Genomic DNA, 58,404 nt, shown 5'->3' with positions numbered 1-58,404 from the left:
AGAAGCGGTGGCTAAGTCGAAATGCCTTCCCTCAAGGCGCGGATGCGATGACCACCAAGAGTGATAAAGTTACGGCGACTTTCCTTTCTTGGTGCTTTAGTTTTTCGCTTAGGTGTTTTGTGACGTAGACTGCCGTGAGCACAGAATGGTCGCAAAACCACGGCCAATCGCTGTAGCTCACAGGTAAGCTCCCATGTCTTCTCATGGTTCTGTGTTCTAGTTTTCTACGTCAAAGCCCACACAAGGCCAGCAACGAAAGTTCTACCAGAAATTATTGAAATTAAATATGAGCTAAAAAAATTGAAGTTGTCTTTATCGACACACTACGACATGCTAGCTAGAGAGAAATTTTTTTTGCACAAAACGGGGCCTTCATAAATTAGAAAATGCCCAAAGATGAAGTAGAGGTTTCGCCATAACTAGTCGATAATTCGCAAGCAAAATGCTTGCGTTGAAACCAAATTTCGGGCTGGGATGGGCAGGATAGCTCAAAAAAGCACACCGTTCCCGTGGCTATATCGACGTCCGCGCTATTTCGACGCAATTTCGACATTTTTGCCTATAATTAAATAGTTAATCTACAGTCACCAAACTTAGCTTCGAAGTTCATTTTTTCCTCTTCTATCTGAAGCAACCATTGGTTTTCTTCTATATTTTTCAGTTTCCCAGTTCAACACGTGTGACACTTTGTTAACGGAGCACAGTATCAGCCATTAAAGGCTTTCGCCTTAAAAGAAGTTCCAAGTACCTGTAGAACATTCTGCGGTGAAATCTAGGAGGTGAATTGTTTAGCGGAATCCCCCAAGGTGGAGCAAATTTTAATAGGGGAGAAAATTGCTCATTCGCACCCACCCAAGCGCAGCCATACGGCTACAGAGGAAAGCTATAAAGCTTCAACAGAAACTGTGTAGTTGCTGCGGAATAATTCGTCCAGACCAGTACGAATTTTTCTTTACCTGCGAATTTTCTGTAGAAGCTTTATAGCTTTCCTCTGTAGCCGTATGGCTGCGCTTGGTTGGATGCAAATGAGTAATTTGCTCCCTTAATAGAAATCTATAAAGAAAGCAACAAAAATTAAAGGACTGAAAGTCTTTATTGGTCAAACATATCTTGCTCATCTCTGTTCTTCAGATGTTACCTTTACTCAACGGTGATAATGAACAGCATTTGCTCAAACCACCCGTCGAAAAAGCTCCGCGATGCTTGAGTGCTATTAGCGAAGAAAGTGAAAGCAGCCTACAGTGAGGGAGGTCCGTTTTGTTTCACTAACAGGTCCTTCGGGTGTCTATCTTAACCTGGTGGCTAATTTTTTGGAAAAGTCAGCTCTCACTGCACCTGTAATCTATCCCGTCTCTCACCTCATTCTGTTCGACACTTCCTGTTTCCTGCGGTTCCGACGTATGTCAGCCATTTTGAACGATCCGTTGGTGAATACCGGGGATTTTCAACATCTGAAGTCCCATGGAATGTCCGGTCCTGTAAATCAAGGCTGTAAGAGGTGTCAGTGACGCTTCTGCGATGCAGAATCTCCCACTTAAATTTGTACTTATGCAGATGCGGGTTCGCTACGACAAACCTTTGTGACTCATGCGGAGGAGTTTAAACAATAGAGCATTTTCTCCTCTCTTGCAGGCCGTTCGCATTTCAGAGGAAGCAGTACTTGGAGGTCCCTCTTTCCAGGTTACTGCGCATCTACCAGTTCTTCTCTCGTTCGGTGCGAGCGCCAATTGATTCTCGTTAACTAGTGTTGACGGCTACTTTCATGATTAGCCTACATTACTGCAACTGGTCGGTCATCTTGTGAACTGTATGTAAAATTCTGCGCCATGTCCGAAAAGTGTATTTTATTCTATTCCTGGTACTCCATATTTCTTTAATTTATTAAATTCTTTCAACAATTAATATGGTTTTTTTTATAGTTTCAGTAATTACCCTATTCTACTGTACTTCGCCGCCTCACGTATTTTTTTTCCGCACAAATACTTCCTTGGCATTCACCACCGTACCTTGGCTAACCACCCTGCGTGGACATGTGCCATGTCTACTAAGGTAAACAACAACTAAAGGAGCATACGGGCACGTTGCCGTGTGGTATTTGATGAAGGCGCCTTTTTTTTGGAAGGATACGAGTGACGCATAGCCACGTCGATTCGAGGATTCTGGGATATAGTTAAGAAGCTGTAGAGCCTCTCGAGTGCTGCGGCTTATTGTAGCGCTTGCTTCTACAAACGAAATCAATGCGTAAGCTGATGCATATGACGCCCCCGACGCTGATTACACCATTGACCCGTGTGAGGAAGAGTGCGTGGCCTTTATCTCACTGACAAAGTACACAACAAATGCTTCGTGACCGCGTGAGAATAACGGAGAACGTATTCCATTTTTGTTGGCAACCAACCTCCATTTCTGTTGGCAACCAACGCAACTAGTAATAGGGGTGAAAGGATGTTATTTTTAGCAGAACGGGGATCCTGTCTATCCATTCCTTCTAATAGCGCTGGGCACGATACTTGAAAAAATTATATTTGATACCGATACCCGATACTCTCCAAAATTATATTTCTGATAGCGATGCAAAATACTGAACAAAAACTTATTTCCAATACAGATACTCCCTACTCTACGTCGATACTTCTATACACCGCTGAAATCGCAAATATTATTAAAGGTAGTAATATTAATTACAAAGTTAAGAAATTTCTCCCAGGATTCTGGAATTTTCGCTTTACTGTACACTATTTGAAAACTTTAGGAATGGAATTGAGCTTTGGTGACGTTGAAACGATCACTTCAGTAAGCAGCCTTACAAAATCTTTTTTTAAAGCTGATGTTCTTCATGCGTACTGGTCTCTGAGCACTTGACTACATACGAATAACTTGGAGACTATTTCTGATGCTCTTCGTTTGTTCCTACAGTATATACCGGTTGCCACTACCTTTGCTCTGCGCTAAAAGGTACAGGCTCAGTGCGCTTGGGACGTAGTAAGTACTGTGTTGCCACGATTGTCAGTTGAAAACTGATCACACAATGAGGGCGAAAGTCCTCAGTCCTCATGGCTTGCTTTCCAGACCTGTAGTGCAGCACTTATGACGCCTCCTCAAGTTTTATGGCTGTTTTTGTCAGTCTTCAGTCTTCGGAATGTTCGGCTACAGGATTGCGCCCTCTTGCTAAGTTGCGGACGTCGGTTTTATGTTGCCGAAATCTTTCTTTTAAGTTGTTGGCTTAGCCGGTGTAGCTTGTGTCTCAGTTGGAGCAAGGAATTTTGTAAATAATGCCTTGGGCATCATCAGCCCTGCCTAGTATAGACAAGACATCACCTAGAAAATTCCTTGACGCAAGCTACGTCGGCGAAACCAAAAAACTTAAAGAAAAAATTCGTCAACGTAAAAACAGCCTCCGCAGCTTCGCAAGACAGCTCAACCCTGTAGCCGAGCAGTCCAAAGACACTGACCTCAGAGTCAACATCGACGAAACCAGCATCGCCGGAACCAAAACAAATTACCAATTAAAGCTCTCACTCAGATCCTGGCCCAATCAAACTACCCCGAACAGCATCAACGGCCAAAACGAAACCTTCCCGCTGTATATCCACAGGGCCTTCGCTCTACAGCTCAAAAATGAAAAGTCACCATCGGCCGCTTTCGCATAGTCCGACAAAGGTGACTCACAGCCTTAGCCCCTCCAATCCCCCCCCCCCCCCTCCCCCGCTGTTTTCCCATCACTGTTTTCCTTCTTTCAACCTCCCGCTCCCCTCTATTCATACTTAAAGACGAACAGCTACTGCCCCCAGTCACCTCTGAAGATTTAATTTTAAATTAATGTATTTGGTTAGAGATATGCTAGAGCGTATTTTAAGCGCAGTTTTCAACGGGAAGTTGGTTATGAACAAAATGTTTTGGATATCGTAAGACTGCCAAATAAAATCACTTCATCTCTAGATCCCCCTCAAGACGACTGCGCTTTTCTACTGTTCATTGTCAGAAACACATCCCATTGGCTTCCAATGGCAGCCTCACAACTCCGTCCGACCGCGGGGCAAACTTTAAAAGCAACATTTTGCTCCGCATCGAATGACTAGGCCATTCCCAGCAATATGTTGATAAAAGACCCAATAATATTCCATAGTTGCCTCACAAACAAAAGAAACGTTCAAGAAAGCTGCACTTGATTCCCGACTTTTACCCGTGTTTCGTGTCCCGGACAATCTTTAATGATTTATTCAGCTAATTATTCCGATAATATTGCCACGAATGTGCATCAGTTAGCTCTTCATTACTCGCCCGCATGAAAAATGCCCTTTCAAAGGCGTATAATGTTGAAAAGAGCGTCACAGAGTGCTCTCAGCGAGTTTCTTGTTTTGAAGTTCTAAATCGTGCACGTGAAAAGCCGCAGGTGCGCACAATCGCTTCCATTTTGCCATGCCGTGGAAGCCGGAAGTCATCACGCGCGTTCAGGAGTCGGATGTTGAAAGGACTTTACGCCTTAAAAACGTCAATATATATTCCAACTGTTTTAACCTTTTTTTTTGTTTCTGTCAACACTGTGCAAAAAGCTTTCATTACAATATGACGCCTTGAAGGTTCCTCTCTTTGATGATTTGGAAATAGTTAAGTTTAAGATGTTTTTTCGGAGTGTCCAGCAGAAAAATACTTAGTGACTGAATTAGCAAAAAATTAAAACAGGATAAAGTATTTCTAGTAGTGCTAGACAATCAGCGATGATATTGTCTTAGTTATGCATGTATGCATACCAATGTTTTGTAAATTCATAATAAGACCTTATTCCATGCATTCCGCGCTAATTTAAGTTCTGATGCAAACAAATGCAATCATAGGAACTGAAAACTAAACAATTCGACAGATTTGCCTATCTGGTTGAGTTTTAAGACTCGTAATAACTTCTAACACATTTCCAACCAAAAACTTTAATTTGAAACCCAACGTTTCGTAGCCGGCTCGGTTTTTTCTTCAGAGGTGACTGGGTAGCTAGCTATTGCCACTTCCCCCAGTTACACCTGAGAAAAATTTATTATAAATCATAGGAACTGTTTCAGATTGATTCTGCTCGTTTCATTGCAATATAATTTAAAATAATTGCAAGTATAGATATGCCGAAACCTGTACTGACTTGGAATTTTTGTTGTCTCATCACAAACTCTTTACCCCGCATACTCGTTCATAAATTACTCCACCCACAGTTCCGCAGCGGCCATATCTCACTGCCTCTGCACGTGTCTTCCAAATTGAACATTACCCACAAGGTTGGTACCCCACTCTGCACGTCAAACGCTTTTCTTCCGTCATTTTTTATCATACACATCTGCCTTGATGCCATAGGAAGCGTAAGAGGGTTCTCGCACAGCTTCCACCCTCGCCGTTCGATGACGTTCTACGTCAAATCAGCGGTAACTCAGGACGTGCTACGTCCGCCGCTTAAGAACGTGCGTGGCGCTGATGAACACTCTCAAGGTTAGGTTATTTGTAAACATAAATGCCCACGAAAGCAGAAGATTTGACAGCCGTCGCCGTAGCTCAACGGTAGAGCACCGGCCGCGTAATTCGGAGATCGTGGGTTCGGATCCCACCGGCGGCATGTGGTTGCTTTTTCTTCTGCTTTTCTAATCAATTAGCTTTAAGCGATAACATATTCAGTAATATTCTAAATCGAACCACAGCACAAAATGAATAAATCAATTAAAAATCCCCTGTGTCCCTTGGTTTCTGTGGCTGTTGGCTTCTCTCATATTTATAACGAGCCCCTCATTCTCCTTCCCTTGTTTGCTTAACCAGTATAAGTACATTCCGCCCTCAACACTTCCATTGTAGATAACCAATTGTTCCAGAACGACATAGCTAACATCACCTAACTAGGAGTCATTTATCATATAGGTGTGCCTTTCCACTGCACTCAGCTAAATTTTTGTCTGCTGGTATCCACTAGCTTCTATACTGCGTAACTGGTCCTGAATATATATAATTAATTACAATATTACTGCCGTAACAAGACAGAAAAGTGGAAAAACTTTATTTCTTGAGTGACAGCGAGATGGAAACATCACATAATTCCTCTTGTTCTTTCATTATGAAAAATCCAGGCGCTAACAACGACACCAAGGGGACACAGCGCTCGTTCTTTCCAAAGTTAGGTAATTTAATATGTTTACTGGAACTACACGAGGTGATATAGTTCTGAAAGAATAATGTAATTACTCATTAGTATCCATCGAAGCCAAGCTATATCTCTAAAAAAAAGGCTGCGCTTGAATGTATGCACACTGGTTATTACTGAGCTGTTTTTTCTTACCTGACCATTTTTTATATCTCAAGTATAATAAATTACAACATAAATTAGAATAGCTATGATTATGTTATTGACAGAAGACCTCTGTCTTCGATTAACCTGTTGAGGGATGTCAAATCATGCTCATTAAAATATACTTTACTGACCTAGGTTGCATTCTTTGAAGTTTCTTGAAATTGGCACCATTAAAGGATCCCAAATATGCTGCTTCACGGTGAACAAAATTAGTTTTCTTTTAATATCGTGTCATAGATGTTCCATTCCTCCTGACAGCGATCGCGTGCTGGTCCGAATGTAGGTAAGGCGTAATAAGCAACACAAAGCATTTATTTTCGGCAACTCATTCCTGTAAACTTCCATCGCATCATACTGGAAAAAGATATTTCTTGTTGCTGATTCCGTAATGACAGTATTCCGTTTGTAGTTCATTTTCATCTGCGTAGTCTGGCATCATTCCACTGCCGATCAAGTTTGTTGTTCGACTTAGTCCGGTCATCTACAAGTGAATACCTTTTTATGGAACGCAGCCGCGTGAATACATTATCTTCCATGCTAAGTCAATCAATGTTATTTCTAAATAATAGCCTTGTAAATTGGACTTATCCAGGCAAAAACAATAATAAGTACTGCTAACGCTTCCAGATGGGACTGCCTCTTTGTCAAAGAAACCTGCACCAACACTAATAACTCGGATCACGACTGGTATCCAGAAGCCCTAACACTAAAACTCTGCACGGGCGTGTTTCTGAGAGAGAGAGACAGATAGAGAGACCGTCATTCGAAAACGGCACAATATTTATGCCTACGCCTCGTGTGCGGGCCAGCCTTCTTCAAATAAACTTGTTGAAGTCGCGTCGAGAAAGTATGGTATATGGTGTACGGGTTTTAACGTTCCAAAACGACGTGGTCTATGAAGGACGCCATAGTGGTGGGCTCCGCATTAATTTCTGCCGCCACCTGTGCGTTTCTTTAGCTTTCACGGGTACTTGGTTCATGATTTATTCGAAGTTAACGTCCTAAAGAGATTCAGGCTGTGGGGGACGCCGTAGTGGAGGGCTCCGGTAAAGTTCGACCACTTGGGGTTCTTTAACGTGCACTCACATCGCACAGATAACCGGCATCTAAAATTTCGCCTCCATCAAATTCGACCACCGCGGCCGGCATCGAACCCGCGTCTTTCGGGTCAGCAGCCGAGCGCCATAGCCACTGAGCCACCGCGGTGGCCCACGCGTACTCTCCGGTTCACCTCCACCGGAACTTGACAGTTATGTTCCGGATCGAACCCCCGTCGTAAGGATCAGCATTTGTGCGCCCTAACCACTACGCAGTTCCGACAGGGCCCGCCAAGAAAGGTAGAACATAGTTTATTTTAAAACAGCGGATTCAAATAAATCATAGCAGAGTATTCGCAGCGCCCCAAAACCGTCATCAGATGAGGTCACAGGACCTTACCAGTTTTTTCATGTGGTCATGTGCGCACTCTCAATTTACACGCGCTGCCAGTAAGAATTTACACAAGGTTAAGTCGACGTACACAAAGAACACACGATAAGTACGCTACTAAATTGTTCCCAACTTTGCCTCCCCCCCCTGGTTTCAAAAGGCGCCAGAGTGCCGCGCGATGTCAGTATACGTTAACGATCCACAGGAGGTCGAAATTATTCCGGAGACCTCCACTACGCCACCTGTTTCCTCCTTTCTTCTTTCACTCCCAGCCGCCACAGTGGATCAGTGGTTATGGTGCTCGGCTGCTGACTCGAAGGACGCGGGTTCGAACCCGGCCCCGGCGGTCGCATTTCGATGGAGGTGAAATGCTAGAGGCTTGTGTACTGTGCGATGTCAGTGCACGTTAAAGAACCCCAGGCGGTTGAAATTTGCAGAACCCTCCTTTACAGCGTCCCTCATAGCCTTAGTCGCTTTGGGACGTTAAACCCTATAAAACTATTAAAACCATCTTTCACTCCCACTTTTATCCCTTCCTTCCGTCTTAAATACTTCCACCGAAGTATCTAAGACGGTTACTGCGTCATTCCCTTTCCTCCAAAACTAATGTTAAATTTTCATTTCCCCAACCTCTTGCGATTTTATCGTATAGCCTTCGTGTACCGTTAACAGTGCATAACTTCCTACCGGTATCAGCTATGAGAACGTACAATCAACCAGCCTCTATTGCTGCCTTGTTTGCACAGTCCCACAAAGCCGGATACGGATCCGGATTCCCAAAATAGAGCAGCCTGACGCAGCTGATAATTTTTCACAGTTCAAATATTTTTATTCTGCTGCGAAAAGCAGTTTATCGTGTTTCCACATGGAAAACACAGAAAACCGATTAATAAAGAACTCCGCGGTCACCACTTCGCATGTGTTCACTGCTCAACGCTTCTGTACGGGGGTTCCTCGTTCATTGCCACTCAGCCGGATTGGGAGCTGTGCTCGGCATTTGTATTACATCCGGCTCTGCTGCCTCGTACGTATGCACCCATCATTTGGGGCATATTTTCTTGTTACTTTGTTTTGTTCATTTTGTCTCTCTCTTTGTAGTCGCAAGGGCCACGCATACCGCAGCGTAGCCTTTTTTTTTTGGCAACGGGAAATTCGTTTGTGTCAAGTAAAGAAATGAGCGCGGAACAGTCGCCTAACTGGAGCCCCGCTCGCAAAATTCGTCACATGCGTATACCCACATGTGCACATAAAAAGGAAAGCCCAGTCATTCGTACGGGCGCACCTCTACGCTCTGAACACTTTTGTCCCATTAACCTGCCGCTTCTGCTCAGCAGGCGTGTGAAGAACAACAACAAAAACACCTTCTAGCGCAGTTGTCACGCACTCAAGTCGCATATCGTCCACAAGTGTCACAAAATTTATGAAACAATGAGGACATGGAAGGAAAACATCATTTTTTAATGAGGCGCTTTTAATAGAGACGGTGGGAATAACACGTGGGCCACCTATCCAGCTCTGCACTTTGTACTCTAATGAATGACTGTGCGAAGGCATCGATCATCCTCCACACTGTAAACAAAGTTTTCAATGACGTCGTCCTCGTGTACATCCACGTGTGGTTAGCGCCCGATTTTAGGTATAAAAGGTCTCAGAGTCCCAGGGCACAGACATCGTGTACTGCTCCTGCAAGCCTGGTCTCAGTCACCCGCCCGCCGGACACTCCACTCAACATGGCATCTTCCTACGCCCTTGTCGCTCTTCTGATCGTCGGAGCCATGACTACTGCATCAGCTTCAACGACGAGTAAGCACATATCCAAATTGATAGTCCCTTCCTTTTTAATCCTAAACTTTAACCCTTTAAAATCCTGTTCATTTTCTGCGCTTAAAAAAGAGCACAACGATGAGGCAGCGCATGAGTATCGAGCGTTAGCAATATCGATGGAATATTGGGTCATTAGCCATCTTCGCTGTATCCGGTACAAATTTTTCGTTATATCTGAATAACTAGTTTTTTATACCAACGTATACAGCTCTAGAAGAAAAATCATTGGACACTGCTTCTAATGTCCTACGTCAATTAGTTTAGCCGTAATGGACGTTCGAAGTTTCAAGTCACGGTGTGGGGACCCAGAGGTCGTCGGTGCGAATCCCTATTATAAGCTACGCTTTGATTCGACTAGTAATCGTATGCTCTGTAACGCGCTGAATCGTTTGATACCACTCCGAACATTCTACGCCAATTAGGTGGTCCACAATCTCTTTACCAAAGCTACCCACTACCAATGCTACCCACTACCAATGCTACCCACTACCAATGCTACCCACTGGTCACACTTGAAAGACCTTGCGTTTCATATAAAGCGAGTATTAGACCCAGTGCTCTGAAAACTTCTTTTTAGTTTCATTGTCCCAGCAGGCCTCCGAAGAGCAAACAATCAGTATCCCTTTAATGCAAGACCGTTATCAATGTGCAAAGATCGTCACGATGGTTTTCAAATTGTAATATGATTCTGACGATTCAAGGAAGCAAGCACTCGAGCGTCCACGGTCCCCGGAGTGCATGCCTGCTATCACTTTTCTTTGTAGCAGCAGATAATGCGAAAACCACAAAATAAAATGATTTAAGCAAATAGATTTATACAATCATGTGGAAACCCTTACGGCCAAGCTCACAAGCTCAAACAGCACTCTTTTTTAAGGTGAGAGCCTTTAATGCCTCATCGTTGTCGACAGAAGGTTTTCAGCAGAGGTGTCCCGCTTTTCGGTTAGTCGAAATGGTTATGACGTCAGAGTGCGCGGATTCGAAGTAATGAGGTCACCCACGGATGCCGGACGCCCCCTTTTGGAGCAGACGACAACTAATAAAAAATAGTTGTCCGCTCCGGCAGGGGGCGCAAGGAGTCCGTGGGTGACCACATTACATACCTCATTGCTGCGAACAGAGCCATGGATACAACCGAACTCATCGAAGCAGAGAGAGAGAGAGAGAGTCGTACTAAAGAAGCAGTCAAATGTGTAGTCAAATAAAGCACTAGTACAGCACAAACAGTCTCGCAGTCAATGCCAAACAGTGCGTCTGGAAAGGCTTTCGCCTTGCAGCACTTTAGAGAGCCAAAGTGCCTCCTAATTTTTTTTTTGTCTGGAAAGAATTTTTCGCTAGGTGTAGCAGACACACAGAAATGCTTCGAGCTCGTTGTTTACAAAGTGATGTGCACAATGTCTGAACGAGTTAAGCCTGCCGCGGTAGCTCAGTGTATGCGGCGTTCGGCTGATCCGACTCACTGAATACAATCCTGGCAGCTGTGCACGGACACATATGCATGGTAAATGCAAATATAACTCTTGTATAACTACTTGGTACATGGGAATTACAAAAGAAGGCGGTGCGACAGACGAAGACAAAGGTGCTGTTCTTGTCGTTTATGTGCCTGCTTTGTGTTCGTCTGTCACGCCGCCTTCTTTATTAATTGTGATAAATGCAAATAGGCCGATGAATATTCGCCGTCATTGGAGAACCTCCGGAGACCAGCAAGGCGGGCTATTGATCGTGGCGCGCCGCTTTCTCCAGTGCCTGCTAAATGAGTCGGAAGGGTAACATACTGAGAAATTGTCGACAAGCGCATATTTTCACCGGTAATTTGTTCATGAACCCAGGTTGATGAACAAATTACCAATAACCAATAAGTATGTCCGTAGGTCCCCCTTCAGGACACTTGTAGTTCATTTTAATATTTATTATCAGAAACGCATCTGACTGGCTTTCTACGGCAGTATTACCTACTGGGTTAGAGCGCAGGACAAACTTTAAAAGCAACTTTTTCCTACGCATTAGAAGACTAGCCCATTTCCATCAATACGTTCTTAAGAGTTTATTATAATATTTTATAGGTTCCTCAAATTTAAAAGACATGCCCAAGAAATTTTGACTACAAACTGCTTATACGTTGTTATTACGAATTCAAGTAGAGCGTGAATACTTGGAGATCGTTTGTGGTTTATGGAATTTTAACGTCTCGAAGAGACTCAGGTTATCAGGAACGCCGTAGTGAAGGGGTGCGGAAATTTGTACCGCCCAGGGATATTTAACGTGTACTGACATCGCACAGTACACTGGCCTCTAGAATTTTTCCGGTTTCACGATCAGCTCAGATTCTGACGACAGTTTAGGCAACTTGGTGAGGGGTTGTAATGTTGAGAAAAAGCAGAGCGGACGTAGGACGCGTCTGCAGGACCTGCTGCCTCTGCTTAAGTACTATGACTTCGCAGTTTTCTGAACCAAATCAAACAATCGTCATTATGTGAAACTTAACAGAGTCTTTTTATACAGCACTTACATGCGCCTGGACAGAATTATGAAGTTCATTTTACGAAAATTTTAAATATTTCCACATCTTGAAATGCCAGACCCTGCACTCTTCTCATGCTCAAACTTTCGACCCTGAACCTGACTCCGAAAATTATTCCCATGTTTTCTATTCTTCCTCATTGATTGGCCTTGTACTTCGTAGTTCTTCTTCTAATGTTGAAATATCGAGAGTGCGTCCAGTATAATATCGCAACTACTATTTTAGTTAATGTGTGCTAACAATTGCTTGATCACTGACACTCTCCTACGCTAGTGACGGGTCTATATGCAGCGAAATTGGCGCTTTAGAAAATGAATATATCTTGCGGGTCGATTCAAAAGAATATTAACCTGTGGAGCAAACAAAAATGGCTAGCGGAACGAAATATTACCAAATGTAAATTAATCTAAGTATTCAACACATATGATCCCGTTGAAGCTTATGGCCTGTACCATACAGCCTCTTCTAGCCCATAACAGTTTTCTAACTTAACTAAAATCCCATCCGCACAAGTAGTGTGCTGTAAGTCAAAGTGGACCGCATATAATTGAAAACATTAGTACGATTATAGCGACAAGGTTTTTATCTAGTTGCACTAATGCAACCTCGTTTCATTGTTTGTAGATATTCATGGTGATTCTAGTTCTTGTGTTCTTTCCGAGAATGTTCTTTTGTGACCACATTTCAGATTAAGAAATTTATAAGAGAGCATGCAAAAAAGAAATAGAAGGGCTGAAGGAGAGAGCAGAGATTACCCTCTTGAGCATATGAGATTTATTTGTAATTATTTGACGGCGCAAGTTCAAACCTTTCCCGCGATTAAATCGGCCTGATCATTTCGAAAAGCGCCAACTTATTTCATCGCTTTATCTTTTCAGCTTCCTGCGTCAACATCACCCTCAACAACATACTCAACATCGGAACTGTGAGTTTCGTGGTCAAGTGGTCTGCGCATGTTTCTGCTTCGATAGCATCAAAAAAATTATTCACTGTGAAAATAAGCATCGCGTTATTCGCTTGTTCACAGCGAGAAGTAAAAACTTCGCCGCGTTTCTTCTGCACGAGTACGTACCATCCTATGTGCACGCTGAAAAGCGAAAACTTAAACAAACATTGCTGGAAAAGAAAGACGGTAATAGAAGAGAAAGCGGGAAAAGAAAATATACATTGTGGGCGACAGTTTCTATATATATGAGTATCTTTCAGAAGTGTCAAAAGAGAACACAGAAAGAAGTAAGAAAGCAATAGCAGGTCGGGAGTGCTCCTGACAGCAACAAGGTGTGTCCTCCGCCTCTAACTGTAGGCACGAGAGTTAGTATGTTCGACAGGTTATCGAAACAACGCCTCATGTGGAGCTTTACTTTTCTTTATTTTATAATTCATGTGCGGTAACCAACAGCGCGTATATATGTTTCTGTCTTTTTTATTTCAGTGCGTCGGCACATCAACAAACTTCTGCGGTAGCTCAACCGTAAGTTCTCGCCTTTTGAAGCCCTCAGCTCTCTCTTGAACGAGCTTTCTTTGTGCTTTGTAAACACGTGGCACTTTCTCTTTTCTTTCGAACGTTGATTTTTCAGTCTGTCTATGAATCAGTGTTTTTTTGTTGTCGAGTTATGACATTTCAAGGTCACATACAAGAGGCTGCTATGCGATGAGATAGTACACCGTTGTCCTCTGTCGCCGCACACAGAAATTGGTTTGGTTTGGTTTCATGGGGTTTAACGTCCCAAAGCGACTAAGGCTATGAGAGACGCCGTAGTGGAGGGCTCCGGAAATTTCGACCACCTGGGGTTCTTTAACGTGCACGGACATCGCACAGTACACGGGCCTCTAGAATTTCTCCTCCAAAGAAATTCAGCCGCCGCGGCCGGGATCGAACCCGCGTCTTTCGGGTCAGCAGCCGAGCACCATAACCACTGCGGAGCAAATTATTTTTCAACCGAAAAATTTTCTTTATTGTAACTTTTTCATATATTGTAAGAGTTCACAATGCCTAAATCCGCATATCTCCGCATATCTAAATCCGCATGCCTATATCCGCATATCTAAATGCCTAAATCCGCATATCTCCTTCGGCTGGCTTGTCAATCTTTGCTATTAACGTTTTTCAATCGTCAAAAACGTTCTCCTTTGGTTTTCTATGGCACTGTTAACTACTGGTTGGGAGCGGTGGAAAACCTTTAAAGAGAGATTTTACTACGCATCCAAAGAATGAATCATTACCTTCAACATTTCCATTACAGCACCTTAGAATATTCCAACAAAATTCTTGCACAAGGATGCTGAACTTGTTTTAACAGTCTGGTCTGATAGTGCCAGCTGCCGGACGTACGTCGTGTTTTCGTTACGCTCGAAAAGAAGCGTTATCCAAGGCACAATCACATGAGTATACGTTAAGTTGATTATATATTTACCATATATTAACCACTGGTTATATATTTAAATAGTTAAATGGTTAGATATGAGGTCCCGTACCGGTGCATCATGAACTCGGGCTTCTTGAAGCTGCACTAATGTCATCAGGCGAAGCTTGCACCTGAAAGGACAGCCGGAATTCAGACTTCTCAAGCTGCCTGCGCGATTGCTGTGGCCTCAGCAGTCCACAGAGAAAAAGAAACCAGCATTTTAATCTCCTATTTTTCTTCAGGCAATGCACTTCATTTCCACGATAACTGACAGCCACGGTTGTCTACTCGATTGAATAAGAGCAGCATTTCGGCTAGCAAGAGACATTACTTAGTACATGCATTGTTTCCTGTAGCGGCAATTCATCCGGTGCTAATAAGTGTCCTCAATATTCTATCCGTGTTCGCAGACAAATCAAACCACCCAAGGACTCATCAAGATCATCAACGTAAGTTTCTGCTCTCTCTTGCATTCGATTCCATTCGGATACCAGCGCAGAGGACGAAGAGGCTGGCTTTGTCGAAAGGAAGCGCTAAAGGGGTTGATTTGAATTCTCATCGCTTTTCGTAGTGCTCATGGCTCTCGTATTCCCAGGAACTATGATCGACGCTTGTTCCGCGCAGTGCACTTGTTTCTTTTTTTTTAATGGCCAAACTCTCGTCAGGGACCAATTAATAAACGCTACTGCCAAAGCCGCATCAGGTGGTTCTCGGGTCAGAACAACTATCAATGGGGCGCCTTTAAGTGCAAAACAGAACAAGAGCCCTGGGCCTTTCGGCACGCATGTTCCCCCGACAATGTTCGTTATTATCAACGAAATAAAGTTAAATAATCGCAGTTAACAGAGGAAATTACGTTTATGTGTTGGTCACCGAAGGTCCATGGGTCTCAATCTAACTATTGCGATTTTAGATAAATGTGATTTTGCTATAGCATGCCACTGCATACTGCGGCAAGGCGTGTTTTCTTGAAATTATGAAAAATACTAGGCGCTCAAATGACCCGGGTAAACTCAACTCGCTCGCCCCAAACGTCGATCTGTATGTCCGTAAAATCGAACCCCGAATTCTCCCCATTCAGACGTCGTTGTTCACCATCGCTTCTATACTCGTAATTAGGCCGGTGGCAGCGGACTTCTGACGGTGAAGCTGCGTGGCGATGTCTTTCTTGCAGTGCGTGATTCAGGGGATCTACCAGTACGGCTCGCCTCAAGGAATCGTCGCCGCCCTGGTGCCTCTTCTGTCGATCATCGTGAGCCGCGACATTCCAAGTGAGCTGACCATAACATTTTATTTCTAACAATATATTACGCAAATGCTTTGTATCCAGAGGGCCAACCCTTTCTGTGTAGTCGCAGCCAAGGAATAGCGCACAAGCCGGTATACATGCGGTCATTTCCACAGACCGTATTTCTTTATGTAGTGATTTAGTTAGTTACACAGACCGTATTTCTTTATGTAGCGATTTAGTTAGTTAGTTAGTTAGTTAGTTAGTTAGTTAGTTAGTTAGTTAGTTAGTTAGTTAGTTAGCGAGTTAGTTAGCGACTCAGTTAGTTAGCGAGTTAGTTATTTAGTAAGTTAGCGAGCTAGTTAGCGATGCAGTTAGTTAGTTAGTTAGTTAGTTAGTTAGTTAGTTAGTTAGTTAGTTAGTTAGTTAGTTAGTTAGTTAGTTAGTTAGTTAGTTAGTTAGTTAGTTAGTTAGTTAGTTAGTTAGTTAGTTAGTTAGTTAGTTAGTTAGTTAGTTAGTTAGTTAGTTAGTTAGTTAGTTAGTTAGTTAGTTAGTTAGTTAGTTAGTTAGTTAGTTAGTTAGTTAGTTAGTTAGTTAGTTAGTTAGTTAGTTAGTTAGTTAGTTAGTTAGTTAAAATGCTTTATAGTCTCGGTGGTCTTATGCACGGGAAGCGTCGCAGTGAACTCAGAACAGTAGAACATTTTAATTAACAAGGAGGACAAAAGCGTAATACGCACGGCACACAATAATCCTGGACACATGATGCTACACGAGATGAGTGTTACTAAAAGAGTGCAGTGGCAAGCGACTTTATAATTCCCAACAGCAAGCGCAAAGGAAGAATAACGCTGAAATAGAAAGTCAAGGTCCAAAAGCACAAATCGTAAATAAAAGCAGCATGCGTCAAAATAACACTGTCAAAATCACAGGACGGTTGCCACTGTGCAACGTGAGATCCAGCGACTGCTCTTGGCCATGGTGGATGTCATATGGTTAGATTAAATGCAACTTTACTTCTTTATTATGAGCGTTTTCGGTCACTTTGCTCCCCGGTGTTCGGACCACTCGGCGCGGTGCGTTGCAGTGACGTCATGCACGACTTCACTGCATGCAGACCAAGCAGTGCGACGCGGTGTTGCTCCGACACCAACGACATAAAAACGAGACACGAGTCATTAACAGCTGTCGCTCTAAGAGTGCCGACAAGAAAAAAAAAATGAACAATAAAGCGGCGTCCGGCGGCACCACGCGAGAAATGCGTGATACATCGGTGGCGAAATTATTATTAGAAATTTCTTCGATGAAAAAAATGTTTCATTAGACATATAGTTCCCAGAACCGGATGTCAATTCACTAGACCGGAAATGACAGCTATAAATTTCGATATATGTTTATTGCGTCCGTGTCGCCACCTGTTGACACTTTTGGGGAACATGTAACCACCAGCTAGATGACCCGAAGAGATGCCTTCCATGAAATAATGGCACAAAACTCGACGTATATGCATCAACAGCTTCTAATGACACCGCATGGTCAGCATATAATGTTATTCGGTGGCCTGGTGAATTTTTCATGATTAAATTGAGCGGGGACGTGGCCCAAAACGAAACACCGCTGTCTACTGAAAGCGGCAAGAAGAAACAGATTTATAGATAGATGGTCCCTGTATGCATTAACACTTTTCACGGAGGCTTATCTTTCGCCGCCGCGGTGGCTCAGCGGTTATGGTGCTCGGTTGCTGACCCGAAAGACGCGGGTTCGATCCCGGCTGCGGCGGCTGGAATTTCTTTGGAGGAGAAATTCTAGAGGCCCGTGTACTGTGCGATGTCAGTGCACGTTAAAGAACCCCAGGTGGTCGAAATTTCCGGAGCCCTCCACTACGGCGTCTCTCATAGCCTTAGTCACTTTGGGACGTTAAACCCCATAAACCATAAACCATAGCTTGAACGTCTTTCATTACTGGTTTGTTGTATTTGTTGAAGTCGTTGCTCAGGCGCAAAATTTTAATTAAATTTTACCGACAGATCCTTAGTAAGTGCCTGATTTCACGCTCTCGTCCATGAAGCGTGCATAAAGACGCGGGTTCGATCCCGGCTGCGGCGGCTGGAATTTCTTTGGAGGAGAAATTCTAGAGGCCCGTGTACTGTGCGATGTCAGTGCACGTTAAAGAACCCCAGGTGGTCGAAATTTCCGGAGCCCTCCACTACGGCGTCTCTCATAGCCTTAGTCACTTTGGGACGTTAAACCCCATAAACCATAAACCATAGTTTAAACGTCTTTCATTACTGGTTTGTTGTGTTTGTTAAAGTTGTTGCTCAGGCGCAAAATTTTAATTAAATTTTACTGACAGATCCTTAGTGTCTGATTTCACGCTCTCGTCTATGCAGCGGGCATAAAGAAGTGGATATATTAGCATCTTGTGATTTCCTCCTTGTGCGTCTTTCTCCTAACCTATGGTACGCAATTTCGCAGCCAACCTCAACCTTGGGGCCTTGGGCAACTACCAGCTCTGCAACTCCAGTGGCTGCCTCAGCTTCCTCATCAAGAATGACACGTGCCAGGGCTCGATCAACATTGCGCTGCCTGCCGTGGGAAATCTTGGCTCGGTAAAAAAAAAAGCCGGCAGCTTCTGTCTTAGCTGCATTTGTTTACCAGAAATTATTCAATCCGAACGATTGTTAATTTCCTACGTATCGTTTGCAGTGCGCTGGAGACACAGCTGCGCTGTGCACCGCTGGATCGCCTACCACCGTAAGTTACCCGGTTATTACGCAATAGCATAAGAGCCTCGTTCTGTTGAAACTACGGCGTCAGCCGCCGCCTGGCGACAGTGGGAAAAAATCCCAGAATCCCTGATATCAGAATATAAAGAAAATTAAATAGCCGGGCATTCGGTTTCGAACGCGGCCCTTCTACGTGCAAGGTGGGCACGCAACGTATGGGCCCCGAAAGGTTTTTTTTGTAGCGAGAGCTACACTACGCTACCCAGTCGAGCACTTCGCCGCGAGCCTGGCAGGCCGATAGTGCGCATACGCGAAACTATACTCCGTTTCATACTTAGCAGGCAACGCTGCGGAGGTTGCGGAAGTAGTGCGTCCACGAAACTATATTGCTCCGCCACATATCATTCGTTCTTCTCGAAACTCCGGTCATTGTATGGATGAATACAAAGAGCGGTATGAAACGATGTAGTAGCATTGAAACTGACAGTCGAAGCTTTGAGGCGCTCAGTGTTCGGGCCGTAAATTTCACGGAGAGTTAACTGCTTTTTGGGCGCGGATTTAGCAGAAGCGATTCGCCCTACCAACCGCGTATCTTACTGCCACGTGTACTTTTTGCTTCTCGAAATTTCGATGAGCCGTAGGACGAAAATGTGGCAAGAGGTAAAACGAAGTCCAGGAGGTGCCAGCCACAGCACTTATAGTTTGTCACAACGAAACATGCTTGTGTTCCCTTCGGTTGAGTGGCGAACTACTTTTTGCGTGCGGACTTAGCCTGCGCGAACAGGCGCGCAAGCTTTGGCAGCGTTGCTTGCTATGTATGAAACAGGAGCAGCAGGTGCGCGGCGCATGACGTCAGAGTTCGCAGCCGCCGCCGCGTGAGGAGCAGCGCCGGCCCGACTACTAAGGCCTCTTGATATTCCGACTACGCCCGCTGGCGCCGCGCGTAAACGCGCATGCGCGGTAACCGGAGAAGGGCAGCAGAAAAGATCAAGACCACTGCTTCTGTCACCACCTCAACAATGCCGACAAGGCTTTAGCACCGGAATTGGAGCGCCTCGACCGGCACGCCCTAGAGACGCCGAATGCACGCTGTGAAGCGATGCTCACAAACCCTGCCACAGCTTACTCGATAGCCTTACTGAACGTTAGGTCGTTGAAAAGTCACGTGTCTGATGTGTGTTCAGACCGGCTGCTAACCAAAACTGATGTCCTCCTGTTTGCAGAGACTGGTCTTGCATCGGGAAGTCAATCTTTCCGAATCCCCAGCGGAACTGTAGTTCTCGCTACGTGTATCCTGGCATAGCTGAGCTAAGCCACTGCCAATTTTTTTTTTCAGCATGGTATTTATTACACGATAAGGCTGAACGAACGGCTATTTTGCTCCTTCTTGCATATAGGCCCCGAAGGGTCGTTCGTTCAGCCTTTTAAGAGGGGCACCTTGTGAAAACGTTGTGCTTTTTATGACTTTGTAACGGGTGTTTGGGATGTGCACTGATGTTATAGTAATTCTTAAAAATAAAAAAATGTGCTAATTAATCATCATAATTTATGCGGAATGAAAAGGCAGTGTTATGGTGCTCCAGTGTACCGAAACAAATTTTGTGCTATGCATGAGTGTGTACAGCCGTAGTATGTCGCGCAGCGTAACCTAGATAGAGAGAGGTGACTGGTAATCGATAATTGTCCTTGGTGATTGATAATCCCTAATGTGATCGGAAATTATGGTTGTAACCGATGACCGTGATAGGTAATGTGATTGCGGATTGCTAATCGGGAAGCAATGGGGCAAAAAAAAATTAAAAGAGAAAAAAGTAAGAGAAGGCGCTATTACGTCTGCTCATAAGGCGAACCTCAAGCGTCTATCTAATGTTTCACCCCGAAATCTCTTCTCAACGTATTCTGCAGAATACGTTCGAGCTACTAGAGTAGACAGGCTAAAAAGGTGGCTAGTTACGATGCACAGATTGTTGCCGCCGTCGTATATTGACTCATATTCACTCATCTACTCATTGACTTATATTGACTCATCTACTCATTGACTGATTGGCTCATATTGAATATTGACTCATCTTCTTGCTCCGCACTGCGCGTTCTTTATTGCAGACCAATATGATTCAGTCCACGGTGAAAGCCATTGCTGTGAGTATACAGCACTGTTCTTATACATCTCAGTAATCTTTAATTTAATGCGAAAGCATTACTGGAACCATTGCGAGAAAAGCAGGCAGCATGTGTTAGTGTGTGTACTCACAAATGATATACGCACACTATATATATATACGACACGTATATACGTATATACGTGTCGTATATATATATATATCCCACTGGCCGTCTTTAACGTGGCGACAGTTTTCCCGACTACTTTCGTACCAAAATTGTGTCATACGATTCCTTGTTGCATACAGCTTTCATGTGCTAGTCAGATTTGAGGCTAGCTCGCGAAAGGGATTCGAAATGACGACATTTGCACCATGAACTGTATGCCTTGCCAGATCCTTTGCTGCCTCTCTTAAGGAGGAGTGGTCGAGGTGTCCTTCGAGGTATGAGAGAGTTACAGCGCCGTTTCCTTTCCTCAAGGACAATCTTCGTACCAAAATTGTGACGCAGCCGTTCGTCGTACAGTGTTCCGGGTGTTGTCATACGCGCGTGTATGTGCATGTGTACATACACATGTATGTACACACGCATGTATGCACGTATGTACACATGCATATATGTACACATGCATGTATATGTACATGCATGCATGCATGTATGTATGTGCATGTGTCATACGCGCGTGTATGTGCTTGAGGGGGGGGGGGGGGGGGGGGGGGTCAGTGCAACCAGGGCCAGTAATGTTTTCGCATTCCTGCATGTAAGCAGTCTTGAGTGCCTGTGGCGAATTTTTTTTTTTCCTTTTTTAAAATGAAAGTTTTTCATTTTGCGTGCCGTTTTCGGGACTTCTAATACCTTACGGAAACGGCAGAGGTCTTCAGACCGACATCTCCAGTGTTTCATCGCCTTATTGCGATAAATTCTTTCATTTCATTAATCACTGTGCGTTATCGTGCACGCCACGACAATTACTTTTTCGCCGAGTGAATGTACGCATTAACTGTTAGCAATCAAACATTGACAAATAAATATGAAATTGGTTTATTGGGGTTTAACGTCGTAAAGCGACTCAGGCTATTAGAGACGCCGTAGTGAAGGGCTCCAGAAATTTCGACCACCTGGGGTTCTTTAACGTGCACTGACATCGTACAGCACACGACGGGCCTCTAGAATTTCGCCTCCATCAAAATTCGGCTGCCGCGGCCGGGTTCGAACCCGCATCTTTTGAGTCAGCGGCCGAGTGCCGTAACCACTGAGCCACCGCGGCGGGGCCAAAGAAGAAATAATGAGGACACAAACATGAAAAATCAAACATTAGCCATTAAACCTTAATCACGTTACCTGGAAAAGACGTGACCTTTCACCGAATGTAATCGAAGAAACTGGCATGAGCTGTCAGTAAAATATTTCAGCCCCTGTACACACGCCGCAGTCAGGCAAGCTGGCTACAGGTGATATGCAAACTACTATGCACACCATGGGTTAATGCTTCCACCGCTTCTTAACAACCGAAACGCTCTGGGGACCGGGCTAAGAGACCTTCAACCACCGTGTCTTGCATTTCTTTGCCTACAGTGCATCCTGGGTCAACTTCCCACGGAACAGTTCCTCGCTGTTCTTCGGGGCATCGTCTGCCAGCTGATCAAGGCCATTAACCAGGCCATACAGGGAAATTTGGCGCTCCAGGCGACTTTCAGCGGCTTCAGCTTAGCCATCACGACCGCTCTTGGCGTTGCGTGTGAGTGTGCTTCGCTATTGCCGGGAAAAGCGATTCGTTACCCACCTTATTTTCCGAATTGTAACTTACGCCTACCGTATCGTCCGCACTGACCAATCTGAGCTGATATTGAAACCGTATTTTTAGGCAGTATGCATTCGTTGTCTGGTTCTCTCTCTCTCTCTCTCTATATATATATATATATATATATATATATATGAGTCTTGAAAAAGGACAGGCTCTGTCCGAAACGTCGACTCCCAATAAACGAAGCGTTTCTCAATTTCGCATCTTATATATATATATATATATATATATATATAGGTACAGTATTACGACAAACGCGACTGTTCTTTTAACGTTAAAAGAACAGTCGCGTTTGTCGTAATACTGTACCTAAACTAGTAAACTGGGCCATTGGAACCCCTACTGAATACAATATATATATATATATATATATATATATTCAGTAATATTCTAAATTGGTCCACACCACAAAATAAATAAATTAATTAAAAATCCCCTTTGTCCCTTGGTTTCTGTGGCTGTTGGCTTCTCTCACATATATATATATATATATATATATATATATATATATATATATATATATGAGAGAAGCCAACAGCCACAGAAACCAAGGGACAAAGGGGATTTTTAATTAATTTATTTATTTTGTGGTGTGGACAAATTTAGAATATTACTGAAAGTATATATATATATATATATATATATATATATATATAGGTAGCGAAAGCGTGAAGTACTAGACTGCTTATAAGAATATATAGCGAAGTATACGCTTCGTTAAAGGAAACATATTTATTCAACTCGACGTTTCGATCGGAAGACCGATCTTCTTCAGGAGTGATTTTACATTGTGAATGCATCCCCTTTTATAGGGGCGGGCACAGAACAGGAAAGTGGGAAACACAAAGCACATAGCAGAAAAATACGCATAAAAAAATTATTAGAGGCAGTGCGACCCACACACACATAAAAAAAAAAGAGTGCGAGGAACAGGTACTCAGTCAGAAAATACAACGTCCAGATGCGGCCTCTGCTTTGTTAAGCACCACAGGCTTGCTTATTGACAGTCGTGTCCAGCTGGGAGGTGCTCGACAGGTGCGTGGCCGTGCAACAACTTTCGTAGAAAAATGCGAAAACTTGTTCCTTCTCCTGGCCGCGAGAGCAAAAAAATAAAATATGACCCTCCAACAGAGAGAGCAGACAACAGAAAAAAAAAGAAGAAAAAAAAGGAAAATGAACAGAGCAAGGAAGAAACCTCGAAAAAAAAAGTGAAATAGGTAAAAGAAAACCTTTAAAGTAGTGCTTTTTCTTCGCACCCAGCTATAGTGCACCCACCCCTGGTTGAGGGGAAGTATTGGAAGGAATGTTAAAAAAATATAAGAAAAGAATATATAAAAAAATGTGAGATTAAAAAGGAAAAAAAAAAGAAATTGTGCGGCATTCGCGTGACCACAAGGTGAGCACACCCGGGGGGGAAACGGCACAGGTGTGGCACAGGTGTGGCATGCAGAAAGGGGTATGACCTCAGACGACTTAGTCAGTATTGCTTTGTTTAATTTCGTAGGCCCCTGACCTCGGAAGAGAGGTGAGGGTGCCGTAAGTTTCATTAATGCCATTTTGCACTGTGTTAAATTTAGGTTTGGTTTGGTTTATGGGGTTTAACGTCCCAAAGCGACTAAGGCTATGAGAGACGCCGTAGTGGAGGGCTCCGGAAATTTCGACCACCTGGGGTTCTTTAGCGTGCACTGACATCGCACAGTACACGGGCCTCTAGAATTTCTCCTCCAAAGAAATTCTAGCCGCCGCGGCCGGGATCGAACCCGCGTCTTTCGGGTCAGCAGCCGAGCACCATAACCGCTGGGCCACCGCGGCGGCTATTTAAAAATAAAATATGATTCTCGTTGCTCGCGCTCACGAGTGTTTTTGAAGCCACTCTGTAGTATTGTTACTTTAAGTTTGCCAAACTCGTGACCTTTCTCGCGGAGGTGTTTCGAAAGAGGGAGGTTGGGGAGGGATTGGGTATGTGAGCGGTGGTTATTAAATCTGAAACGGAAGGAATTGTCTGTTTGGCCTATGTATTGCATTCGACAGTCGCCACACTCGAGCATGTAAACCACGTTGCTGGAATCGCAATTCAGGTCTTCCCGGATAGAATGCTTGAAATTTGAATGGGTGCTTTTAGCCAGTGCCGTGGTTTCCATGTGTTTGCAGACTTGACATCGGCTTTTTTTGCATGTTGTGCAACCTACAGCTCTCGGTTTATTGACTATCGAATGGACAACATGGTTTTGCAGATTTTTTGGTCTCCTATATGTTACTTGGGGGACCGTTGTGAAAATATTTGAAAGACGGTCACTCTGTTCTATGATATTAAAGTGTTTTTTTAGGATGTTGTTAATATTCGGGAGATTATTTGTGAAGGTTAGTATAAGATTACAGCGCTGTGATGATGGCTGAGATTCCTTAATGACATGATTAATATTAGTTGCTTCTGCCTTTTTAATGGCATCGTTGATTATAGAAGACGGGTAATGTTGTTTTTTTAGAGTGTCCCGCATGCGATTAGCATTTTCGTGAAAATCTTCCGATCGTGAGCAAATTCGTTTGAATCTGATGGCCTGTGAGTATGGGATTTAAGTTTTGCAGTGGCGTGGGTGGCAGCTGTTGAAATGAAGATACTGTTGTCTGTCTGTGGGTTTTTTGGGTTTTTTGGGAAAGGGGATGCATTCACAATGTAAAATCACTCCTGAAGAAGATCGGTCTTCCGATCGAAACGTCGAGTTGAATAAATATGTTTCCTTTAACGAAGCGTATACTTCGCTATATATATATATATATATATATATATATATATATATATATATATATATATATATATATATATATATATATATATATATATTAGTGCACGCAAACGTAATTAACGAAATGCGCTCGAAATGATTCCTGTCTCGGATGTTGGAGGCTTGAATTTCTTATTCTCGCCCAGTGTGTGACAAAATTTTTAGGCAGTATGGGCAAGTCATTGTTCTTTTTTATTCCATAGCAACGCCAAGCATGAAGTCATTCCCGCCTTGTTGTTCCTGTTTTTAAGGTGTCTGATGCCGCTTTCATTTTTTCTCACTCCCAGGCCCCGTAATTGGCTAAAGACGACAGCAAGAAGTCTCCAATGCGGAAGACGGCAAAAGCGCCATTCTTCCGTCATGACTCGACGCTTCGGCGCTTTTCCGAAAGAAGAAACAAAAAAAATGGTGGTTGGCATGTATTCAATAAAAATTTCACATCCACTTTGCTGTATTTTACTCATAAGGTGAATGGCCCTGCAACTATTTTGTTGATGCGTATTCCGACTACTTATGGCTGCCAATTGAACCCCCGAGGTCGCTTAGCAGCTATCGAATTCGTCTGTTGAGCACCAGTACCTTAGATTAGATCCCGGTCATGGAGGCTCAAACTTAATGGAAGTAAACAGCAAAAGTGACCTATGTACTCGTATTCGGGTACACGCTAAGGGGACTCTAAAGATAACTCCATCGAAATATTTTTCTGGGTACAAACTGCTTCTCAGGCAATTTGTGGGTTTATTAACGGTTATACGGCAGCAAAACACAAAATTACGAAATTACGGCTGAGTAAACTGAATTTTAAAACTTTCCTGGCACTACATATAAACTCCTGACGTCTACATCGAGAAGCATTGGTTGACGCTGTTTTGAAGTGAACGCTGGTTCTGTGCAGCCTCCGGAATTTACACCCTAAATCTCTTGCCGGAGCACAAAATTTAGTTGGAAATCGCCCGCTAATGATGACGCCTGTAGTGATATTCATCTTTGTGTTGTTGCGGGTCTTCGCTAATGGTGATGTGGCTGGGATAGTCATTCTGGTGCTCCTGACCCCACGACACGCAGCAACGAGTGGCAGCAAGACACTTTCTTCAAACTGCGCCGTTATGCGCGAAGTGGTCGTCACGTGTGAGTCAGACTCACTAATAGTTTACTACCACAAAACCGATGAATCGGGTCAGAAACCACCCCAATCTAGGTGTATCTGCCTCCCGCATTCAAATAGGCCATAATTCGCACTATACAGCGGGATCCCCGTCAGCCTCACAGCCCCGACCTGACCGTCTACTCAGGTTAACTAAAGGTCTCTTCGATATGGCTGCACTAGCTGCACTAGTTCGATGGTGCAGCACTGTTGCCCTCGTTTATTCCGGTGCCGCGCAGGTCCTTTGCACTTCTAGTTTTGTCAAGGTGCAAGCCTAGTTCTGCACGAGTTCTTCGCCGCCTTGCACTCGGTCTGAAGGTACTGCTGGAAGTAGTGCAGCATTGCGCGCGTTCCACCGAGCGCTGAGCAGACCACCCTCCACGTTGTTGTATGGCGAACCATAGAGTTTCTTACTATTGCCTAGTGAGAAAGCTGGCAACCCGTCTATGGGAGTTTTCGTGGAGCCCCCTCAAGACCACTTCAGCCACCATGGGCGCTCAAAGTATCATGAGGCGGTGACCTACCGACTTCAGAACCACAAATTTTGGCCACAAAATAATGCACAAGTAACGCTGTTCTATAGTAAAGAATGCCCTAACATTCAATATCCTACCTAATGATTGCAACAAATAAGCAGAAAAGCATGTAAATGCAAAGTTTGCCCAAAATAAGAGATAGCTAGCTCTCCTATTGACCAAGTATTGAACACTACAAAAAATATTTCCTGCTTAACAGGCACACTTTTAAAAGGAAATATGTTTTCAAAAAAAGGGTTGCTTAAACACTTTAAAAGCTTTTTAATGACTTTTCGGAAAAGGGAAAAGAAAAGCCTTTTATTGGCGTCGTGTGCTGTTGTGGTTTCGCTACTATGGTTTTTACACACTGCGTTCGCGCCAAAATCGTCTGCGCAAACACGAACAGCGTTTCCGGAATGAAACGTCTCAGTGGTGACACTCCAAGTTCCCGAAAAAATACGACTGTCCCGACCGAAGCAGCGAAGGTAAGTAATGCTGCATGACGACGTTAAGCACGTATCCGGCGGTCAGGGTGTGTTTATTAGTGGTCGCGGCAACAAGTAGCGTAGGGGGCTGTGTAAACATTTTAAGTGATCGCCTTTGCCCATGCAGACGGACAGCATGTGTCGGTGCGGTTTGAGGCCTCCGAGCAAGCCATGCCTCTTCTGGCATTATCGCCACCGCCTGCTCCCGCCAACGTTGGTGATGCAGGCCTGCATTCTATCCCTGATCCACACGAGGCATCCGCCTTACTAGACGAAGCAGCAGAGCTATGGGGCCCCAGGAAGACCAGATTTTGCATTGCGAAATACTCGGAAATGAAAGACTTAGGCAAAACGAGAGCACTCCGGTACGTTCTCTGTCTCTAAAAGTGTTGTGCGCATGGAAGTACCTCGAGCACGCACTGACTATGGTTACCAGATGCTATGTAATATGCTCCCGTCGCTTCTAAACGAACGAGTTGTTTCACAGCCACAATACTGTTTTATGTAAATATATCACAGACTCAATACTTGCACTTTCTACTTTTTTTTTCGCATTGCGCCGTAGATTGTATACTGCATTAAACACTCTCCTCATCTTGTAATTGTCTTTGCTTATCTCTTGATTTTGTACCAGATCCTTCCATGTCTGATCCGTTGTGTTTGTATCCTAGTTTTCTTGTCAATGCCATGTTTTTAGGGGCCTTGAACCCCGTCAAGCCCAGTTAGAGGCTTTTTGTTCACGGTCCTCAGCATCTGTAAAGCTGATGTTGGAATAAAATGATGATGATATGACATATTTTACGTTACGTAAACACCAGTGACGCTGGTATATATTGTCTTTGAGCTTTATAGTTCCAGTAATGTTTCAAGGAACCCCTTGCAGTGGCCTCTTAAACTGAATATTGCATCAAATTTAAGTCCATATAGTTTGCTTCAAATACATGGCAGCTAAAGTGAGAATTCATGCCTTGGTAAAAAATACCTATTCGTAATACATTGTGCTGCAGTAGAAAAAAAAACCTTTGCAACAGCTATATGCAAGGCATGACAGGTGCTGTTCCTTATAAAGGTAATTACATGACACACTATAATGTTGCTGTATGTTCGGTATTCTTTGTTTAGCACAAGAAACCTGCTCTGGCAAAAGCTCGCAGTGCTCATATAATCAAAATACCGGCCAACGACACAACCCTCTTCGCCATCCCACGATCCCTTCACCGAGAGCTCCTCATCAGGCCGCTCCCGAGGAATATGCACCCGTCCCACAATGAGCAGCGCCGCAGAGCTCGTGCGAAGGCACTTCATCGAGCGTACGGCCCCCAGCCGGACGCCGTGTGGGTGGACGCTGCCTGCACGGGTGATGAAGCGAGAGCAGCTGTGGTGGACTCCTCTTTATCCGCCCTCCTCACACTACCTCTCCCTCCAGACACGTCCCCAGAGGCTGCAGAGGAAGCCGCCATTGCCCTTGCTATAACCCGCACGGAAGCCCGGTACATTTTAAGCGATTCTAAAACTGCGATTCTAAATTTTGCTCGAGGCCGAGTCCATGTCCCTGCTTTTGGCATACTGGACTCGCCCGATGCCCCCCCCCCCCGCCCCGCCAAGAGGAGCTGATATGGGTGCCCGCGCACTCCGGGAATCCCGGAAACGAGGCCGCCAACCTTTTAGCCCGAGGTTCTTTAAACCGGGCTCAGGTGACCTCTAATCGGGGATTCACGAAGGAGCGCATGCACTCATTCAGTGAGCTGACCCAGGCGCACAGAGCCTTACGCCAGCTCTACCCCCCGCCCCACCCCTCCCTAGATAACAAACACGCAACACTCTGGCGCAGACTACAGACACACACACTCCCTTCACCTCTTACCCTAGCCCATTATCATCCCTCCTTCCCCACTCCGGCATGCACTCTATGCCCAGAACCCGTCGCCTCTTCCCTCCACATTATTTCCCTCTGCCCGGCGGACCCTCCCCCGCGGGACCTAGAGAACCTCAAGACCTGGGAGGACTGGGAGACGCTGCTGCGCTCGGAGGACCCGGCCGTGCAGACCATCGCCACCGGCCGTGCTGCCAGTGTTATGGACCTTCGGAACATAAACACTTGAGTGCAGTGGGGCCGTGCGGGGACCCTGGGGCGTGCCCCGAATTCCTCTGTAAATAAAGTTTTCTCTCTCTCTCTCACTCCGGCTCATAAAAAGACAAAAAAAAAAGACAGTGGCTCTTCAGGGCACCAACGGGCAACCTGCGAGAATGAAGAGTAAGTTGCTGTTTTCTATGGATCTGTTCTGTGGTGCCGATCAAATGTGTGTCATGCAGAGAGCTGGCTGCAGTCCTTGGGAAGGAGCACAGTGTCAACCCCAGGTTGCTGCTCGAACCCGGAAGAGTTGTTCTGCCCAGCGGAAGCACACAGTAAGTCAAAATTACGCATTTTGTACAAAGCGTTTACTGATGTGGCACCTGTATGTGTATGCTTTATAGGACTACAGCTGCAGAAGTGCATCCGGACAATCAAAATCTGTCAGTGCTAGTTGAATGTGGCACCGCACCAAAAAGAAAGCGGCCCACCAAATCTTACCTCGCACCCCTCTTGAATGCACTGCAACGACTGGAGCGAAAAAAAGCCCAACAAGAGGAAACAAGGAAAAAAGAATTAGAGGAAAGGGAGAAGTGGGAGAAGGCGAAGGAGGCGAGACACAATGATCGCATGCACCGGTTTGACCGCCTGACATATTTGCTTGAAAAGCAGCAAACAAATAAAACTATTTTGTGAACACAGCACGCTGAAATTATTTTGATAGTGAAACCACTGCTTCCGTGTGGAGCACTACAGTTCGCGTTCATGGGGCCAAGATATGCAACTAATACTGCTCCTTGGAGAATAATTCCTGCAGGTTTTGGCTGTAACCTGGAGCACTGATGTCGAAATCCCCTTCACAGTCGTCGTTACCCACATCTTCTTCGTCTTGTGGCAAAGATGTCGTCGTGCAGGAAGTCCCGTTCATTATTACACAGGTTGTGCGGCACACACGCACACCCATAACTATGTAGCAGCACTGTAGAACACATTTTGCATCACAAAGGTACAGCCGTCTGAAGCGCTGTTTGAGCAGCCCAAAAGTGTTTTCAATCGCCACTCTTCGCTGACTGTGTCGCTTGTTAAAGTTGTTTTTCCAAGCAGGAAAAGTGCTTTCATTACCCCTCAACGGGGTCATGAGCCATGGCATCAAGGGGTGCACACTTTCCCTTAGTACGTAAATGTCCCCGAAATCCAGAGCACGTGTGAAGAATGGGCTCTCTCAAGACGCAGGCGTGCACTGATCCAGGAAATCCAATGAACACGTTTAGGAACTTGTTCCTGTCAGCACATATCCCTTGTAGAATGACTGACAGCCACTTCTTTCGGCTGAAATAGGACTGCGCCGATTCACTTTAGGTCAGCATCTGTATGTGCGACCCGTTTATGCATCCGATGGCATTCCTTTGTCCCTTGCCACCACTCTTAAACCGGCCTTTGATACGAGTCATTTCTGCGTTACTGGGCCAGCATATGACTTCGCCGCTAATCGCGTGCAGGAAGTAGATTACTCGAGACACGCAAGCATGCACCGACGATTCGGCGACATCAAACTTCTCTTCAATGGCGTACATAGACATCTGTGAGCCGATGTACGCTAGTGCAATTAGGCATGTCTTTTCAGTAGGTATCTGATGACGTCCTTGAATCCTTCCGGAATGGAAGGCTGAAGCCTTGAATTTGCTACTCAGCCAGTCAAATGTCTCCCTAGATAGTCGAAACAATCTCTTAAATTCGTACTCATGGTACTTCCTCACCACGTTCTCATATCCAGAAATACCATTGGCATCTTCACGCACCACCAATGAGCAGCCGACCAAAATGCACAAGTAGTCCAATTCTTGCTCGGAGTCGCTGAAATCGAAGTCATCGTCCCTTTCAGAGTCCAATAGCTCCATTACAGCTTCGTAGAGTGCCACCATCACGGTCGTATAGCTGCAGACGGTACCCGAGATAAAGGATCACCCGTGCTAGGTGGCTGCTAGGTTGGTTAGGCCTTCACTTGCGTCTTCGTTTTGCCAGTGGGCGGTGCGCGCTAGTGTACGGGCTGTATCTGCACTTGTTTAACTGGCGCTGCATGCTCACGTGACCGCTTCGCACTGCTGCAAAACTAGTGCAGCCAGTGCAAACCAAATCTAAGAGACCTTAATTGATATAGCCTCTGCAGAAAGCCGGCATCAACAGACTGTAACCATACGAACACCGCAAGAAAACATTTTCTTGTTCAGTAAAGTGAATTACTTTCTTCTAACAGCGTCAGATGTTCTCATTTCCTCAGTTCTACCCCTTTTGCGGCGCCGTTCGCACCGAGGTGGGCGGTTGCCAAGGCAAAGCATAGCATAGCACTCTGATTGGTGTGATTGTAATGACTTCACGCGTGACGGCATTACATCTAGACCAATCAGCGTGACAGCGCGCCAATGAGTGCAAAAGAAGAAGACGACACGGACGCTTCTGCAAAAGAAGACCACGAATCAGACATTCTCAGGATGAGGAACACAGAGTCGGGCCAAAACATTTCTGCCTTACGGGCCACGGAGGGAGCAGCAAAGCGACGCTAGCGAGAAAAGAGATCTCCTCGGACCACAGACATTGAAGAAAGGCTACTTAGAAGCAAAGAACCGGCAGTTCGAACTGCGGCAATCAGGGCGGGTCGAATTAGTTGCCAGGACCCGAGCAGTTCCAGACGGTGAGGCATAATCTGTATGACCAAATAAGCAAGCCAAGACAGCACTTTAGACCGAAGCTTCAGCAAAGGCATTCACCAAATAGTTTCTGTACAACCGTCCGGCTGCAGCTGCTAGTTAACTGATCGGTTGGGGCTCAAGAACAGAGATGTCTGCCGTGACTCTGGTAAAGCAGCCAATGGTCTCGATGAAGTTTCCGGACAGCAACGATTCCATGTTCCGGCTATACATGACTCTGGACCATTCCCTGTGCAACACTCGTAACCATACTTTTTTCTACTTTACACCCAGCAGCCGTGCGCAGTCCTTCATTCTTAGCGGCTAGTGGCGACGTCGGTATAACGACGGTTGTGTAGTGTGTCGTACGAAACGTTCTCATGGCATAGGTGCCGGTGGCATCTGTAATTCGACAGGATTGGCGAGACGATCTGCGACAGCCATAAACCACGCCTACTTTAACCTGGCGTAAGCTAGTATGCCTGCAGGAAACTATGTACACTTGAATTAAAGTTCACTGCAGGCTTTACATTTGCTGTCATTTGGCATATCAACCTGTGAGTGTGGCATGACGTGTATGTTTCCTGCATAGATTTAAGACTTGCAAGATTGCGCGCATTTAGGATAATCGATGAGCCCAGCAGGTCAGCGTAGGTTCTTCCTCTGTTTACCTGAGGAGCGCATCGCAGAAATCACGTGATCTTGCGGAGCAACCCTCGCATGAAGTCATGATACACGGGTGGCAATCAGCGACGCTACGTCGTTTTATTCAGTATATCCCACCACCTCTTTTTCTTTTTTTCTTTCGCAAATATGCAGAAGCGTGGAGTCACGTGACTAGGACGAAGTCATTGCCATCCTCTCCACTGGAGACTCGCTGCTGTATCTTCAGCCAATAAGAGGTAGAGAAAGAGAAGGGCCTGGAAGAGTGGAAAGGAGAAAGTGGCATCAGACATCTTTAAAACAGGAGCAGGTAGGCGCGCATGACCTCGACATAAGCGTTTTTGTACTTCAAAATGCAAAGCAGTTACTTGACCACATTCTCTAAAAACTGTCTTGCACTGGGCTTGGACATTCAAGCCTCCGACGACCGAGGCGGCAGTTATTTTCAATTAATTTTGTTATTTACGTTGCAGTCCAGTAATAGATTGCCAATTGATGCCGTACATCAGATAACATGCACTTTGCAAGCCCAGAATCAGACAGTAAACCGTTTACAATATCAGCTTAGATTAGCCCCTGGTGATGACATGGTGGATGTGAGATATAATGCGGAAAATACGATGGGTATTTCGCTTTCCCTCGCAAAAAAGAAGCATGCGGTACACTCACATGTGAGGGTCAACGCCGCGCTGATGGTAGTGCTAAAGGAGCCAAAAGTGGTCTGGAGAGCCGCGTTCCCACTTATGGCCTGGTTGATGGCCGTGATCAGCTGGCAGGCAATGCCGTTAATGACAGCAAGGAACTGGGCTGCGGGAAGCTGACTCAGGATGCACTGTAGGCAAAGAAGTGCAATACCCGGTGACTGAAGGTCACCCAGGGTGATCCACAGAATATTTCTGGCAATCAAAAAGCAGCGGAAGCATTCACCGACGCGTTGCATAGTAGTGTATACATAGTAAAAGTAGGAAGCACGCCGGACTGCGACGAGTGTTAACAGGCTCGATTATTTTTTTCGTTTCGCAGTGACAGTTCATGTCGATTCCTTCATCACGTCGATGATAAAAGTTAACGATGTTGATTTCCCGACGTAAGAATTATTGTCGAGAGATGTGTGGCCACGTAGATTGATCCCCGAAATGCCACAAATCGTTGTAATACGGCTATCGCTCTTACTCTTATGGTCGCTGCCATTTTTATAAGGTTTTAGAATTTGCGGAAACGGCAGACAAAAATGCCACAAAAAATCACTTTTCAAGGTAAAAATTTGCTGAGATGTATGATAGCTGTGCTGTATACTCACAACAATGGACTGCACCGTGGACTGAACCATGTTGGTCTGCAAGAAGGAACGCACAGTGAATAGCAGAAAGGTGAGTCATTATTTGTTCGATATATTTAACGACGACGGCAACAATATGAGCGCGACAGCTAACCACGTTCTTAGCTGCCTATTCTAGTAACTACACGTCTTGCAGCACAAGCGAGGCACAGAGAAAGGGCAAAAAACAACGCTGAGACGCGCATTGCGGAGCCTTCTGCTTGTTGGCGTCTGGGTCCTGCTTGCGATTCCAGATATCCCCAAGTATGGGCCTACCCACCCATGCCGCCTTTGAAATAGCGCGAACTTTTCCCTAGAAACCAGTAAGGATTTGCGTCCTAAAAGATTCTTCCATTTGCATTGTCTTTTGTAAAGTTGCAGTAGACGCTGCAACGATGGCCATGGACACGTTCTCTCAGGTAAGCACTTTTTTTGGTCCCTGCCCTGTTGCTCTACATGAAAATTGAAAAATGACGTAATGAATTAATTATCCCCAGCCTATATCATGATCCTCTGAATGGATGGGAACCAGGAAATGGAAATTGGCACCTGGAAATCTAGTACGAATGCACTTCGCGAGCAGCATCGATGTCTACGTGCACGGCGAAGGCACTAAACGAGTTTAGTTTAGTTTAGTTTAGTTTAGTTTAGTTTAGTTTAGTTTAGTTCAGTTTAGTTTAGTTTAGTTTAGTTTAGTTTAGTTTAGTTTAGTTTAGTTTAGTTTAGTTTATGGGGTTTAACGTCCAAAGCAACTCGGGATATGAGAGACGCCGCAGTGGAGGGCTCCGGATATTTCTACCACCTGGGGTTCTTTAACGTCCACTGACATCGCACAGTACACGGCCATCTAGAATTTCTCCTCCAAAGAAATTCAACCTCCGCGGCCGGGATCGAACCCGCGTCTTTCGGGTCAGCAGCCGAGCACCATAACCACTGAGCCACCGCGGCGGCTAAGGCACTAAACGAGACGAAGTTAAAAACGAAACTTGTCAGAAACACGAAGTCCGACAACTTCAGATTTCTGCACATTGATTTAAATACTCTGTTGCACTGCTCGGAAACCGGGCAGTCAAAATGTGTGCAAGTAAAAATTTCAAATTCTGCCACACGGTGCTTCTGTAGGGTACAGCTACAGCCCAATATCTACAGCAAAAATTTCTCAAAAAACTTTCTCCAAAATATGTATAATGCACTATCTAATATATTTAGGAGAATCTTCAGTTAATTTTCATTAGAATAGTAAGTTAATGCGCTGTTAGATGAGGTAAACAGTTCTTCTAGCATATTTTACTTCTCCTTCTCGTTCTCCTACCTTGTCGTCTTAACTAGCCCTAAATGTCTTCACAGTGGCTGCACACTAATTATCCGCGGCCGTAATCCCATCACTAGTTTGTTTTTCCCCTAGCCTACAAAACGCGGAGAAACAATCCTGGCATCAGATGGCCTGTCGATTCATTTTGAATCCCGGTGTTCCCAGAATTTCCCTGACTCAGTCTCTTAGCAGGGCAGAAATTCATATAGGGACTACGTTGGGAGTCACTAAGAGCAGACCACTATGGATAGACTTGCCTCGTAGTTTGCTCATACAGCGTAAAGTAGCTTTGGGCACGCCGCGGTGGATCAGTGGTTCGGTGGATCGAAACCGAAAGGCGCGGGTTCGATCCCGACCGCGGTAGTCGCATTTCAATGGAGGCGAAGTTGTAGAGGCCCCTGCTCTGTGCGATGTCAGTGCACGTTAAAAAGCACCAGGTGGTCGAAATTTCCGGAGCCCTTCACTGCGGCGGCCCTCATAGCCAGAGTCCCTTTGGGACCTTAAAACCCATAAACCAAACCAAAGCAAAGTAGCTTTCCCAAATGTTCGCCCATAACATTCAATCGCCAAGTACCTTCTCGTTCACCGAAGTTACCAGTGAGACCTTATAATTTGTGTTTATTACGGTCTTCCTACTGTACAGTGACGTCATACTAAACCACAAACAAAAGCCGCATTAAATAGCGCCGGCACAGGGTGAGGGAAACGTTTGGTCCTCAATGACAGGCAACTTACGGTGGTAGGCGATCCAGCCGTGCACATCGTAGTCGTGTCACCGGCGCACTGCAAATGGTACAGAAGAAATTGATAATTGTTACGAGGCAAGATTAATTTTGGGGAAGCAAACTTCGCTACTACAAAGACACCCCATTCATTTCACCCTACGGTGTATTTCACCAAGAAAAGCAAATGATCCGGAAGTGAAAGTGATCGCTGAATAGAGAAAACACTGGGTCGTTGATCTGCGCAGGTAGAGTAGCTAGGAGGCTGTGGTAATATGTTCGCTAAATTGTCAAGTTCCGTATAGCTTTACAGAACCAGCGGTCCTTATACAGAAGCAGACCAGTGTTGGTCATGCTTGACATACCTAGAATGATGATGATGATAATGAAGACTGATCGTAAGAGGAAATCATTGAGAGGTATTTAAGATACACTGAAACTTCAGTTATGCTCGCACACTGCAGCCGAAGGATCTTTACCGAGCCAAGATTTCCCACGGCAGGCAGTCCAATGTTGATCGAGCCGAGGCAGGAGTCGTTCTTGATGAGGAAACTGAGACAGCCGGTCGAGTTGCAGAGCTGGTAGCTACCCAGGGCCCCGAGGTCGATGCCGACTGGAAAATTACGTGTGATTTGGTATCATGATAAAGAAGCAGAAAGGAAAACTGTTAGCATCCCAGTATTTCTGCTGTGTATTTGCCCTGTGCATACGCGCACTAACTAGGCTTGTGCCGACAAAATCTGATAACAAAATATACTCCTCAGCCGCAGAGACAGCAAAAATAACAAAAATTCACCAGTTCGAAATAAGCAAACAACGTTCAAACCTTCAATGAATTTCATGATGTATATAGCAACCACCTATTCCTTCAAAGCCTACAGTAGTATTCGCCATCTCCTCCCTACTGTAATTATGTAGCGCTTGGTGATGCCCTCTGTGAAACACCTTAATGCATTACGCGATGCTTCGTAGTTTAAGGACGGCTTGCGAATTGGCTCTTCCCTTAGTCATTAGATTTGGTTTGGTTTGGTTTTGGTTTATGGGGTTTAACGTCCCAAAGCGACTAAGGCTATGAGAGACGCCGTAGTGGAGGGTTCCGGAAATTTCGACCAGCTGTGGTTCTTTAACGTGCACTGACATAGCACAGTACACGGGCCTCTAGAATTTCGCCTCCAAAGAAGTTCAACCGCCGCTGCCGGGATTGAACCCGCGTCTTTCGGGTCAGCAGCCGAGCACCATAACCACTGAGCCACCGCGGCGGCAGTCATTGTATTTAAGAGGGTCCAGAAGCGTTCAGCAAATAACTACAAACTACGATAAAAAGTAATGAATCCGTATGCAAGCTTCGACGGTATATTTAATTGCTCGTAATTTTGATTCTATTACTCAAACAACACATCCTTCTTTCACGATTTGGAAAAAAAAACTTGTATCCCGCAGTTAATGTGAAATGTTCGTTTTTTTTTAGTTACCCTGGTTATCTCAGGAAACAAAGAATGCAATTATGTGAAAGCGAACGGATTTACAAGGTGACCTAAGTCAAGAAGTGACCCATGTTAGGATCCCTGTTGCCAAGAAGAGGGTTCTGCCGAGTCCAATAACGGCCTCGTTGCCAGCAGCAGAACCCTCTTGCTGATGTTAGAGCAAAAGCAACGTAATATGCTAGCATGTGATTCTTTTCTACACCGTGTGTTTAAACCCCCTATGAAGTTCTGTAATCTTTAAAAATAGACTTTCTGAGTTGCAAGAGCGCTTTTTTTTTTTTTTTGGGGGGGGGGGGGGGGCGGAGGGGGGCATAGGATTGCCAGCGGTGTAGCGCATCACAATGCAGCTAACATGTTCTAACTAGTAGAATGGTTAATATTATTGAATAGTTAACTTATTAACTGGTAATGTTAGACCCCTTGTTTATTGAGAACTTTGAGCTCCAACGTAAGTAATATCCATATCAGTTGTTAGAATTTCGAAAACGCAGCAACCTTCGGCGCTGTGACCCAACAAATAGTGCCTGCATCGCGCCAAAATGCATGTGCTTTCGAGAAGCTTTCATGCTAAGTAAAATCTATAGTTTCTTACGGTATTGCTTACGGTGTTAACCCAATAAATAACGAGCAGTTATAGTTTAACAGTTAACTCACCAATGTTACGGTTAGGATAAGAAAACTTTTAATTTGCTTATCACGTTCGCACTGAAGCCTCCAATAAATTTCAATATTATGGTTTATGGTTACTGGGGTTTAACGTCCCAAAACGACTCAGGCTATGAGGGACGCCGTAGTGAAGGGTTCCGTGAATTTCGACTAGCTGGGGTTCTTTAACGTGCACTGACATCGCACAGTACACGGGCCTCTAGAATTTCGCCTCCATCGGAATTCGACCGCCGTAGCCGGGATCGAGCCCGCGTCTTTCGGGTCAGCAACCGGGCGCATAACCATGCACTGAGCTGTCGCAGCGGCTACGGTCATCAATATTAGATAAGCAGCCTACTAGTCAGCACGTCTTAGCAGTATTATGATGTGATACACGGCTGACAAAAAAAAAACTTTTTTTTCTAAAAGTAAATGGCGCAGTAATTGTGTCACATCTCGGTGGCTACCCGAACAGCGCCGTCAGACCCGCTTTGTTTTTCTTTGCTTATTTTTCTGAGCTTGCTGACGGAAGATGTGTCGTCTCTAGACTCATTGCGCGTTTCTTATGACAATGTCACGTGCAGGATTGTCTCCAGTAATATCTTCTGTCCGTATTACGTTCCTGTTCTTGTTGCTTCTCTGAAAATGGTCTGATCTTTCTGGTTCATCACCACGGTTCGCTTACTCAATGCTCTGTAGGGCCACTAATTTATTTCAAATTACTCAATCAATAAAAAATCAAGTTAACAGATAAATCACAGCTTTAAAGAATTAGCCTATGTGTTCTGGCTTGTATATTATTTCTACGCTGCGCCTATAAAGTTCGGCTTGGTCCTTTGGATAAATCGTTCAAGGAGTACACTGTTCAAACTAAAGAACTGCGAGGACACTTTGTCAACTAAAGTGTTGAGAGGCGAAAGCCGAGGACAATCTGCCGTGACGACTTCCGGTGCATGTGACGTCACACCGTTCCCGTGGCTATATCGATACCCAAATTATACATCTTCCGGGGATCTTAAGTGTTAAATACGCTTAATTATACTTTTTTTCTCTCTAATTTGAAACAAATCCGACGTTTTTCCGACCATTCTGTGATATTTTTCACTATGCCGTGAAGACTTCCGCCGGATGTGATGTCACACCATTCCCGTGGCTATATTGACGTCTGCGCCATTTCGACGCAATTTCGACATTTTTGCCCTATAATTATTGAATTATTTAGTCTGCAGTCATCAAACTTAGCTTCTAAGTTTAATCTTTCCTCTTCTATCTGAAGCAACCATTAGTTTTATTTTATCTTTTTTAGTTCCCGAGTTCAACGCGTGTGACACGCTTCGTTAACGGACGACAGTATCAGCCATTAAAGGCTTTCGCCTTAAAAGTTGCAGTATGCTCACTTGGAATGTTCCGGTTTGCCATGAGCAGCAGCAGACCGGACAGGGCGCTGACGATTCCTTGAGGCGAGCCGTACTGGTAGATTCCCTGAATGACGCACTGAAAGAACAACGTCGCGACTAAGTTTCCCCGTCATAGGTCAGCTGCCAATCGCTTAACTACCAGGAGAGAAGCGATGGGGAACAACGACGTCTGAATAGGGAGTCTCGGCTTCAATTGTACACGTACAAAAAACGCCGTTTCGAGCAAAGTGCGGCAGCCGGACATTTGAGCGCCTAATATTTATTATAGGAATACACATCACGGCGAAAAGCCGTAGTGCAGCGCCCTACAATGACAAAATCGTGTATACCGAAAATCGCAGTACCAAAATCGTAATAAACGGTGCTCTTTGGGAAGTTCGTCTACATGGACATTTGCGTGCGGAATGAACGATGTCCTGAGGATCACCTGTTGCATCTTTGTCAGTATCGTAAGTTAAGAGCGTGATCTGGGCGTAGTGTGTGTGACGACGTCAAATTGAACTTTAGTCGCCAGTCAACATGGAAAACAGGTTTTAAAAGCGTGGAAGGCGACTAGGTTGTTTTCTTGCGCCTAAAGGAAAATCCGCCTTTCCCCGAGAGAAAAAGCGATCTTGAAAGGGATACTATGTACGACTGCACAGCAATTTTGTTGCCCCGGTACGATATAGCTTAAGTCTGCAGTGAAGCTCCACCCATCGCGACAAAACATGCAGTCGTTTATTAAACCGTTCCTAGTTTTCTGAGTAAGAAGCAAATCAAAAGACCTAATTACTAGTTCGCGAATTTCCACGCATCTGACGAGTTTAGCTAGGTGAAACTTTAAAAAACTGATTTTATTAGTATGACAGAAGCCAACAGCCACAAAAACCAAGGGGCACAGGGGATTTTTTTATTATTTTATTTATTTTGTGGTGTTGATTAATTTACAATATTACTGAATATGTTATCGCTTAAAGCTAATTGATTAGAAATGCAGAAGAAAAAACAACCACATGCCGCCGGTGGGATCCGATCCCACGACCTCCGAATTACGCGTCCGGTGCTCTACCTCTGAGCTACGGCCACGGCTGTCAAATCTTCTGCTTTCGGGGGTATTTATGTTTAAAAGTAACCTAACCTTGAGAGTGTTCATCAGCGCCACCCACGTTCATAAGCGGCGGACGTAGAACGTCCTGAGTTACCGCAGGTGTGACGTAGAACGTCATCGAACGGAAAGGGTGGAAGCTACGTGAGAACCCTCTTATGCTTCCTATGGCGTCAAGGCTGCCAGAACCGAGGCCCTCGCTAAGCAATTAAGCAAACAAGGGAAGGGGAATGAGGGGCTCGTTATAAATATGACAGAAGCCAACAGCCACAGAAACCAAGGGGCACAGGGAATTTTTTTTTTAATTATTTTATTTATTTTGTGGTGTTGATCAATTTAGAATATTACTGAATATGTTATCGCTTAAAGCTAATTGATTAGAAAAGCAGAAGAAAAAACAACCACATGCCGCCGGTGGGATCCGAACCCACGACCTCCGAATTACGCGTCCGGTGCTCTACCTGTTACGCTTGATAAGCGCCGCAATATAGAACCTCGCGCGTCCTCCCGAAGCTTAGCAACTGCGCTTTCTTTATATTTCAGAAATAAATTTAGAGTGCTTTCTTTTTTAATCTTTTAGCCTGGTAGCAGAGGATGCATATATTGTCGAGAAAATTGCGATTTAAAATGTGACACTTTATTTTCAGCCACTTAATTTGACCCTGTGACGGTACAGTCGCGAAGGATTCGAGATCGCTTTTTGCAAGTCAGTACCACTGTAGCATCTCAGTATCTTTCAGGGAGGTAAAAGAATTAAGAGGACAGTCATGAGGGGGGGGGGCGGCTCGGGCCGCTCGAGATCGGGTAGCTCGGAAAGGTTTTTCTTTTTTTGTTTTCACGCCTGTTCGGTTTCATACACGGGAAATTCTTTTTTGGTCAGTGCGAAAGACGGAGGGGTCACGTATTTGTTTTTTTTTCTTTATGGGGTAACGTATTTGTGTTCTTTCATTGTCACCATAGGAAATTCTTCTATTGCTTCTCTGAGCTGTAGATTTTAAAATTTTCTTTTGTCCATGCCTGTTTTCTTACGTCGGAAGTTTCATTCGTAGTGTCTATTTCTATCCCACACTTATCCAAAACAGGGCTGTATAATTCATTACGAAATGCCAATTAGTCAAATTCGTAAGTCTTTTGTCGTCCCCGGAAGGTGATCCGAGAAATCTCATAATCTCCAAGACTCATCGCTAGCAGACTGGAGTGGCAGTGACACCTGCAGACATTGCAGAAAACTAAGATACCCGAGTGGAGTGGCAGTGACCCCTGATGACATTGCAGACAACTAAGGTACCCGACTGGAGTGGCAGTGACCCCTGGTGGCATTGCAGACAACTAAGGTACCCGACTGCAGTGACAGTGACCACTGGCTACATTTCAGACAACTGAGGTACCCGACTGCAAGGCAGTCACCCCTGGTGGCATTGCTGACAACTAAGGTACCCGCTGGAGTGACAGTGACCCCTGGAGGCATTGCAGACAACTAAGGTACCCGACTGGAGTGACAGTGACCCCTGGTGGCATTGCAGACAACTAAGGTACCCGACTGGAGTGACAGTGACCCCTGGTGACATTGCAGACAACTAAGCTACCCGACTGGAGTGACAGTGACCCCTGGTGGCATTGCAGACAACTAAGGTACCCGACTGGAGTGACAGTGACCCCTGGTGACATTGCAGACAACTAAGGTACCCGACTGCAGTGACAGTGACCCCTGGTGGCATTGCAGACAACTAAGGTACCCGACTGCAGTGACAGTGACCCCTGGTGGCATTGCAGACAACTAAGGTACCCGACTGGAGTGACAGTGACCCCTGGTGGCATTGCAGACAACTAAGGTACCCGACCGCAGTGACAGTGACCACTGGCTACATTTCAGACAACTGAGGTACCCGACTGCAAGGCAGTCACCCCTGGTGGCATTGCTGACAACTAAGGTACCCGCTGGAGTGACAGTGACCCCTGGTGGCATTGCAGACAACTAAGGTACCCGACTGGAGTGACAGTGACCCCTGGTGGCATTGCAGACAACTAAGGTACCCGACTGGAGTGACAGTGACCCCTGGTGACATTGCAGACAACTAAGCTACCCGACTGGAGTGACAGTGACCCCTGGTGGCATTGCAGACAACTAAGGTACCCGACTGGAGTGACAGTGACCTCTGGTGATATTGCAGACAACTAAGGTACCCTGATTGGAGTGACCGTGACCCCTGGTGGCATTGCAGACAACTAAGGTACACGACTGGAGTGACAGTGACCCCTGGTGGCATTGCAGACAACTAAGGTACCCGACTGCAGTGACAGTGACCACTGGCTACATTTCAGACAACTGAGGTACCCGACTGCAAGGCAGTCACCCCTGGTGGCATTGCTGACAACTAAGGTACCCGCTGGAGTGACAGTGACCCCTGGTGGCATTGCAGACAACTAAGGTACCCGACTGGAGTGACAGTGACCCCTGGTGGCATTGCAGACAACTAAGGTACCCGACTGGAGTGACAGTGACCCCTGGTGACATTGCAGACAACTAAGCTACCCGACTGGAGTGACAGTGACCCCTGGTGGCATTGCAGACAACTAAGGTACCCGACTGGAGTGACAGTGACCCCTGGTGACATTGCAGACAACTAAGGTACCCTGATTGGAGTGACCGTGACCCCTGGTGGCATTGCAGACAACTAAGGTACACGACTGGAGTGACAGTGACCCCTGGTGGCATTGCAGACAACTAAGGTACCCGACTGCAGTGACAGTGACCACTGGCTACATTTCAGACAACTGAGGTACCCGACTGCAAGGCAGTGACCCCTGGTGGCATTGCAGACAACTAAGGTACCCGACTGGAGTGACAGTGACCCCTGGTGGCACTGTAAAGAACTAAAGACAAAGACAATCGCTCTAAAAGTTATTAAAGCGCCAGTTTTGCGGTGAAAGACCCATATTCAGCACTACAAACCAATGTCGTCCTTTCTTACACGTCACACCTGCGTTAGTGACTGAAAAGACCGCCATGCGGAGATTTCTAGCAGAAGAGAACGCAGGGAAGTCTTGAACTTACGTTGGTGATCTTGATTATTCCTTGAGTGCTTCCGCTCGTCTGCAACAAAAAACAAGAAGGGGCGATTGAGGTTCCATGCTAACACTATATAAACTTAATGATGACTATACGAAGTGTTTCAGGGTAGCCAGCCAAAAATTTTTAAAAATGGGGTGTTTCACGGACAAAAATGTCTTTTGCGGCAGAGTTATACCACCATCGACGGACATCAAAAAACGGGTCAATAAAGTTGACTAATAAACCGTTAAACTAATTTCAAATGACCTTTTTTACCTTCACTGTGAGCAGACTGCCTGCAATCAGCGATATGTGGCTGGTCGTAAGTAAAGGCCATATCAGTTTTTAAAAATCCGTAAATTCAATTAATCTCGGCGCTGTAGCAAAATAAATTTTCGCAACATTCTGAAAAAATACATGCGCTTTCGAAAAGCGTGCAGGCAAAACAACTCTTAGACTGCACTAACAAGTCGAAATATAAAAATTTTGTCGAGCCACAGCGCCGACGGTAGTCGCGTTTTCGAAGTTCTAAGACTGCTATGTCTATTACTGATGACCGTCTGTATCTAACCTATACACATGTGACCGCGCCTTGGGAAAAGCCCCTTTGCAAACATAACCAAAATATAACATGCAGCGGGTACTCTATTATGCAGGACGAATAAATAGAAGAACCCTCTCTATATATAACTTTTAGAACGCAATGCAAAAAAAAGTGAAGCACGGAAAACAGCACACATTCTCAACTATGCGGCAGCCCTTTAAGTAACAACACGAATGATTATAGAAATGAAAAAATTAGTGACTGAGGGACTGAGAAGTCATCAAGTCGGAAGAAGAAAGAAAAAACACCATGAGTTTAACGCCCTAACGAACGCATTCTTTTTTAAAAAAGGGGGTAAAATTGTTCCTTTAGTACCCGTGCTGTCATCTGTCGGCAAATTAAAGCACAGTGTTCGACTTAAACCGGAAAGCGTGCGCTCGAAAACACACGTCAAGCACGACTCGCCAGGTTCCAGAATTGACACGTGACTTATGACGAGCCTGGCTCGTCCACGTGCGCTAGAAGTTAAAAGAAAATGCTGAGAGCTTAGCGAATAGTGAGATTCAAAAGGGAGAAAACTCACGATTAAACTGCCACAGAAGTTCGTTGCAGTGCCGGCGCACTGAAATGGAAAAAAATAACAAGAACCATATTTATGCACTGTTTGTTCGCGCCTCTAAAAAGAAAGAGAGCTAAAGCTTTCCAGGTGAGGCATGATCTCGATAACACTTCCAATTAACTTTATAAGCGCCCCGCAATACAGTTTGCCGCTATCCGTGTGGCCGCATAGTGGCCAAGGGTACCAATCCTGAGGCGGCCAACAGGCGCTCGGGCCGTTAGTCGCTGCCTCCATCTTGTATAGGAAGTGAGCATTTGCATCGAATTTGACCTATATGTCTCATCTTAATTTGTTTCGGAGGGCTCCTTTTATGCTTCAAATGCCACGGCTCCGAAACAGAAGAACAGTGTGGTAGGCGGTAGCGTTTTGTTTCTTTAAAGAAAGTGCATCATATCTTTAAAGAAATTTCACATTAACATCAACCCCCACTCACTCTAAGCTGGTTCAAGGCATTCGCTAGGGCTTAATAATATTGCACGCTACTACCAAGTAGTGATTATAATTGTCAAGGAAGTCGTCTGGAGGTCACAAAGCTGAACGAGTTGGTTTCAATTTGCCAACAGCGCGAGAGACGGCGACCAAGAAAGACACAAGACAGACACTGGAATCACAGAGGTTAGCGAGGTTGAAGCTTGCGCACGAAAAAGAGTCCAAAGAACTAACAATATACTTCTGGACGACAAAAAGCTGAGCGCGTTTTGCGGTTGGCTGTTTTGAGTCCTTCGCGCTGTAACAGTATGACAAAGTTGTGCCGGCAGCTGAATTTGCCTACGACTATCGTGGAGCTGTCGCGAGCAGCGATGCCAAACGCAAATTTTAAATTCACCGTCGCCATTGGCGGCGCTGAATGCTGCGCTCTAGCAGCAGCGCCACCTGGAAGCGGAATGGACACATCTCGTTGCTATTACTGCGCCCCTGAAAAACTATGACCTCATCAGTACTTTCAGCCCATGCTATATTTTTCTGAAGAATCCTGTGAAGCGTCGGAAGCATCATCCTCAATGTATATTTACTTTTCCCGCATGTTCCAGCTTTGCCTTCCTCTTCTGGCATAACATAGATTGTAAACCAGGTACTTCTAGAGTGAACAGCATATGCGCGCGAACGACTGACGTTTTTCGCATCCTCGCAGCGTTTAGACAGCAGGCGACTCTGGGAGACATTACTACTAGGCACTTGGCCGGAGAGCCGGAAAGCTCCGCAGGCACGCGGGCGTTTTGTAGCGAAAGCTACATTGGCCAAGAACTTGCGATTTCGCTGTGGCCGTGCTCCGAGGAGGCACGAAGACCGACCTTGAGCCGTTGCCTAGCAACCGCCGCAGGTGGCAGGCGCCGCGCGCTCTCCGCGCCATCTGGGATGACGTCACACCGCGCGCCTCGTCGTGGAGCCGTCGCCACCGTTTGATATGACGTCACACCACTTGCCTCGTTGTTGCGCGAGCTTTCGCTACGTATATCCTGGCATAGCCGAGCTGGGCCGCTGCCAATTTTTTTAACCTTTTTGACCAACACAAGCCTCTACTCCAGATTGTGGTGCCCAGAAATGTGCGTGAACTTCGAACTACATCCTCACCCATAACTAACCTCTTTCTGCTCCTCTCCCCCTTCCCCAGGGCAGACTAGCAAGCCGGATGTTCATCTTTTCGGCCGACCTCTGTGCCTTTCCATTCAGCAAACTAATTCATTCAATCATTTTTTTCCTCCACCAATCCTTGTTTCGACTTGTGGATTTCAACGTTTGCTTTGATGACACTCGTGCATTCGAAACCTGATGATGTTTCTACACTTCCGGCTGTAAACTAGCAATGAAATGTTGGGATAGTTTGCTAGCTGCTGATAATTGATTTTTAATGTTATCCAACTCGAACAATGTGCAGACCGGATCAAATTCAGACTCACATTTCCGATGTTGAGGATATTGCTGATGGTGATGTTGACGCACGAGGCTGAAAAGATATAGGACGAAATAAGTTCGGGCATTATGAAAGCATGACGCTCACTCAGTCGCGAGAAATTTTTATCTTCAGCCTACACACAATAATGAGTAACACCTTTGCGTTTTCTCTGAGTCCTTATAATTTCATTTCGTCCCAGACGTCATAAATTGCTCCCCTTTGCGTCGAAAACAAAAGGACATCTTTCTCATGAACACGAGGACTACCAAGAAAAAAGTAAATGTGATTATCATGGCTGTACTTAAGGACTGCAGCATCGCTGCATTAGTCTGAACTAATCAAAGCCTAGTCCAAATAATGGTAGTCAGGCTTTCAAATGTATTTGGTATGCTGTAAGTTAAAGCACAAAGGTGGCTTCGTAGAAGGCATCTTAGTGAAATAATAAAGATGATACGTGGCGGAGCATGCAATTGTCCTGGTTATAAGCTTCAACGAGCTAACATTTTTCCGAATAGCCACATTAGTTCACATTAACTGGTATTCGGTTCAACTAGCATTATTTCTCCACCGCCAAAGAGTAATAATGTTCTAAATCGAAGCGCGACAAGCATACTCCTTCTTTTAAGCTAACTCTCGCTGTATGTGCCATGCAGACAGCCATCATCCAGCTAAAGCTTGTACTAAAGGTGTCTTATGTTTCGAACAACGGCCATGCGCCATGTCCTACTGTACAAGGCCCAAGTGAATGATTGAATTTCTCCTTCCATGGAATCACAGAACAGCAAGGATTAAAATCGCCTTTTTGGATACCTGGCCTCCATCCGAAGAATACCAGTTCTTAACAATCGATGCTAATAGTATTACGTTGCGGAGTTATATCCTGGTCGCTACTGTATTCCTCTCATGCACACTTTTCGCTGTAAGTAAAGATTCAACCGTGTCCTCGACTGGAACAGACGTCCTGCGGGCGTCGTATGTGTCTTCCGTGCCGTTCAGAATCTGTGAAGAATGCAGCAGAGCTCAAAGCATACAAAGAGATCTAGGACTTGTAAGGCTGCTGGCGTGCAAAAATTTCGGAGGCTCCGGCAGAAACCGCCTGAAACAGTCTACCGCCAGCGCTTCACCTCCTTTGCATCTCCTCCTCTTTTGTGCTCTCACAATTCAGTGTGTATCATTTTCTTTTCCCAGTAAGCGTCAGTACCACGCCCACAACATTCTCTGCTTTCCAGCTTGCGCCGTCGAAGGCTTTTCCATATACAGACGCATTAGCCCTGACACACAGGCTCAGGTATGGGGAGGTTGTCTGACTACAGAACGGAAAGTTCCACAGTTCCGAATATAAAGCCAGGCACTTTGATAGCACAAGCGCTGTAGCAGTGAGGCCGTTTGATTTCCAGAAACAGGAAGCGACCCGACGCGTTTTGTAGTTAGTACGCTGAGGAGACTAATGTTCCATATTTCCCTTTTGGGGACTGTTTCGAGACCCAAAGAAGGCCACATATATTTTTGATGCTGGCGGCCCAGTGTTTCAACATATGGAAACGGAATCGGCGATAAAGATGTTGCTTTAATCACTATTCAAGTATTCAAGTGTCTACCTGATGTCATATTGACAGCGTATCAGGGGTTATTTGCGTCTCCGAAAGTAACTCACTGAGTAGACAGCTAGCCAGAAAAAAAAAATATAGCAGCATTTTTTTCTGTTTTTATTCAACTGTAAAAAGTATGTGCAGTATTCTAGGGCCAGCATTAAATTTTCCTGGCAATAAAATCAGATGAAAACAATATGGACTCAATCTTTTCCTGCCCTATCAGCTTTTCAGGCCAGTAGGCATTTTGCAATGCACGTTCTCTGGTATAATTTAAACCTCAAGAAGTTTTTAACGCTTACAGGAATATCACTAAAACCATAATATGCTTTTAGCTCGCTTTATCGGTCGATGAAGGATAGAATCATTAAGGCTCTATATATTATTGCAAAGTAAAGGTTCTTAAATTAGCACGTGTGCTTACTCGCCAATGACGCTGATGCAGAAGTCATGGCTGAAGCAACCAGAAGGACAACGAGGACTTTGGCAGAGGCCATGCTTGATTCGAGTGTCCGGCAGGCGGGTATGACAGCGACCAGACAGGTAAAAGCAGTGCACGATGTCTGTGCCGAGTAACACTGTGCCTTTTATACACAAAATCCGGGGCCAACTACACGTGGAAGTCTACGAGGACGACGTCATTGAAAGCATCGTGTACAGAGCAGAGGATGATCAATGCCTACGCACAGTCATTCAACTGCAAGTGCAAGGCGCACAGTGCGATGGGTGACACAAGCGTTGATCGTAGCCGTCTCAATTAAAAACGACTCACTGAAGGGTTCTTTTTATGGCCTCTTTTTTCCGTACATTTTATGACGCTTCTTACCAACATACGCCTTCACTGTGCGACAAATGCGGTAGAAGGTCTGTTATTTTATGGTTCTTCGTATGCCAGCTGAAAGGCAGTGGCAGTTGAGTGGAGCAGTACAGTTGCCTGCGCAGAAGCATGCCGGTGCGAGTGACTGTGGTTTACCGTTTCTTCTGCATGTCCGTAAACAACGGATGAATTTTGCGAGCGGGTCCCCAGCTTAGCCACTTAACCGCGCTCATTTTTTACCTGTCGCAAACGCATTTCTCTTTGCCATCAAAAAGGTTTTGCAACAGTATGCCCAGGCCTTGGCAGTGTAAAGAGAGCGAAACGAGACAAACCAGCTCCAAATTATGGGCGTATTTAAACAAGACAGTAGCGCCAGATGGAATAGAAACGGCGAGGCTGGCTCCGCACTCCATTTTTGCGATAATTAACGAGCGACCGAACACACAAGCGTTTATCAGCGAAGACATGTAAAGTGGTGTACTCTTAGTTCTTTATGGAACGTCAGTGTCAGGCAGCTTCATATTTTCAAAATACGGATCCGCATCCAGCTTTCATGAGAGAGTGTGCACATCACCACTGGAAAGAACTGGCGATGTCAAGCGAGATCCGGGATGTTCCCTGGTGGCGGTTCCCAGAAGCTTCGAATAGCCTGGCATAGTAGATTTTCACCCGCTTTTACGTATGATCCATGGCCTATCTTTCCTGAGGCGACCTTAGCTAGGTGTCTTGAAGAAGGCTGGTGCGCAAAGCGAGGCTTTGACATAAACGTTGTTGTGTTTTATTTATTTATTTATTGAAGTACCCAAAAAACCAGCAGGGCATCACATGGGGGGGGGGGGGGGGGGGGCATGAAAGCAAGACACTATCAAAACTACAAAAAGATGAGAGATTGTGTTATCAGAATAAGCCAGAGCAACACACAAGATCGCAATTAAGATGGAATAAAGTTAGGGTAAATAGGCAAACAAACAAAAGTCCAATAAGGTAACAGAACTGTGATAAAAAGAAAGAAAGAGGAAACAACTGTGTCAGAAAATTTTTTATTAGTCTTAAATATACTAGACGCTGAAATTGAACCGATCATGAATGCACAGAACTAAGAAAGGTAACTCAAAACTAAACAAAAGGGAAAATGTTGCGGAGTGACCGAGACAAAGACCAAAGATGGCACCAAAAAAGCATGAGAAAGAAAATCTATACATTACATACAAAACAGCACAATCACATTATGAAGCACCTAAAAAAGCTGGCAGTGCTGCTTGGAATGGTGATAAATCGGTTAGCACGGCGATATTAGGCGGCAACTCATTCCATTCGCTTCCTGATAAATTTAGCGGTGAATTTTGGTATTTATTTGTACGTGCACAAAATTGGGCAGATTTTTATTGCATTGTCTATGCGAGATAAAATGTGAGGAGCGCGAAGAAGATGGCGGCAGGTGAATTCCGAGTTACTATAAGGTATGAAAAAATTATAATCTGGAAAATTTCCTCCGGGTCGCAAGAGATGAGAGGTTCAAATTTTCTATAAGTAATGATATGCTTTGAAATCATGAGTACGATGATGAAATGAACCTTGCTGCTACGTTCTGAACAGATTTGAGAATACTGGAAACGACGTCCTGATGAGTATGCCATATTATAGAAGCATAATCTAAGGATGGTCTGATCAATGAAGTGTAAGCTTGATATCTTGTGATAGAATTTCCAAGGTGTAAACAGCGTCTTAGCATGCCAAGTTTCTTGACTGCTTTACTGATAATGTGTTCTATGTTAGTATTCCATGAAAGCGAGTGTTTATCCCTATGTTACAAAACATACGCATAAACATGCCCAGAACAGGCGTTTAAAGGGGACTGACCCAGGCTAGAATTGTAGTTGGTAAACCACGCGTTTTAATGTCCCGAAACGATACGCCCAAGCGGAGGCCTTGGGATTACCTTAGGCATGCTGGGGTTCTTAAACATGCGGTGATATGGTCGCCAAGGACGGGATCGAGTCCGTGATCTTAGAACCGGCATCCGAACTCCAAAGCCGATTACCCTTCGTGACGGGTCACAAATGTTGTAACCATACCAAGGTTTTATTAATAGGTCTTCCCGGTACCAGCCGCGATCATATTTACCTGTTTGGTGCACGTTTCTCCCCCCCCCCCCCCCCCCCCCCCAAAAAAAATGGCTTGAGCCATCTGGAAACGTAGACAAAACCTTGCTATTACATTCTGTGCCTAATTCAGACTACTTTACGAGGCTATTTGTAAATGACCTCGATTGCGCAGGGCCAAAGAAAGGACTTTTAAAACGGCTGCAATTCATACAATGTAATTAACTCGATAGATGGCCGTACGATGTTTTGCGACGAACCTGCCAACGAATGACGTAACTCCAGACGAGGCAGAGAGCGATACATTAGCAGACGCTTTGACGTACCTCGTCAATAAAAAGAATGGCCTTTTTTCAGCATATCTTAAGCAAATTTACTAGAATGAGTGGCCGGATATAAATAATTGGGATATGCATATTGCATATGAACTGCCTTGGGATCAGCGCATAATTGTTATCACAAATAATGCAATGGCCACGTTACATGACCTGCATGCTGGATTCATCATAGGTTAGTAAAATGTACATCTGTAACCAGCGCGGCCCGACATCCGTGAGCGCTTCGATCCAAGACTCATGCCTCTCCAGTCACATAAAACACAGGCAATTTCTCGTTCTGTGTTTTATGTGAAGTATAAAAAGGTGAGGTAAAGGAATAGCCGAGTAATAACTATTTCGCATCCACCCAGGCGCAGCCATCTTTGTAGCCGTATAGCTACGCTTGGTTGGGTGTAACTATTAATGATGACTGATGACTAATTAGGCATTAGTCGCAATCATTACAAAATAATCCTACCTCGAGGGATTCCTCTAAACACTTTAGACCGGGTCATTTCAAGATCAGCACAAGCAATTGTGTTATTTTCAATCTTGGTCTGAAACAAAGTGCAATCAGGGTAAACCATCGGAATGTCCCATTTCAAAGAGGAGAAGTCGCGACGAGTCACACCGATGTGCCTGACTCCTTCTTCTGTTGGTTTCGACCCACTGCTCTGGTTCACTCGGAATTATGTCTGACCAACTCGCCCACCGGTTCATGTTGTAAAGTAATGCCCTCTCTCTCTTCTGCCCTTTCACGCTAGAAATAATGTGCTTAACTGCTCTTATTTCTTTCAATATATTGTATACCTCAGGTCCAAAAGACATTTCAAAAGGGGGTGGATAAAAGCAAACCAATATAAAAATTGAACAAGGGCAGTGGACAGGTATACTACCTTGAGAAACAATTCCTAGTTATGTGATGTTAGGTATGGCGTTCTTGAATAGTTGTTATCTTTGATGGTGCCCGCTGAGGCAGGAATGTAATTACACTAGTCAGGTGTCTAGGGTGAAGAGAGCGAAAAAAAGCGTTTGACCTGCAGAATGAATTGCCCGCCTTACGGGTATGACCTATAGCCTGGGTGATAAGCACGGAGGTGGTGCGATAAGTCCACTGGAACACTGCGGGGGATTCATTTATGAAAAGGTATGCAGGCTAAACATTTTGCGATGAGACGAGAAAAATGTTGCGCTAAAGCTAAGTTTCATGGCTCATTCGAAAATAATGAAGCAAGTAGAATGATTATAGAACTCTTTTATGACTTTGCTAAGTTAATATCTTCTGAATGAACCCTTAGATAGAGAATAACACACGTAGAAATGAAAATAGAAGTGTACGCGTCCGAGCTCGAAAGACAGCAGTGGAGCCGGGTATGCGACAGCATGAACGGACATCTGGGTAAGAAAAACACGTGGCTCTACCTACGACGCTTAGTCGACCCCACACAGACCAAAACGGCTCAACGCAGTAGGCTCGCTCAAATTGTGCGCCAACATGAACGCAGCACAGAAGATTTAATCAAAGAACTCAAGGATAGATATCTAAACACCACGGAATCCACCGACTCACTTCTCTCGGACCAGGGCGAGCCGGACCCAGAATTAGACCAGGAATTAAGCACTGCAGAAGTGTGGCAGGCTATGCGCCAATTTAAGAAAAGATCAGCCGTGGGACCCGACGGAGTCACATGATGATGAGGAGTCTAAACCTTACGTCAGTGGCGGCCATAACTGACCTAATCAACAAGCACTGGCAAGAGGGTGAACTCCCCCAGGAATGGAAACATGCCAGAATCAACTTTATACCTAAACCAGGCAAGCAGCTAAATGTTGAAAGCCTGAGGCCCATCTCCCTCACATCTTGTTTAGGGAAACTGGTAGAACACCTAGTTCTGAGCAGACTCCAAGGATACGCAGAGGGTAAGAACCTCCCAACCACCTCCATGCTTTGGCTTGAGAGCCAATTTGTCCAAGCAGAACGTGATGCTCCAGCTTAGCGATGAAGTTATCCCCAAAAGCAAGACCACGAGGTCCATCCTCAGATTAGACTTTACAAGGCCTTTGACAACATGTCACACGAGGCCATCCTCACTAATATGTTGAGTCTAAATCCAGGATCCAGAACCTTCAACTACATAAGATCGTTTCTGGACAAGAGGACGGCAGAAATATCGCTCGGCGGGACAATCTCGGATCCCATTCACATGGGGTGTCGGGAGACCCCGCAAGACTCGGTTCTCTCGCCGTTCCTATATAACCTGGCACTCGTAGAATTATCGAAACAACTCGTGGCCATCCCAAATCTCGGAGATACGAAGGGCGTTCAAAAAAGATTTCCCCTGACTCACTTCTATTTATTGCAGGGTGATGAAACTGCGCACGTGTAATGGTTTAGTCACTATAGGTCACCTGCCAGTGTGCAACTCTGAACTAATAACGGTCGTTCTTTTATAGGTGCTGAAGTGGTGTGATGTGTGATAATGAATGCAGTGGAATACAGAGCAGTCATCAAGTTCCTGTACTTGAAAGGATGCACTTCAAGGGAGACGTTAGATGAGACAAAGGTGGTTTATAGGGAAGATTCCCCATCATATGATGTAGTGAAGAACTGGCCTCGTCAACTCGAATGAGGTCGGACTTCGGTGAAAACGGTTCCGATTGCAGGGCGACCTCACTCCGCCATCGATGAACACACCGTCCAGCAAGTGGAGGCCACCGTTTGGGAAAATCGCCGCGTGACCGTTCAAGACCTAGCCCAGCATTTCAAGATTAGTGTGGGCTCCATCGGAAAAATCATTCAGGCCATCTACATACGCATAAGGTATCCGCTCGCTGGGTTCCGCGGCTGCTCACTCCTTTCCAAAAGCAGGAACGAGTCGAATGCTCCCAGGCTCTTTTGACCATATGCCATGGAAACCAGGAGGACTTTTTCAACAGACTGATTACGCAGGATGAAATCTGGGTCCATCACTATGATCCTGAGTCCAAGGTCCAGTCGATGCAATGGAAGCACTTGGACTCACCGCCTCCAAAGAAGGCAACGCGCCTAGCCCTCAGCGGGCAAGGTCATGCTCACAGTCTTTTTGGGACCAGCACGGAGTACTCTTGATCGATTTCCTAGCAAATAGTGCCACGATTACTGGGGCATACTATGCTCCCCTGCTGCGGAAATTGCGGGAGGCCATCGAAAGCAAGAGACGTGGCATGCTCACCAAAGGTGTCGGCCTTCTGCAAGGCAATGCCCCTGTTCAAAACTCACATGTTGCTCAGATGGAAGCACGATGCTGCGGCTTTGAAATTCTACCGCATCCCCCTTATTCACCAGACCTCGCACCACCGGACTTCCACCTCTTTCCAACGATGAAGTCATATTTGAAGGGCAAGCATTTTCCAGATGATGAGACTCTGATTTCTGAAGTCACAACATGGCTTTTGGAACAACCTATCGACTACAAGCGAGGTGTTTACAGCTGCATAAAAAGATGGGAGAAATCTGTGTCCCTGCGTGGCACCTATGTAGAGGAGGAATAATAAATCTGCAAAGTTTTGCTGCTCTCCGTCCACAGGAAGTGGGTCAGGGCAAATCTTTATTGAACGCCCCTTCTATGCCGATGATGTAGCCGTCTGGATAACAAAACGAAATGATGGAATGATGGAGAGACAGAAGAAACATAACAAAGAGCAGTCGATACCATAGAAGCCTACGTCAAAACGGTAGGACTAAAATGTTCTCATTTCATATCGGAGCTTCTAATTAAACGCGACACTCCGAGGGGACAGAAATCCAACCTCCCGCCAGCCAACATAAATGTACAAGCGCAAGATAAAGTCGTTATACAAGTCAATTCCATGCGGATCCTTGGACTGATCATCCAAGAGAATTTCAAAAACACCGAAACCATCGAAAAGCTACATCATACATATATCAGACCATTAGACTGATCCATTAGACATCAGACAATTAGACTGATCCGGCGCATAGAAAACAGGAAAAGATGCGTTAAAGACAATGGTCTATGCCGATTGGTGCAAGCCTTTGTCATCAGTAGGATGACCTACGCCCTCCCCTATCTCCAATTACACAACGCCGAAAAACTAAAAATTCAAGGACTCATCAGGCAGGCCTACACGGCAGCCCTAGGCCTACCCATCAACACCTCCACTGACAAGCTACTGCTACTCGGCCTGCACAGCACGCTAGATGAGTTCACTGGGGCTCACAGGAGAATGCAAGAGCTCAGACTCGCTCGAACCAGGGCGGGTTGAATGATCCTAAAAATGCTCGCAATAAACGCGGAATCGCTCAACGCAAACACTCGCCAAATCCCGTCCATCGTCAAAAAGGCAATCATGGTAAAACCATTACCAAAAAACATGCACCCCGTCCACCACGAAAGAAGACACAAGGCCAGAGCACAAGCATTAGTCAAGAAACTCGAGGTCCGACCGGACGTAATCTACGTAGACGCGGCCGCTTACACAACACCCGAGAAAGAGTACGTGATGACCGCGGTGACCGAGGAAGGCAAATTCGAAGCAAACGCTACTCTACTAACAAATTCTTCTACTAACAAACTCTTGACTGAGAAAGCTGTACAGCTTTCCTTTGTAGCCGTATGGCTGCGCTTGGGTGGACGTCAATGGGTAATTACTCCCTTATTATAAACTCTTCATAAGTAGCCGAAAAAACAGCACTTGCCTTGGCGCTGACAAACTCGCGGGCAGAAGTGACTTTCAGCAATTCAAAAGCAGCCATTGGAAATATTGCGAAGGGCAGAATGTCTCCCATCTCCTTGGGAACTCACGAATTGCCCAATAGACAGGAAAGACCTGGAATTGGTCTGGGTACCGGCTCACCCGTCAAACCCGGAGAATAAGGCAGCCCACGTAAAGCTGGAGGATCTATCGGCCGAGCTGTGGATACTCGGACGACGGAATCACAAGAGATGGCCTTAATACCTATCGTGAGTTCATGCAGCATTGCAGACAAAAAAGGCTAATCTTCCCACCTCCGCATAAAAACCTTAAACCCGAATGTAGCAAAATGCGGCGGGAAAGCGACTGTAGACCACATCTCCTGGGACTCTCCAACAGATCCCCCACGAAAAAAAATGGCAGTGCTTTAGCTCTGGTTAAACCTGGCATAGTAGCGAGAGTCTAGGTTGTTTCAGAGACGCAGAACTCGATTCATCGTCATCTGTCGTCGTGGATGCGTTGTCGCCGGCTTAGCGCGCTCTTCCTCGGTCTCCTCGGCTCGCCGCCTCCTCTTGCCTTCGTTCCTACGTCGAGCTCTAGCTTCCTCCGAGCTGTCCATTTCTGCCACAGGCTCGGTATCGTTGTGATATACATACCCATCGCATCTCTGTCGACACTCCGCGCATGCGAACTACTGACGAGGCGGGCGGCTAGAATATCGATGGAGGCTAAATTCTAGAGGCTCTTGTACTGTGCTATGTGAGTGCAGGTTGAAGACCCCAGGTGGTCGAAATTTTCGGAGCCCTTCTCAACGGCGTCCCTCATAGCCTGAGTCGCTTTTGGACATTAAACCCTCATAAACCATAAATCATTTCTTTGATCCCACTGTTTATCCCTTCCTCTGTGGCGCGGTTCGGGTGTCCAGAGAGATATGTGAGACAGTTACTGCGTATTCTCTTGCCTCAAAAACAATTTTCAATTTTGCGAAGTTGTCGTAGTAGTAAAAACATTTATTGTTGCAAAAGGAAGAGTTAGGGAGTAGGGGGTTGGGGATAGATAGATGTGAAGCTTCAGTGGTTGGTCTTCCCTATTCCAGGATCCCGGTGGCCTCCGCCGCTGCCTTGGCCCTCGTCACCAGCATAAGCTGTGTGCTCGGGTAGGAGTCAGCCAGGAGGGCCTCCCACTGCTCTAGACTAGGGCTATTTATCTTTGGTAATAAAGGGCTTTTTTCACAGCCCCAGGTGGCGTGGTACGTTGTGGCGTAGCCCCCACACCACACGCACTCTTTCGCGTATCTGTTCGGCCACATTTTATGATACATCGCTCTGCTTGGGTAGGTGTCTGTTTGTAGTCGTCTGAGCGTGGTGGCCCGCTCTCTGTTGAGGATATCTGCAGGAGCCGAGTACTCCTTGCGCGCTCCCAGCAACGCCTTCATTGCCTCCCCGTAAGATTCTGGCGTGCTGAAGGGTTCGACCGGCAAACCCGCCCTCCGGTTCGTGAACCCTCGGACAACGGTGTCTGCCATGAGATTTCCCTCAACCCCAGTGTCAGGGACCCAAATGATGGAGTGTTGAATGTTTGTGTTGTTTGATTCATGTCTGTGTTGTTTTTGTTTGAAGAGGATCCTTGCGAAGGAACTCCATTGCCTCTTCGGCGCGATGCCTTGCCTGTGGTGCCATGGTTCAGCGCGCAGTCACGCTGACCTCGCGAAATGGCTGGCGTAGTGCAACTCTCGCTGCAATATCGCTTCAGAGGCTTGCGCACCCGGGCCCGTATGGGACTTTGCTGCTGAGCTCCGACCCAGAAACACAAGTACAGGTCGTGGCAAGAGCCCAAGAGTTCGCCGCCAGACTCCACTGACGGCCACCTAGCAAGAACTACTCCACTTGTTACTCAAGCCGATAATAAAAGCTTCCCAATCCAGAATGGGATGAACAAATTTACGCGGCACGGTGTAACCTTGTGATGGCACCTTTATGTGAAGTGCAATTAAAGAAACAAAAGAAAATTTCCGACGATTACGTTACTTCCTAATGCGAAATTTTAGCGCATCTCATCATCTGTTCCAGCTTTTCGGTAGTTTGAGGAGAAGAAT

General features: G+C 45.4%; 3 protein-coding genes and 1 pseudogene across 3 annotated transcripts; 3 read left to right on the top strand and 1 right to left on the bottom strand.

Moving 5' to 3' along the window:
• Positions 1 to 9,390: 9,390 nt before the first annotated feature.
• LOC149348046 (uncharacterized) lies at positions 9,391 to 25,579 on the top strand. The gene is made up of 10 exons (XM_089587889.1): positions 9,391 to 9,547; positions 12,971 to 13,017; positions 13,525 to 13,563; positions 14,908 to 14,946; positions 15,672 to 15,768; positions 18,198 to 18,331; positions 18,429 to 18,476; positions 20,552 to 20,587; positions 22,124 to 22,286; positions 25,423 to 25,579. The coding sequence occupies exons 1-10, from the start codon at positions 9,475 to 9,477 to the stop codon at positions 25,437 to 25,439; spliced, it is 693 nt and encodes a 230-aa protein (XP_089444015.1). The 5' UTR covers positions 9,391 to 9,474; the 3' UTR covers positions 25,440 to 25,579.
• Positions 25,580 to 26,097: 518 nt separating this feature from the next.
• Positions 26,098 to 30,046, top strand: LOC149348045 (uncharacterized). Its single transcript, XM_089541668.1, has 5 exons — positions 26,098 to 26,263; positions 27,407 to 27,496; positions 29,440 to 29,533; positions 29,593 to 29,685; positions 29,755 to 30,046. Exons 1-5 carry the CDS (start codon positions 26,098 to 26,100, stop codon positions 30,044 to 30,046), a joined length of 735 nt encoding a protein of 244 aa, XP_089397794.1.
• A 2,366-nt stretch (positions 30,047 to 32,412) lies between these two features.
• On the bottom strand, positions 32,413 to 48,926 carry LOC149348044 (uncharacterized). Its single transcript, XM_089541667.1, has 10 exons — positions 48,803 to 48,926; positions 46,794 to 46,840; positions 44,860 to 44,898; positions 43,736 to 43,774; positions 39,576 to 39,672; positions 36,529 to 36,662; positions 36,063 to 36,110; positions 33,998 to 34,033; positions 33,367 to 33,529; positions 32,413 to 32,465 (listed from the first exon to the last, which is right to left on the bottom strand). Exons 1-10 carry the CDS (start codon positions 48,873 to 48,875, stop codon positions 32,413 to 32,415), a joined length of 729 nt encoding a protein of 242 aa, XP_089397793.1. The 5' UTR covers positions 48,876 to 48,926.
• A 4,008-nt stretch (positions 48,927 to 52,934) lies between these two features.
• The window catches only part of LOC149348043 (uncharacterized), a 19,966-nt pseudogene continuing 14,496 nt past the window's right edge, over positions 52,935 to 58,404 (top strand).

The sequence above is a fragment of the Amblyomma mixtum genome, chromosome 4, assembly GCF_055824585.1.
Source record: "Amblyomma mixtum isolate Tamu chromosome 4, ASM5582458v1, whole genome shotgun sequence".
NCBI lineage: Eukaryota > Metazoa > Arthropoda > Arachnida > Ixodida > Ixodidae > Amblyomma > Amblyomma mixtum.
This window is presented reverse-complemented; position numbering and strand designations above follow the sequence as displayed.

What these genes read in the sequence shown, in the direction of transcription:
- LOC149348046 (XM_089587889.1), top strand. Translation starts at nt 9,475, where the DNA reads ATGGCATCTTCCTACGCCCTTGTCGCTCTTCTGATCGTCGGAGCCATG. An exon ending in TGCATCAGCTTCAACGACGA is followed by an intron (nt 9,548 to 12,970) that starts GTAAGCACATAT and finishes TTATCTTTTCAG; the next exon opens with CTTCCTGCGTCAACATCACC. An exon ending in GACTCATCAAGATCATCAAC is followed by an intron (nt 14,947 to 15,671) that starts GTAAGTTTCTGC and finishes TCTTTCTTGCAG; the next exon opens with TGCGTGATTCAGGGGATCTA.
- LOC149348044 (XM_089541667.1), bottom strand. Translation starts at nt 48,875, where the DNA reads ATGGCCTCTGCCAAAGTCCTCGTTGTCCTTCTGGTTGCTTCAGCCATG. An exon ending in GAATAATCAAGATCACCAAC is followed by an intron (nt 39,673 to 43,735) that starts GTAAGTTCAAGA and finishes TTGTTCTTTCAG; the next exon opens with TGCGTCATTCAGGGAATCTA. An exon ending in CGGCTGGATCGCCTACCACC is followed by an intron (nt 34,034 to 36,062) that starts GTAAGTTGCCTG and finishes TCCTTCTTGCAG; the next exon opens with ACCAACATGGTTCAGTCCAC.
- LOC149348045 (XM_089541668.1), top strand. Translation starts at nt 26,098, where the DNA reads ATGACGCCTGTAGTGATATTCATCTTTGTGTTGTTGCGGGTCTTCGCT. An exon ending in GCGCGAAGTGGTCGTCACGT is followed by an intron (nt 26,264 to 27,406) that starts GTGAGTCAGACT and finishes TTGCCCATGCAG; the next exon opens with ACGGACAGCATGTGTCGGTG. An exon ending in GCAACCTGCGAGAATGAAGA is followed by an intron (nt 29,534 to 29,592) that starts GTAAGTTGCTGT and finishes TGTGTCATGCAG; the next exon opens with AGAGCTGGCTGCAGTCCTTG.